The 72,089-nt window shown below is 40.4% G+C and overlaps 2 protein-coding genes and 1 long non-coding RNA gene across 4 annotated transcripts; 1 reads left to right on the top strand and 2 right to left on the bottom strand.

Annotated features, from left to right (window-relative positions):
- Positions 1–31,078: 31,078 nt before the first annotated feature.
- Positions 31,079–31,635, bottom strand: LOC122014237. The gene is made up of 3 exons (XR_006120613.1): positions 31,488–31,635; positions 31,248–31,357; positions 31,079–31,154 (listed from the first exon to the last, which is right to left on the bottom strand). It is a non-coding gene; the product is annotated as an uncharacterized LOC122014237 (long non-coding RNA).
- A 193-nt stretch (positions 31,636–31,828) lies between these two features.
- Positions 31,829–32,752, top strand: LOC122013902 (U-box domain-containing protein 4-like). Its single transcript, XM_042570114.1, has one exon. The coding sequence runs from the start codon at positions 31,829–31,831 to the stop codon at positions 32,750–32,752; it is 924 nt and encodes a 307-aa protein (XP_042426048.1).
- An 11,648-nt stretch (positions 32,753–44,400) lies between these two features.
- On the bottom strand, positions 44,401–52,937 carry LOC122014490 (DExH-box ATP-dependent RNA helicase DExH12-like). Of its 2 annotated transcripts, none has more exons than XM_042570723.1 (5): positions 52,819–52,937; positions 52,013–52,715; positions 49,670–51,919; positions 47,968–48,357; positions 44,401–47,866 (listed from the first exon to the last, which is right to left on the bottom strand). In XM_042570723.1, the coding sequence occupies exons 2-5, from the start codon at positions 52,703–52,705 to the stop codon at positions 44,684–44,686; spliced, it is 6,516 nt and encodes a 2,171-aa protein (XP_042426657.1). In that variant the 5' UTR covers positions 52,706–52,715; positions 52,819–52,937; the 3' UTR covers positions 44,401–44,683. The 2 variants fall into 2 exon arrangements, with proteins under 2 accessions (XP_042426657.1, XP_042426658.1); XM_042570724.1 differs by having other exon boundaries at positions 52,013–52,707; positions 52,819–52,929.
- Positions 52,938–72,089: the final 19,152 nt, after the last annotated feature.

Raw genomic sequence — 72,089 nt, 5'->3', positions numbered from 1 at the left:
AACTTTGAAATCTGAGTTGGTTTCAGTCTGATCAATGTCTAACTTTTGTCCTATAGTTAGGACATGGTCTCACTATTTTCTTTTTAGAAGGACCTCTCCCTCTAGAGCTTACCTTATGAATGTGTCCTCTCGACCAAGCTTTCCTAGCTAGAATGTCATAGTATTCTTCTGTAGATTCTCGCCGTTCAATGTATCAAACTCGTCGGTTCCCTTCTTATAAAAAAAATGTGGAACGGTCACATCAGCGGCCCCCCTAGAGTCAATTCCCTTCTTATATTAGACTTCATGCTTGTTTGCACCTTATGCCAAGGTTTTGTCATCTTTGATGTTCCTTGTCCTTTTTGATCCCTCAGGTGCCCATCTTTCACTGTACTCTACCAAACATGAGTCGTACTTGTGTGTTCTTCTAGGTTTCTATACACTTAAGGGCATCTGCAATGGGAGGTTTATATCATGTAATTTATACTATAAATCTCTCAATATAAACCCCTCCCCCACTACATAGGTGGGGTTTATAGTTTTTTTTATAAACTTGTATCAAAATCTTGGGACCAGGTTTATAAAAAAATAGTGGAGAGAGGATAGAGAGAGAATTTTAAAATAAGTGAAGTTTTTACAAGAGAGAGGTTTTATGATAATAGAGAGTGATTTTTAAAAGAAGTAAGGTTTTTAATTTTTGATGTGATAATGATGTGACAGAGCATAACCTCTTTAAGAGGTTTACAATCGGATGCCCTTAAATACACATATTAAATACAACAAGATCTAATTTAATCATAGTTAATAACATGTCAAAATTATGGATTAACCAAGGACTAACACTCTTGTCACATAGATAGAGTCGTTAGTTAGTTTCTCTCTTTTTTAATTTTAACAAGCAAAAAGTTATTATTTTGGAAAATCATTATGGGTGCAGTAGGGATCCTCTGGTCCGCAAATTGAGGACCAGGAGATGGTCCACTGATGAGAACCTTTGATTTGGATGAATCTCATCTACTTAAAGATGGGGTTCATCTAAATCAAATGCCCTCATATAGTGAATCATCCCCTGATCCGTAATTTGCGGACCAAAGGATCTGGATGAAAGGTAAACTTAAAATATTTGTTTTATCTCAAATGATAAATAATTTTAAAAAATAACATGATATATAAAATTCCTATCAATATGAGTTTTAGGAAAGAGTCGAACCATATTATAAGAAATTATTTTCACAACCCGAATTTATGATGATAAAATCACACGACATTAATTTTATTATTGTACCAATGCTCATCTTCATCTCAAATGATAAATAACTAATGAAAAAAATTGTATGGCTAAAATCATGCCACTTTGGCTTTAAAAAAGATATTATAAAAGTCTCAAATGAGATTTATGGCTAAAATCATGTCACTTTTATATAATTAAATATTTCTATAATAAATTAACGTTCAGCATACAAATTTTCCTTATATAAAAAAGGTACCTTAATTATATTTTCATCAACTATCTGTTGAGAAGATGGTTTCATTAATATTTTAAATTTTACAAAATGTTAATTCATATATTCCTGACTATGACAATTGATTTGTAGAACCATCAAAATATCTTATTGTATAGAAGATTATCATTAGAAAACTGTATGATTAACCATATCATTGAACCTAGGATTAAAATATTCATCTATATTAATTATTTTTAAAAATTTTACAAATAAATGATATACATTTTTTTTTATTTTCTTAGTTGGTTTTATATTACAAAATATCAACTATGTCATTTTTATTTTTTTATTAATTATTTAAAAATAATTGCCATCGCTCAGTTCAACAGCTAGTTCAGAAGTAAGAAACCTACAAGACCTATAAATTTTCTCGAATAGATATTTTAGGACATTTAGTTCAGATCAAAACGTACTAGTCTTGTACACATCAACTCTGTATTTTCCTTCCAAGGCATTTTTTCTTAGAAAAGGGTGACACTAGTTTCAGTCATGCAGACAATATGAACTAATGGGCATTTCTGAATTTTGTGGAAAAGGTCATCAAATTTGTATCATTCTTGAGGATGGCAATAGACTTCTGGACTCAGAAGAAGAGTTCATATTACATCTGAAAATAATTGAATCTTAGTACCTCTTTCAGAGACCTTTGGAGAAATGATAGCATGATGAGAGTTTTACTCCCATAGAGACAATTCCTCAATGGGCTTAGGAGTGCGAAACAATAAGGGAAAAGACAATGCACTTATCTGATGTTTATGTAGTTATAATTTTATTGTTCATGTCTTTTATATTTTAGTACCCGATTGGGATGGTGAGTGACTATTTGAAATCTTAAGTTCTCCTTGTCCAAGAGGCCCCCTATTTGAAGAACACCAAGCCCATAGAAAAGTGTGAGACATTCTAGCCAATCAAAGGAGAATGTAACCTTGACAGGGCCATAGCTTTGGCCAATGTGTTAAATCAGTAATGGGTCTCTCATGCAGGTCCCTAAGGCCACGTTGCCGAACAAGGGCAGAACTGTGAAATGTGCAAACCACCTACAGGAAACTACAGTGAGGGTTACATATCTAATGTCCTAAACTATACTTGGCACTTCCTATTCAGAAACTTAAACTTTTAGGTTAATGAACTTTTGTGGCATCACTTCAGCCTTTTATTTTTTTGCCAGAATTTGTATCAACAACCTGTATTTTAGTTTTCAAAGAAAGGAGACATAAGTTGTAGCGCATACATTTATGTACTTAAGCTGCTTGTTATAAATGTCAATTTATGATGTACATGGAAAGACTATCTTCACATGCATGATTATACCATGGTTTGCCCTAACATTGAATAACTGCTTTTCAATCACATAAATTAATGGCTTCAATAACACTTCGTATTTCAGTGGTGCATAATTTTTGCTGCACTTGTGATTGGTGCTGCATATTGCCCCACCTGTTTTTTGTTAGTTCCTTGCCCCACCATTGTGACTAATTGGTGCATTCATAAGAAAATATCCTATTCATTGTATTGTGAAGAAGAAATGTGATGTGATGTTTATGGAAGGATTTTCATGCCTGATTGACATTCGTGGCAAATTCAAACTTTGAAGTGCCTAAATTTTCAGACCAAATTTTCTGTTTCGGTCAACAGAAGTTTCAAATCAACCTTAGTTCCCATGTTTGTTGCATCTGTTCATTGTAATTCAGAAAGCTGGTTAGTCTGTAATCTTGTCATTCTCAAGGTTTTATCTTTTATGGGTGGAGGAAATACTGTTTTCTTGCCTATTTCCGTATGGTAATTCCTTCTAGTTGGAACAATCATGGCTTGATGAGGATTATGAATTTCTCATGCAATTAAAAATTGTAGAAGGGCATTAATAATCTACAGTTGTTATTGGTTTTGTGAGGAACTCTTTCATTCCATTGTTTGAACTCCTTTTATATTACTGAAATCCATCTTGTAGTGTAGTATGGTATATTATACTATTCTTCTTTGCTTTTGCAGAAGAAGAGGATTTTGAGCCAGCACCGCCTAGCCTAGTAAGTAATGAACCAAAGAACCAATTGGATGATGAGGATGCAAACGATGAAAATGTTAAAGAATCTTGGGAAGATGAGGAAGAACCAATCCAAGCAAAGTTTCGTTTTTCAAGTATCCCATTTTATAGCTTCATGCGAGCCTTATGTTGTGACAATTTCTTCATTTCAGTAATTCATTAATTTCTATTGTCATATTTCAGTGAGTCATTATCTTGAAGATGAGGTAGGGTTGTGCACCTAATTTATTAAACACAATAACAGAATATTAGTACACAAACTCTCTTGACCCCAAAGTTGTCACTCTACATATCTTTAATAGAGATTAGAAATTATCAAACTCTTTCAGTGGTCTATGGATACACTTTAATTCACAGAAATAATACTAAGCCCAAAGTTCAAAAAGATTCTGGAAGCAAATTTCTTAAAACATTTCAACAGCATTGCATGACACTTGATCTGAATAAACTAAATCACAAATTGCTTAGGACCCATTTTGGTGATATTTATTATTGATTGAGTTTCAAGATAAATTTTCTTCACTACATATTGTCTCTTGTAATTCTGAAACAGATCTCATAAATAATAAGATAGCACAATAGCATAACAGAACTTATATCTAACTCATGTGGAAAAACATAATAGTCAACTACTGGCATGTCGAATGTGGATTAGGATAGATCTTATATCGATCAGTAGCATCCATCAACTCTGCTCCAAGGAAGTGGGATCACTAAACACTAATAGGTGTGCGCTTAAACAACAAAAGAAGCAAAGAAACAAGTTCATTGATTTTGGGAATGTTTTAAAAACAAAGGAAAGTGATGCACTGTTTTTATGCATTTATTTCTACTCATATATCGTTGTCTCATGTGTCTTAATGTCTTTATATACCCGCACATCCTTTAATGGCAATATGTCAGATCTTAGAGTCAAAACTATATCCTTGGGTCCCTACTCTTGCTACTTAGTGTGCTTAACAGTGTTCCTAATATATCCTCATGGGTATTAGATGGGATTAGAAATTTTCTTGCACTACAGAGTGATGCACATGCCCTTTCATGCAAGTATATGACTAAGGTTCACAACATCTATAGATGGTGATGCAATTGTGCATGTGTATATCTCATATTAATACAAACATCATAACTCAAATATGAAACTCATAACGATAAGTAATTGCACAAGACAACTCATAATGTACACAAAGAGCCATTTTTCGAAGATAATCACATAATTAGATGTATAACTCAAGCATGGTTTGAAATTTCTTAGTGTATTAGGTGGCACAATCGAAATGTATCCTTTTGGCAAGTCATCGAAATATGATACTGGTCATGTTGAACAGTACTGATTAAGTAAACTCTCTTCTCAATGTGACACCAAAACTAACAGATTATCTGAACATTGTTCCTCAGGTTCCTTTCTGCTCTTTCACCCCGCTCCCAATACAATCTCTAAACTCATTGTCTAGTCTAGAAAGTTTTGAATAGGATTCATTTGAAAACTTGAAGATCAACCAATTGAAGTCCTATTAATGTTTGTAATTAAGTGGTGTACTTTGAATCACTTTAGTTTTGTATATATTGTTTGATGTGCTTATTTCATTATTCATTATTCATTTCCTATTCGTGGTGTGCTTTGAATCACTTTGGAATTTTAGGTTTCTTGTGTTATTTATATATTCGTGGTAGTGAATTACCGTACGCAGAAGACTGTTAGGAGTTTTGACCATGGCTTAAGTTACTTCATGGGAGCACTTTGTCAATTTGGAATAGGATTATTCTTCTTTTGAACAATGATATGGCTTAGCTTTCAATGAAATCAACTTATATTGACGAAAAAGGTTATATAATGATCCATGTGATTTGCTGGATGTTTATCGGATGGCTATTGATGGACATTGTTAATTCATCGTTGTCTAATTAAAGCCAAATAAATCAATTTATACCTTTATCAATTAAGGTAGGACTTTTGATTTCTAAATACTGGATTGGCTTGTTATTTGTGACTGATGTATATCTTTAAACACAGTTCTCTTGTTGTAATGTTCCTTTTACCAGACTGGAACATCTTAATGATCATCTCAATATTATCTAAATTTATAATAAAAGAAAATCCATAGTGGTCATCCAGGATTAACTGCTACTTGCTTTTGCTTGAATTTGCTAGCGTCTAGGAATTTTTGGAAAGTAAAAATTTTCAGTATTGTCCCACAGATTTGATAACTGCGACATCATCAAATGGTGCCTCCTTTCATTGCTTGGAAGTCCAACATTCGGATATTGTTAAATTTGTTCATTAATTTTAAGAGTCTAGCTAGTAATCCTTTTCAGTAGGTACCTTGGCAATGCAGCTTAAGGTTCTTTGTATTTCTCTAGTTGTTTCCACTAGTTTCTTTATCTTATTTTCCATTAGAAGAGTGTTGAAGAACTGCTAATGGTAAATGTTGAATGATGCCCGTTTTTGCAGTGATGAAAGAGCTATAGTTCTGGTCTCGGTATATATAATTTCAATGGATGACAGTCATGCCTTCCTGCAGCAGGAAACTAAGCCTCAACAAGTGGTAGAAAGTGCAACAAAGATATATGGGTCACAAAGCTGTTGCAAAAACAAGAAAAACTGCCCGAGCCCAAGAAAGGTGAAATAACTAATGAAGTGCTCGAAGATCCTGTCGCTGAGAAACTTCGCCATCAAAGGTGTGATAATAGGAAAAATACCATACAGTTATGAACCTGTCACCTTAATTCTATACTGATTTGGTTAGTGTGGCCACTGCTCGGTAGACTCGTTGAAGAAGCTGATTATCACTAGTTACGTGTATCTGTAAGGATTTTTTTTTCTCTAAATGAGATGTGTAATCATAATTTTTTTCAAAACAATTGGAGGTAATTTTTGAACTCCTTTTTTCCGGATTATTCATCATGCTTACTTTTGCTGGCATTTAGAAAAGTTTCTGATACGATGTATAAATGTGGGGTCTGATAAAGTTAGGTAGTTAGAAGTTAAGGGGACGTGGTAATTAAGAGCAGCCCAAAGTTAAGAAAATGTAGCGGTCAAAAGTCAAAGAGACGTGGTAGTCAATAGTCAGGAGAAAGAAGGAGTTAGACCGTCTCATGTCACCAGTCATATAATTCCTAGTCGGGTACAGATAGAACAGGGTCTCAAATCTGAGACATATGACGCAACCTGGAGTAGTGCCTGACCTGCCCCTACTAGTCGAGCTTCCTCAGCTCGGGCCACATAACCAGGTCTGGTACTTTCAGTACAGTAAGACAACTCTCGATCGGCCCTTCAACGATCCAAGCATGAAAGATGGGGCCCTTGCCACAGCTCGTCCTTCTCATTGAGACTCAAGTCAGGTGGAACACCCGAACAGTCATCCCGAGTTGTCCGTAGCTAAACTAGGGCAGGACAGAAAGCACTAAGCGACAAACAGTGTCAGGGAATCGTAACCTCCTGTCAGAGAATAACTACCATGCGTCAGGGAATATTCCAATGGTCTGCTATCACCTGCGAATGAAACCTTCCTTCCACCAATAGGAGGTCACAATACACCTTCTCTCACCCGACAGGCCCTGACACCCGACATTCTCTGACAACATGTAGGCTCTGAAGGTACACAACATCATATAAAAAGGGAGGTCCTCTCCCTTAGCCAGGTATGCACTCATACGCACTTATGTTCTACAATTCTCTTTCCTTCGTACATTGTTCTTCTAGGAAAAACTACCTGACTTGAGTGTCAGAGGGCCTGCGTCAGGGACTTTTTCTCTGGTTTCTGGTCCCTAACGTTTCGTGCTTGTCTGAGTGTGCGCAAAGCCAAAGTACCATCGGTCTCGTTACCACTGTCCAGGAGTACCACGTGAGGGTTGTTGGTGCGGTTAGCACTAACGGTCTAACTCAAGTTTTGATGAATGACAAAGCATGTTAAGTTAGTTTCATATTTATCTAAACACTTTGACGAAATGTGCAGGAGAAGTTCAGCTAGGTCAACGGGTCGACCTGATAGCTGGCAAGAAGCCCAGATTGGTCGATGGGTTAACCGGATGTCTGGCACGAAGTCCAGACGAGTCGATAGGCTGACCTGACATCTGGCACGAAGTCCATCTAGGTCGTCGGGTTGTCCTGATAGCTGGCACGAAGTCCAGACGGGTCGAAGGGCTGACCGGATGTCTGGCACGAAGTCCAGACGGGTCGAAGAACTGACCGGACGTCTGGCAGGTAAGTTGAGATAAGTCAATGGAGGGGAGTGACTGTGAGGCCGTGTTTCCGGGAAGGGAACATTAGGCGTCGATCCAACTTAGATCTATTTTGGAAATCTAAGTTGAGATCGTGACTAGATTCCGGTCTCGAGGAGATGGAATCTAATTACTACTTTTTATTACTCCTATAACTTAACTATGCTAACACTTTATTTTGTAGGGTAGTTTTGCATTTTGCCTCGGACTAATATTTTTTCCCTCGGATCCCTTCTGGACGCCCGGGATGCAAAGTTTATCCCCTCACTACGTCGCCACGTGGAGTTTCATGTTTGGACTAGCGACGCCCGAAAGGGATCCGAGCGCCCGAAGCCTCCTATATAAGGAGGATGCACCCTGGAGCAAAGTACAACTCACAACAAAGCCTTCCAAAGCTTGCCCTGTCGTGTTGTGCTCCTGCGACGCTGAAGACTCTCCAACACTGCGCTATTTCCTTTCGTTCTTAATCATTGTCGGTATTTTAATCTTCTTCAGCATCCCTGTACTTTCAATTTGTAAAACATTATTCAAATTTCCAGTGGATTTCCAACGAAAGCACTCGACGAGTGCGGGCCTTGGAGTAGGAGTCGACCAAGGCTGCGAACCAAGTAAAAAATTACTTGGGTTAGAGTTGCTTTAATTTTATTTTCTCCGCTGCGTACTCAATCTTCTTTTCGACTTTTAAATCGATATTCACCCCCCCCCCTCTATAGACTTTCACGATCCAATAAGTGGTATCAGAGCAGGTACCGCTCTGATTCGGTGCAACCACCAATCAGACATGGGTGAAATTTGTTTTTATTTTTTTCGGTTTTCAGTTTTGCGTTATAAATCCAAACTGGTATCGTTGTCATTTTTGGAAAAATTTTTGGTAGTAATTAAGCTGAATTGGTGCAACACCAATTCGGTTTTTCTTTAACTTTATTCTGCACTACTAATCCAAGACCAAGTCTTGGGATTTTTGTTGTCTCTTTGTTTATTTCTGTGCAGGATGAAAATGTCTCAAGTTGAAGGCTTCAGCACAGTACGCCCCCCCATTCAACGGGAACGATTTCCTCTACTGGAAGAAGCGAATGTAGGTCTACCTGAAGATCGACTTCGACCAGTGGTTCAACATCACCAGAGGATACAATGTGCCGGCCGATAACTCCGGAAACCCACTAAACCCAGAACAGTGGACTCCGGACATGAGAAAGAAGTCCTCGACAGACTACAAAGCTCTCAACACGCTGCAATACGGGCTGACAAAGGAAGAGCTGAACCGAGTGGGACCACACCAAAATGCTAAAGAGTTATGAGACAAGTTGATCGAACTACACGAAGGAACAAGCGACGCAAAGGTAACTAAGCGCGACCTTTTGTTAAACAAATTATTTAATATTAAAATGCAGAAAGAAGAGACAGCGAGTCAACTCCATGCGAGGATCAAAGACATCCTCAACGGACTCCACGCGATAGGCCAGCAAATGGAAAATCATGATTTAATAAGGTACGCTCTAAATGCTTTTCCACGTAATACATTGTGGGCATCTATCGAGGATGCCTACAAAATTTCTAAAAATTTATCTAAATTGAAACTAGATGAACTATTTTGCAAACTTGAATTACATGAGTAGACTAACACCGGGTCCAAGAAAGGTATTGCCTTGTTTGCAGGTCCCTCCAAGGAAAAGAAAAAGACCAAGCTTGACCCCGAAGATGAGTCCGACCAAGATTCTGAAGATGAAGAGTACTTGGTGAACCAAGTAAGGAAGATGTTCACCAGGAGGAAGAAGAGTTTCAGCAAAAAGGACCTGCAGGAGATCAACTCCCCATCTGAACCAAGGAACGTGACTTGCTTCGGGTGCAACAAGAAAGGTCACTACAAGAACGAGTATTCGAGATTGAAGAGCAACAAGTCAAAGACGTCTAAGAAGAAGGCTCTCAAAGCAACCTGGGACGACTCTTACTCAGAAGAATCGAAGGCCGAAGATCAGAAGCACCAGAGTCACCTCGCATTGATGGCCCACGAAGAAGAATCAGAGGGCGAATCGGAAGACGGATCCGAACCCGAATCGAGCCACGAGTCCGTACTCGTTTCCAAAGGTCCCGAAGAGGTATGTTTTAATTTGAATAAGAAATTTTTTAGAATTATCGCTTGTTTAAATAAAAAAAATTAACTACAATAGAAAATGAAAATAAATTACTCCTTGGGGAAAACCAAAACCTCAAGGAACAAATCATTCTAATCCAACTCAAGACCTAACACTTGAAGAAAATTTAACACTAAAAATAGAAAATAATAAATTAAAAAGTATATTAGAAAAATTTACAACAAGATCTAAAAATTTAGATCTTATTTTAAACAGTCAAAAAGTAGTCTACAATAAAACTGGACTTGGCTACAAGTCAAGTTCAAATAAAACATTTAAATCATTAATAACCCAACATAAACAACAAAATAAACCTTGGGTTCGGAAAGCGTACTTAACCATTGCAAGTAGGAATTAACCAATATAACATACCTAAAGATAAAATATACTATATAAAATCTGATAAACCAAATCAAAAATCAAAACACAAATCTAGATCAACAAAATCAAAATCGAAAAATTTTAGAACCCATCAAAAATCATATTATCATCAAGTTAAATATAATTATAAAAATAATAGACACAAACCTAGAATTAAAACTTAAAATAACAGACTAATAATTCAGGGGGGGTCCCAGAATAGCTAGTACCTCCAATAATTCAGGGGGGGTCCCAGAATAGTTGGTACCTCCAAAATTAATCTACCCGACAGGGTAACCAAAACCAACCTACCCGGCAGGGTAATTAGGACTAGTTCAAAGGGATAATAGTTTAACTTGACCAACGATACTGGTGAAGTTTTAGATGATAGTACGTTAGGGAAGCTTTGTCTATGAATGTCTAGGAAGATATGGCTTCGACCTGGTGCATTTGGCTTAGTGGAACTAACTGAAGCTACCATTTATGGATCCTAATTAGTTAGACCAAAGTTTTGTATTAAGTTCAGTGGATAAGACTATTTGGAATACCTCGAATGTATGGTTACTCTAATGATGTCCAAGTGACTCATCATAGCCCAGAAGTTTATCCGAAGAATGTCTATTTGTTGAGCTCAAAGCTAAACCTGAAGCTAATACAAAGTTAAACCAAACCCTAAAACTGAATCTAATTCATCTCACAAAATTATAGGATTTTCTGATTGAAAATTAAGATCGGGTGAGATGACTAAGGACTGAACATTATATTATATTATATTATATTATATTAAAATTTATTTTAAAAATCTTTTTAACTTAAAATTTATTTTTAAAATTCAAACTTAAAATTTATTTTAAAAATATTTTTAACTTAAAATTTATTTTAAAAAGCCTTTTTAACTTAAAATTTATTTAAAAATCCTTTTTAACTTAAAATTCATTTTTAAAATCTTTTTAACTTCAAATTTATTATAAAAATTTTTTTAACTAAAAATGTATTTTAAAAATTATTTTTTACTTAAAATTTATTTTAAAAATTTTCTTTTATTTTAAAATTTATTAACTTAAATTTATTTAAATCATTTTATATTAAAATTTATTTTAAAAATCATTTTTAACTTAAAATTTATTTTAAAAATTCTTTTTAACTTAAAATTTATTTTAAAAATTCTTTTTAACTTAAAATTTATTCTTTTTAATTTAAAATTTATTTTAAAAATTTTTTAACTTAAAAATCTTTTTAACTTAAAATTTATTTTAAAAATCCTTTTTAACTTAAAATTTATTTTAAAAATATATTTAACTTAAAATTTATTTTAAAAATTATTTTTTACTTAAATTTTATTTTAAAAATTATTTTTAACTTAAAATTTATTTTAAAAATCCTTTTTAACTTAATTTTTTTTTAACTTAAAATTTATTTTAAAAATCCTTTTTAACTTAAAATTTAACGTAAAAATTTATCTTAATTTTTTTCAAAAATTTATTTTAAAATGTTCATATTTAAAAAAAAATTCAGTCAAAAACCAGTGGTAGGCGCCCTTGGTATAGCCTTCCAGGGCGCCCGGAAGGCATTCCGGGCACCCCGCCTCTGCTCACTCCGGTCGCCCGTGTTGGTGCAACATTCCTCAGGTCAAGGTTGACCTGTTTGACCAAGCTTGAGTCTTGGTTTGGATTTCGATGTTTGACAATGCAAGGTTGATTGGGTGAGAGTCAAGTAGGTCAAGGATGACCGGATACTTGACTGGGAAGTCCTAACTGGGATGTTAGGCAGGAGGAAAATCCTGGTGAGTGAAGCCAGGTGAAAGACCTAGTGAGTGAAGCTAGGTAATTGGGAAGTCCTAGTGAGTGAAGCTAGGCAGGAGAAAAATCCTGGTGAGTGAAGCCAGGTGAAAGACCTAGTGAGTGAAGCTAGGCAATTGGTAAAGTCCTGGTGAGTGAAGTCAGGCAAGAGAAATTCAGATGGGTCAAGGTTGACCAGACATCTGGTGAGAGTCCAAGTAGGTCAAAGGGATTGACCGGATACTTGGCACGAGAAAGAAAAGTCCAAGTAGGTCTTAGGGAGTGACCGGATACTTGGCAAGAAGAGAAAAGTCCAAGTGGGTCAAAGGGATTGACCAGACACTTGGTGAGAGAGTCCTAGCTGGTCAAGGGTGACCGAATGCTAAGTCTTATGTACCAACAAGTCATGGTTGACTAGATGTTGGTTTAGGGGGCTTTGGGCTTGGTTTTGGGCAAAAACCAAGATCTAGATGATCGACCGATTGATCCGGCGGTTTGGATTGATCGTGGATTGATCCGGCAGTTTGGATTGATCCGGTGGATTGATCCGAGTTTGGATCGATCCGTGGATCGATCCGGTCTGGATCGATCCACCGATCGATCCGGTGAGTCCCGGACAGAACCTCTTTGGATCGATCCGTGGATCGATCGAGAATCGATCGATCGATGCTATGAACGGACGCCTTCACGCGACCGTCCCGGATACGATCGCCGGACTGATCGAGGTTCGCGGCGTCGGGATCGTCACGTTGGCGCATCGCCGTGCGACCACCATATCCTTCGTGATCGACCTGAGCGCCGATTTCGAAGCCGCAGGCGTTCATTTCCTTCGGCATCTCTTCACCGATTCACTCCAGATCTCTCGCCAACTCCTCCACAGCGCTCTCAAAGATCAGATCGCCAGTTCTTGAAGGATCTTGGAAGCTTTCCAAGTCAAGAGGCGGATCAAAGGCAAGAAGAGAAGCTAGGGTTAGAGTTTTCTGTACTCATTGTAAGCTTTGCGCTTGTATTTTGTTTCCCTTTCTTTTCTTCTTGTACTGAGAGTCTTGTAGGGCTTCTCCGCCCTCGGTAGTTACCGAAAAGGAGTGTTATCATAGTGGAGGGTGCGTGCGTGGTGTGGATCCTTGGACTAGTCACCTCTTGTGAGGTGGATACCAAGTAAACCAACCGTGTTAGCGTTGTGTGATTTGTTTCTGTATTTTCCGCTGCACATCTTAGAAGAAACAAGCAACGTCGAGCAACGAGCGAGCGACGAGCTATTCACCCCCCCCCCCCTCTAGCTACTTTTGGTCCTAACAGCCCGGACCTCCCTATATGGGGGGGCGGGGGCAGGCCGCCCCCTCCTCTTGCACCTCATCTTTTCATCTCTTGCAAATGTTCTCTTCGAGTCTTAACGAGAGCGGGATTGATAATTAAAATTTTTTCCTTTTTTCTTCGATTATTACGCTGCTGCTAGTCGTCGTCATTTCTAAAATTCTTATTCACAATGCCTCAATAAATTCTTTTTCTTTCCTAAATTTTTAAAATACTTCATTCCTATAATTTATGCTTAGTATAGTTATTCTTTAATTATTTAGGAAACATTCTAGATCTGGTGCTGGGCCCTTTACTGCTAGTGTCGACCCTAGGTTCCCTGCTGAGGTTTGAGTCTACCATTTATATGCCTATCTGGATTAGGTGCTTAGACAGACAGTTTTTCTTGTACTCCTGCATTCCAACTGTAGAGGTCATTAACCACTATAGCTTGTAGAACCTTGTTTACTATACCAATTCAGTAAACATAAGTTTATGTGCTAAATTTTAAAACAACTTAATCAGGGTAGATGACCTTACATATACTACTATGGTAGCTGGTATTGATATCACCCTATCCCCTACCATCATCCAGACCTTTTTAGATCTACGACCATCTACGTGCGCTTTTCAATGCTACCCTCTTAGGGATCTACCGTTTGGTGACCCTTATGTTGGTGCAACCTTAGGTCAAGGTTGACCTGGTTGACCCGACTCGAGTTGACCTGACTCGAGTTGTATTTTGATGTTTAACAAGAACAAAAGAGTTGTATTTTGATGGGAGATTGTGGGTGCAACCTTTGGTCAAAGTTGACCTGGTTGACCCAAGGTGAGTTGACCTGACTCGGAAAAGTCCAAGCAGGGGGTTTGGCACTGAAGAAAGTCCAAGTATGGAGACTTGGCACGAACAAGTCCAAAGTATGGGAACTTGGCAAGTGGAAGTCGGAGAGGGCTCGGTAACTCGTTCTCCGAACTGTGGTCAGAGAGGGCTCGGTAGCTCGTTCTCTGGACCGGAAGTGGGAAAGTCCTGGTGAGTGAAGCCAGGCAGTTGTGAAAACCCTAGTGAGTGAAGCTAGGTGAAAGTCCTGGTGAGTGAAGCCAGGCAGTTGTGAAAACCCTAGTGAGTGAAGCTAGGTGAAAGTCCTGGTGAGTGAAGCCAGGCAATTGTGAAAACCCTAGTGAGTGAAGCTAGGTGAAAGTCCTGGTGAGTGAAGCTAGGCAGTGGGAAAGTCCTGGTGAGTGAAGCCAGGCAGTTGGAAAGTCCGGGCAGATTGGAAATCCTGGTGAGTGAAGCCAGGTGAAAACCCTAGTGTGTGAAGCTAGGTGAAAGTCCTGGTGAGTAAAGCCGGGCAAGGGAAAATCCAGATGGATCAAGGGTGATCGGACATCCGGTGTTGAGAAGGTCAAGTAGGTCAAGGGAGTGATCGGATACTTGACACGAAGAGAAAAGTCCAAGTGGGTCAAAGGGATTGACCGGACACTTAGTGGGGAGTCTTAGCAGGTCAAGGGAGTGACCGGATGCTAAGCATGATGTACCAACGGGTCAAGGTTGATCGGATGTTGGTTTGGAAGGCTTGGGACTTGGTTTGGGCGAAAACCAAGCTCTGGATCGATCAGTGGATCGATCGGTGATACAGGTATCCGGATCGGTGCGGTGACCGATCGGTAACTCTGATGAGCTTCGTGTGTTATCGATCGGATGGAGACCGTCGGTGATCGATCGATAGCATCTGGTGAAGTTCTGATCGGTCGCACCGATCGAGACGATCGAAGGAGGAAGGCCCGATCGGTCATGGGACCGATCGGGGGACTGATCGGTCACCATGACCGATCGGGAAGGACTGATCGGTCTGTGACCGATCAGGACCCTTGTGGACCGATCAGGATGAAGCCTGATCGGTCCACATCCTAGCCGTTGCGTAGCAACGGCTAGTTTCTGTTGTGTCTTCTTCGCAGGTTATAAAAGGGGTTGAGGAGCTACTGTTCTTGCTTCTTCCTTCCCTCTCGAGCTGCTGTTCTTCTTCACTGCTGTGATCTGAGCTTTGCTGAGCTCGCTTCTGCTTGAAGCTTCGTGTGAGCTTCATCGGCTGGGTTCCTGCTGTTGTAGGCGTCGTTTGAAGCTGCTGCTTCATCCAGTCGACAAGAAGGCAAGCTAGGGTTATTACATTTTTGTATTGTACTTAGTTTCTTGCTGTATTCTTGTACTCCTGTTTATCTTGCTGTTGCAAGACATTGTGGCGAGGTTTCTCCACCCAGAAGGAGTGATTATTAGCCGAGTTTCCGGGGACTCATCCACCGACGGATTGATAGGCTTCGTCCACCTTACGGACACGCCGAGGAGTAGGAGTTTCATCTACGAACCTCGTTACATCCATCGAGTTTGAGGTTTGTCTTTTTTCTTTACGTTTCTATTTAGTTATTTCCGCTGCGCTAACCCTAATCGTAGGAAGAAACGAAGAATTTGGGGTGTCTATTCACACCCCCCCTCTCTAGCCGCGATCATCGGTCCTAACACCTTACTCACACATTACTCTGGATACGATTTACTCTTTTTTTTTTGGGTGGGGGAGCGAGTACCCACTGTGACTATTAGGGATGTAAACGAGCTGAACAGTATTAGGCTCGAGCTCGGCTCGTTTAAGTTATATTCAGGCTTGAGCTTGGCTCGAGCTTTTATCACAAGGCTCGAGCTCGGCTCGTTTTATAATTAGCAAGCTCACGAACAGTTCGAGCTCGGCTCGTTATTAGCTCGATTATCAAAGTTAACGAGCCTAACTCGTTAAGCGAGCTCGGGCTCATTTTCAGACTCATTTAGAGCTCGTTTTTGGTTCATTTTAGAGCTCATTTTTTTGCTCATTTTAAAGGTCATTTTAAGGCTCGTTTTAGAGCTCGTTTTTTTGCTCATTTTAGAGCTCATTTTTTGGCTCGGTTTAAGGCTCATTTTTTTGGCTCACGAGCCTATAAATGAACATGTTCGCGAGCTCACGAGCCGAATTTCCTTAAGCTCGAGCTCGGCTCGATAAAACTATTGAGCTCAAAATTGAGCTCGAGCTCGGCTCGATAAGATAAATGAACGAACGAGCTTTTTTACCGAATCGAGCTCCGAATAGCTCGCGAACCGTTTGGTTCATTTACATCCCTAGTGACTATGTTTATGTCAGTATCCCTTCGAGTTCACAATTATGTACTCTATAGGGTTTTAGTCTTCTGCATCTTACCATTGACCACTTGCGACATTGCGATGATGCGTCCATTTCATTCTTTTCTCCTGTATGCCCTCTGTCATAGATTAGACATATACATTAGCTTACATATCTTTCAGACTATTATCTACTCAGCTGGAGTCACCACCAGTGCTCGAGTTCACATGCCGTACTATCACATTTTGATGGCATATATCGCCTCCCTATGTATTGACATCACCCGAGGCGATATCCGAGTCATGACTGAGTTCGACGTCCTAGGATCTAGGAACTTTTCTCTAGGAGGTATCCATATAGATGATGAGGGTGTCCTATCTTGGAGGAGGGGGCACAGTACTGGCCAGACCCAGATGCCTAGAGGAGGCAGAGCGGGATGAGTTTATGGTCGCGCTATTCGGCGAGGCCACTCCGGCCCCGGCACCACCTCCACCTCCAGGCTGAGCACCACGTCCCGCTCCTTGCACTCTAGGCGATCGAGTTGTCGGACTTGAGCTATCTATGATGAGTCTCCGTCAGGAGGTCTCCGATTTTCATCGAGGTATGCGGCAGGAGGTCACCGACCTACGACGGGAGATGCGGCAGGAGGTCTCCAACTTGCGAAGGAACATGTGACAGGAGATCTCCGACCTTCGACGTGATCTATCCAGCTCTCGAGAGGATGACCAAGCCCGACATACTGAGCTGATAGAGTTATTACGCTCCTTGGGGACCGGACCACCCTCCTCATCATCCTGATAGACTAGATCACTACTATATGTACTTGATCGCGACTTGACTTAGTTATATTTTGTCTCAAATAGTGACTTATCCTGTTTTGATTTACCTCGACTTAGTTATATCTCGACTCCAACATTGACTCATGTTGATCTGATTAATAGACTAGGATTCTCAAAATTGTTTTAAAAAATAGTTGTTTTTAACTTCTAGGATAAAACTTTTATATTTTTAAACTTTCCATTTTTAGAATTTTAAAAATAAATTTTAGCCTTAGAATTAGGTCAATCCCTTAGAAAGCATATATTCCTATGGGACTAGAATTTGAGCATCTCACCAACACACTACCTTGTTTATGATTGTTAAACATAGAAAGGGGTGAGATGGATAGGCAGATTGTCTGGATTAAGATGCTTATTTCAGTGCATCGATATAAGTTTGGGTGGTAAATACAAAACAAACATCAATCAGGTTAAGTAATTCAGCTTAGTCAAATACTAACTGATTACAATTGACTTAACCTGACTAACCAAGTGAAAGTTACTGTCCTCTGACAGTTAGTAAGTAACTAATTGGTTAGACAGTTTTTGTTATGTCAGGTTCAGGGGGAGGATTACCTGTTTTCATACTTATTTTAAAAAATATTTCCTTAAAAATATTTTAAATCTGATTTTTTTAAAATTGGGTTTTACAAAATAGATTTTTACTTAGTTTTGAAAATTAAATTTTATAAACTTAATTTTGAAAATTAATTCACTAAGTTGATATTTGGATTGTACAACCTCAGTTTTGAAAAATAAATTTTACTTAGTTTTGAAAATTAAATTTTATAAACTTAATGTTGGAAATTAATTTTATCCACTAAGGTGAAATTTAGATTGTGCAATTTTAGTTTTGAAAAATAAATTTTACTCAGTTTTGAAAATTTGATGCTACAAAATTAGTTTTAAAAAATTTCACTTGGTTTTGAAAATTTGATTTGAAAATTAGGCCCACTTTTGTAAAAATAGTGTTTAAAAGATGCAAAGCATACTTTGAAAATTAGGTTAATTTTACAAAGTTTATCTTTCTAAACTTAGCTATTTTGAAAAAAAAAAATTTAAAACAAAAGTTTCAAAATCTCTCTATGATAAGACTCCCCCAAGTCAATCTGAACTTAATTCAAATCTTCTAATGCACTGTCTTCTACTTCCTTAGATCGCTTATTTTTTGGATGTTCTGTGTTACTTTTTGATGAATGTCAAAGGGGAAAGGTTAGGTGATTTAAGTTAGTAAAAACAAAACAACAAAATACCAAATAGAAAATAACTAACTTAAAAACCTTGTTTTAACTTGCATATTTTTCACTAACTTAACACAGGTTGTCATTGCATCAAAAATGGGGAGATTGTTGGTGCGGTTAGCACTAACGGTCTAACTCAAGTTTTGATGAATGACAAAGTAGGTTAAGTTAGTTTCATATTGATCTAAATACTTTGACGAAGTGTGCAGGAGAAGTCCAGCTGATAGCTGGCAAGAAACCCAGACTGGTCAATGGGTTGACCGGATGTCTGGCACGAAGTCCAGACGGGTCGACGGGCTGACCGTCTAGCACGAAGTCCAGCTAGGTCAACGGGTTGACCTGATAGCTGGCACAAAGTCCAAACGGGTCGAAGGGCTAACCAGACGTCTGACACGAAGTACAGACGGGTCGAAGGACTGATCAGACGTCTGACAGGTAAGTTGAGATAAGTCACTAGAGGGGAGTGACTGAGAGGACACGTTCCCAGGAAGGGAACATTAGGCATCGATCCAACTTAGATCCATTTCGTAAATCTAAGTTGAGAACGTGACTAAATTCCGGTCTCGAAGAGACGGAATCTAATTATTGCTTTTTATTACTCCTATAACTTAACTGTGCTAACATTTTGTTTTGTAGGGTAGTTTTGCATTTTGCCTCGAACTAATGTTTTTTTGCAGGCTATTGAAAAAATAAAGGTCTGGGCTCCTAGAAGGGATCCGGGCGGCCAGGATGCAAAGTTTATCCCCTCGCCGCATCGTCACGTGGAGTTTCATGTTTGGATAAGTTATGTCACACTCCAGGCGCCCGGAAGGGATCCGGGCACCCGGAGCCTCCTATATAAGGAGGATGCACCCTGGAGCAAAGTACAACTCACAACAAAGCCTTCCAAAGCTTGTCTTATCGTGCTGTGATCCTGCGACGCTGAAGACTCTCCGACACCGCACTATTTTCTTTCGTTCTTAATCATTGTCGGTATTTTAATCTTCTTAAGCATCCCTGTACTTTCAATTTGTAAAACATTATTTGAATTGCTAGTGGATTTCCCAACGAAAGCACTCGACGAGTGCGGGCCTTGGAGTAGGAGTCGACCAAGGCTCCGAACCAAGTAAAAAATTACTTGTGTTAGCGTTGCTTTAATTTTATTTTCTCCACTGCGTACTCAATCTTTTTTTCAACTTTTAAGTCGATATTCACCCCCCCCCCCTCTATTGACTTTCACGATCCAATAGGGGTTTGTTTTTCCGGTGCACATACGCTAGGTTCGCCCAAGTCACCACACGTCAATGCCAGCACCATCTCAGCCGACCTTCGTCTGATTCAGATTCTAGACAGGATAAATTTGGCGTCATCTATGGGAATCTCCTTCACCTATTCTGGAACTTGATGATGGAGGACACTGGCAAGATCAAAGTCACCATGACGGCTGGAGAGTACGAGTTGTTCAAGGAAGCCAAGAGACAAGTGGCTTCCGAAAGCCATACCATCGCTTCACAGCCGCACAAGATGCCCGTCGTTTCAAAAAACTAGACCCACACTTCAAATAGGGGTCTAAAATAAAATACCCTGAGGATTTCCCCCAAGCTTTCTATCACGACCCCTGCCCGGAGTATTACTACAAGAAAGAGCAACATCAGGCCTCCATGGCCGAGAGTTCCCCACCTAGAGATTCGAAGAAGGGGAAAGTTATAGTCCTTCAGGAGGAGCCAAGGGAGATGCCCGAGGAGCAAGTGCCCTTCTCTCTAAGGGTACTCGAGGAGAAGCTATCGAAGGAATATAAGCCCCCAGCTATTGGAGAATATGATGGTAGCAAGGACCCAGAAGATCATCTCCGAAAATTTTGAAATGTTGCGTTGCTGCACCAATACAGCGACACCATCAAGTGCCTAGTGTTCTTAAACACTCTGTCTAGCTCAGCGCAAAAGTGATTTGATGGATTGCCGAACGGATCCATCACCTACTTTCAGGATTTCAAGAACGCTTTCCTCCACCATTTCACCAGCAGCAGGAAATATCATAAGACAGACCACTGTCTCTTCACCCTCAAGCAAGGGTCTGCAGAGCCCTTGAGAAATTACATAAAATGCTTCAACCAGGTAGCTCAGGATGTCCCGTCCGCTACCTCCGAGATCTTGATGAGTGTCTTCTCTCACGGCTTGGCGGAAGGAGTGTTCTTCCGAGCCCTCATTCAAGAGCCTGTGAAAATTTTTGATGAGATGTTGGGGAAGGAAGCTAGTTACATTAATGTAGAAGAAGTCCAGGCTGCCCGGAGGAAAGCAGATAAGAGGCCTACTTATGCCAATGCTCCTGCCAACAAGTCGGAGAGAAGGTCGCCCCAACCTCCAGCTCGACCCTTTCCCCACTCTAAGGACGCCAGACTAGGATTTCCGCCCGGTTAGGAATCCAAGGTGACGCAACGAGTCAAAGTTGTCCAAGACCCCAGACCTGGTCATCGGGGGCCCCATTATTGCACCTACCATAGGTCCCACATCCATTCCACAGGAGATTGCATCCAGTTCGCCCATGACTCTCGGCGGGTAGCTGAACTGGGCCGGCCTCCGCCCGAGATTGTGCCCAAGCTTCAAAAGATACTGGACAACCCACCTACTATAGCAAGACAGTCGAGTAAAGCCCTGCCCGAAAGTGGAGGCTAGGGAACTCAGCAGTCAGGCCGGAGCAAGGAGTCGGTGGAATCTCCTTAGGAAGATAATAGGGGAAATATTGTCATCCGGGAGATCGGCAGGCATGATCTTCGGGGGGGCCACTGATGGAGACTCTACCAGAGCCCAAAAGTTCCATGAGCACCGCTTGGAGATACATGTGATGGGGTTCAGCCGGGAACAAGTTACAGGGCCCGTAATCAGCTTCGAGCCGCAAGACCTGGAGAGGGTGGAGCTCCCTCATGATGATGCCCTTATAATCAAAGCTATCATCACCAACAGTCGCATGGCGAGGGTTTTCGTTGACACTGGAAGCTCTATCAACTTGCTATTCAAGAATTCATTCGAGGGCATGCAGATAGACGCTAGTGAGCTCCAATGTAACGACTCGACCCTTTTGGCCTCTTGGGTGGCCCTTGTGGCAGCCCAACTGGCGGCCCTTATGTCGTCGGCCCATTTGGCGACCTCTCATGTCGTCGACCGATGACCCTTTGGCCGTGTCGTTACTCACTAGGACTTTCCACCCCTGGCCAGTGGATTTTTGCCTCCCCCGGGATTCGAACTCTAAACCTCCAGGCCTAAGTATTAGAGTTTATGAATCTTGGTAACCAAGTGAGATGACGACCCGGCCCTCTTGGCCCATTTGGCGACCTCTCATGTCGTCGACCGTCGGCCCTTATGTCGTCGGCCCATTTGGTGACCTCTAATGTCGTCGACCGATGACCCTTGGTCGTGCCGTTACTCACTAGGACTTTCCACCCCTGGTCAGTGGATTTTTGCCTCCCCCAAGATTCGAACTCTAAACCTCCAAGCTTAAGTATTTGAGTTTATGAATCTTGGTAACCAAGTGATCATCTCACTTGGTTACCAGGATTCATAAACTCTAATAGTTAAGCCTGGAGGTTTAGAGTTCGAATCCTGGGGGAGGCAAAAATCCACTGACCAGGGGTGGAAATTCCTAGTGAGTAACGGCACGGCCAAGGGTCGTCGGTCGACAACATGAGAGGTCGCCAAATGGGCCGACGACATAAGAGCCGACGGTCGACGACCCGAGGGTCGCCAAATGGGCTGCCAAATGGGCCAAGAGGGCCGGGTCGTTACATCCAACCCGTAGCTACTTCCTTGTACGGGTTCACTGGCAATGAGGTATGACCAATGGGTCAAATTAAGCTAGTCATATCTTTGGGTAGCGAACCATTGGTGAGGACACGGAGGAACACCTTCATCGTAGTGGATTCTCCCTCCTCCTACAATGTCATCCTGGGATGACCCGCACTGCACGACTTCCAAGCGACAGTCTCTACCTTTCATCAAAAGATGAAATTCCCTATGGGTGACCAAGTAGGGGAAGTCAAAGGCGAGCAATTGGTCTCTCGCAGGTGTTATGTCGACATGGTGAAGGTAAAGATCTACAAGGCTCAAAGAACCTAAGATGAAAGAATCCACATCATCTAAGAGGAGTCTCTACTTATAGCCGAGGAACTCATTCCCTGGGAGGAGGTCCAGCTCTATCTTGATCGTCCGAAGAGCATCACCTGCGTCTCAAGCGACCTATCAATCGAAATAAAGACAGATCTGGTCGAATGTTTGACGTGCAACAAGGACGTCTTCGCCTGGTCCCCCAAGGAGCTACCAGGAGTCAAGCTCGAGGTAGCTGAGTACAGGCTACACCTCCTGCTCGACCGATCAAGCAGAAGAAACGAAACTTCTCAGTCGAACAAAATAAGATCATCCGAGCTGAAGTTGATCAGTTCTTGAAACCAGGACATGTTAAAGAAGTATAATTTCCACCCTGACTCTTTAACGTGGTCCTGATGTCCAAACCTAACAATAAATGGAGGGTCTGCATCGACTTTCGAGACCTCAATCGAGCTAGCCCTAAAGACTGCTACCCGCTACTAAGAATCAACTTGACGGTGGACTTAACCTTGGACTACGAGAGGATATGCATGCTTGATGCTTATCAAGGATACCACCAGATCCCTCTCACCCAGGAAGATCAGGAGAAAGTTAGCTTCATCACAGCCGACGGTACTTTCTGTTATACAGTTATGTCGTTCGGTCTACATAATGCAGGAGCTACTTATCAGTGGATGATGGGCAAGATCTTGATAGAGAAAATCGGGTAGAACGTGGAAGTTTATGTAGATGATATACTTATCAAGTCTACTAAGGTAATAAACTTGATCGCCGATGTGGAGGAGACCTGGGACACACTGAGGCAGTATGGGCTAAGGTTAAATCTCTTGAAGTGCTTTTTTGGGGCTCAAGGAGGAAAATTCCTGGGATACCTCATTACCGAGTGGGGAATTGAAGCTAACAGGAAAAAGGTTCATGCACTCCGAGACATGCAGGCACCTCGAAATCTGAAAGAAGCCTAGAACCTGGTGAGCAGAATCACGGCACTCTCCAAGTTCATATTCTGATCAGCAGACTGAGTGCTTCCCTTCTTTAAGGTACTTCGAAGAACTGCTATGTTTCAGTGGGATGAAGAGTGCAGCAAAACTTTTGAGGAATTGAAGCAACACTTAGAGACCTTGCCTTCATTGTTTAAACCTATTGTTGGAGAGCCGCTCTGGGTATATCTTTCAGCTACACCTGAGGTCGTGGGGACAGTGTTGGTGAATGAACAGGACGATGTACAATGATCAGTGTACTTCTTCAGCCACCTTTTGAAAGGAGTCGAGTCTCGATACACGACCCTCAAGAAGTTGGTTTATCAGTTGATTCTCATGGCTCGTCGCTTAAGACCATACTTCCTACCACACCCAATTACTGTTCTAACCAACAGTACCATGGGGAAGGCCCTTACCAACATGGAGATAGTCGGCCATCTCATCAAGTGGGCAACCGAGCTGAGAGAGTATGATATACAGTATCAGCCCCAAATAGCAATCGAAGCACAAGACTTGGTCGACTTTTTAATGGAGATCCATCAGCATGACTCTGAAAAAATATGAAAGATATACGTGGATAGGTCATATACTCAACAAGAAAGTAGAGTGGGGATACTCCTTATATCCCCTCAAGAAGACATCATGCAACTAGTTGTTAGGCTAAACTTCAGAGCTACTAACAACGAGGCGGAGTATGAGGCATTACTGGCTAGATTGCAAGTATCTTGGCATGTAGGGGCAACCCGAGTAATCATTTACTTATATTCTCAACTGGTGGCTCAACAAGTGGCTGGTAATTTTGAAGTCAACAATGGGAAGCTACAGCTATACAAAGAAGCATATGAGAAAATAAAGGAAGACTTCAAGGAGGTCACAGTAACCAAGATTCCCAAGGTAGACAATCAGAGAGCAGATGAATTAGCCAAAATGGCCAACTCTTTGACCACTTGGGTGCTGGATAAGTCGATAGCCCAGAGCTTTCTGATAGCTCAAATTGACCAACAGAATAATTTGGAAGAACCAATCGATTGGAGAGCTCCAATAATTATCTACCTTCAACAAGGTGTCTTACCTGCCAATGCTGAAGAAGCCAGATTGATTAGAAAGAGAGTCCATGTGTATACACTGATCGGGGACCAATTATACAAGTAAGCATTCTCTCGACCATTGCTCAAATGCTTAGGCCCAGATGAGGCAAATTATGCTCTCTGAGAAATTCACCAGGGATGCTACGGTAGTCACATAGGAGGAAGGACACTAGCCTGGAAAATATTGCTAGCCGGATATTTTTGGCCCACCTTGCAAAGAGATGCTCAGTAGCAAGTGGCCACTTGCCTCTCTTGCCAAAAGTATCAGAACTTGTCCCATCGGCCGACCGAAATTTGAAGACCTCGATAGTCTCTTTGCCCTTTGACCAATAGGAAATGAACATCATGGGATCGTTCCCCATAGCTCCAGGACAAAGGCATTTTTTGCTCATGGCAATAGACTACTCTCTAAGTGGGTGGAGGCAAAGGCCCTAGTCAGGATAACAGAAGGAGCTATCATCCAGTTCCTATGGAAGAACATCTTATGTCAATTCAGAATCCCTCACTAGTCTCAGACAATGGTCAACAATTCTAAGGCCGCAAGATTCAGGAATGGTGCGGGGGGTTTAGCATCATTCAGGTCTTCACTTCCTTGGCCTATCCGCAAAGCAATGGACAAACCGAAGTCACTAACAGAGAGATAGTTCGGGAGCTGAAGATCAAGTTGGATCACGTGGGTGGCAATTGGGTAGAAGAGCTCCCCAGCATTTTTTGGGCATACTGAATGACTCCACGAGAGAGTACAGGACTCACTCCCTTTCATCTCATCTACGGCAATGAAGCAATTGTGTCGATCAAGATTGGAGTTCTGTCTGACCAGCGGTTACTATTTGACCTTGAGAATGTCGAGCGAAGACTTCTAGAGATGGATCTTATCAGTGAAACACGTGAGAGGGCAGTCGCCCAGTTACTCGCGTACCGGTAATGGATGCGGCAAACCTATGATAAGAAGGTAATCCCCCACTTCTTCGAAGAAAGAAATTTAGTATGGAAAAGGATCAGACCGGTCGGAGAGGTAACTAAGTTAGCACCTCAGTGGGACAGCCCTTATAAGGTCATTAAGAAACTAGCGTCCGATGTCTATTACCTGCAGAACACTCAAGGTAGAAAGTTGGACCGTCCATGGAGTGCTAATTACCTCCAGCCTTATCGTATTTGATAATGTTACTCTTTGTATTAACAGTTATTTGAGAAAAAGATCCAGGTTAGGGATGAGCATTACAGGGCGTACGCACATAGAGACCGGTCGAGAAGTCCCGATCGGGATTATGCTTAATCCTTTATTCCCTTTCTCCTGGTGCAAGCCCCAAGTAGAACCCTTCAAACCCCTGCCTCATCGCCTGAGCTCGGTCGGGCAAAGATCTAAAAATCTCATTCACAACTAGCTCTTGTGGCTCGTGATGTGCGTAGATTGTATACTCTTGTTTAGCATATTTTGACGCACATTCACATACTTTGTACATGCTTTATCTATGCACTTTCGTACTTCCAGCTTTCCTTTTGAGCATATTTACTCTTTTTGTTCGGAGATCTGCTTTTGTGCATTTTGTGTACACATGAGTCGAATTTGGAGAAGATTTTGACGCTTGAACAAGGAGGGAAGGCATAAGCCCTGTGTGCCACACGGCCCTGCCATGGGGGGTTGCCCGGGCCATGCGTGGATCACTGCCCGTGTGATTGCAGCAGGAAAGGAAGTGGCCTCGGTCGTGTGAACCTCACACGACCGTGCCAAGATGAGAAGCCAGAGGAAGCTAGGCCGTGTATAATGCACGACCGTGCAAGCCTTCCAGAGCCGAAGAATGCCCTGGCCGTGTGCTACACACGACCTGTGCAACAATTCCAGAGGACAAGAATGCCCTGGCCGTGTGCTTCACACGGCCCGTGTAGGAGCTCCAGAGTCGGAGGCAGTGCAGGCCGTGTGGATCTACACGGTCGTGCAAGGAGTGCAGCGGCAGAGCCAGACATGGTCGTGTCTCACACAGGGCCGTGTGAGACAAGCAGAGAGGGGAGTGAGCCAGGTTGTGTCCCACACACGGCCAGGTCCTGGGGTCGTGTGGCGCCCGAATTTCCCCCTCTATATAAAGGTTTCTTCTTCATTTTAAAGAGGATCTTCTTCCTTTTGGGGGGAATTCAAGATTTGGGCGTTCCTCCACCTTCTTGGGAGGATTTCCGACGAATCAAGGGTGGATCTTCAACGTTTCAACTCCGGGGAAGGAGGATTGGATCCGAAGATGGCTCTTCATCGTAGATAAGCTTTTCTTCCCTTTCTTTCTTGGATTTGGGATCAAGATGCTTGTCTTTTCCTTATCTTTGGGATTCTTTCCTTGTTCCATGGATTAGATCTCTTGTTCTAAGATGGAGGGAGTATTTGTAATGGAGATTTGATGTAAACTCTTATAGATTTGCCAAAATTCCTATTTCTATGATTTTGCCCTATTTGTATCTATTCTTTCTTGTGTGGATTGTTGAGATTAGGGCTTAATTACCATGCTTGATTGAATGTTTGAATATCTTGTGGGTCTTGTATGCATTGTTTCTCATTCGATTTTCTGAGGGACGCTCGTGACAGGAACATGCCCGTGTAAGGACGTTTGAGGGGTAATCTTGAAAGAGAAATTAGGTATTTCAAGAGGGTAGGATGGATTGAATGAATTAATCTTTATATCTTAATGAGGTTGAGAAGTAGTGGATTTCTATGTTGATTATCTAAGGGGCGCACGTGACAGGCAAGCCCGTGTAAGGACAACATAGGGTTCATTGCTAATTGATCACATTTAGATATATTTCAGTTCTAGGCCGGTTGTCTATTGCAAGAGAGAACCAGCAACCTTCTACAAATGACGGACAATTGAGGAATAAGATTTGGTAGATCATTACATTGAATAACATTACAAAGAAACCAAAACTCCTAGAACATATCCTTATCATTGCACTTATTCTTGTTTCTTATTCTTTCATTTCTTTGTTTACCTTTCATAGTTACACTTAGATTCTGTAAATCAATTGATTGGTTGTTTAGCTAACTCGCATTGAGACATCTTTAGTGCTTATTCCAGTCCCTGTGGATACGATATCTTTTATTATTACTTACGACATTTCCGTACACTTGCGGAGGTCAACAAGTTTTTGGCGCCATTGCCGGGGACTGCGTTATAACATCAGGGATTATCAATTGAATTAGACTAAACATAACATAACTTTTTTTCATTTACATAGTTGAATCTAATTTTTAGAACCTATTTTCATAAGTTTTTCCTTTCTTGTATAATATTTTTGTCAATTCTTTTTGTTGTAATTCTAATTCTGCATTTTTTATTCTAACATTCTTGTCTAACTTCTCTTTGTTTTTCTTTTAATTTAGTTTCTTTCTTTCTTTTTCTTTTGTAAACATATCTTACTATCTTGTTCTTGTGTATGAGAAGATCTAACTTTGCAAGAGAACTTTTTCCTCTAGACCCTGAGATAGACAGAACATTTTATAGAAGAAAAATTCTGCAAGGACAACAAGAAGAACAAGAACATTCTATCATGGCTAATAGACCACTAAAGGATTATGCAGCACCTTACGCTAGGGGTTTTCGATCTAGTATTTCAAGGCCTTCAGTTGAAGCAAACAATTTTGAGATCAAACCTGCAATTATATCTATGGTGCAGCAAAATCAGTTTGGTGGAGGACTGCATGAAGACCCCAACCAACATTTAGAGGTCTTCTATGAGATACGCGGCACAATGAAGATAAATGGTGTTCCTTCTGAGACAGTACGCCTATTATTGTTTGGGTTCTCTTTGAGAGATAGAGCCAAGTAATGGTTAAATTCTTTGGCTCTAAATAGCATCACCACATGGGAGCAATGTGAACAACAATTTCTTGACAAATTTTATCCTCCAAGTAAAACGGCTCATATGAGGAACCTTATTGCAAGTTTCAAACAAGCCGACTTAGAATCTTTATTTGAAGCTTGGGATAGATACAATAGTATGCTCAGACAATGCCCATACCATGGTTTGGAAAGGTGGTTAGTGCTACATACATTTTATAACGGCATCAATTATCATACAAAGGTGTCCCTTGATTCATCTGCTGGAGGGGCACTTATGAATAAGAGCTTGGATAAAGCCGAAGAGATAATTGAAAGTGTAGCACAAAATCACCATCAATGGGCCAATGAAAGAAGTGGTGGCTATTCTTGTGTGAACCCAACAACAAAAGCATCAGGGAAGTTTGATGTTGATGCAGTTACCTTATTGGCTGCAAAACTGGATGCTCTCACAAAAAGATTTGAGAATATGGGAGCTAGCTCAAGTACGGCCAATGCCATTGTTTCTTCTTGTGAAGTATGTGGAAGTTCTGAACATTCAAATGACTCATGTCCATTGGGAGCTATCACTGCACAAATTAATCAATTGGAACAATGTGATGCAATCATGGATTTTAATCAAAGGCAGAACAACTCATACTCAAATACCTACAACCCTAGGTGGAAAAGTCATCCTGATTTTTCCTATAGGAATAAACAAGATCAAGGACCATCCATGGGGGCAAGACCTAATTTTCAGCCTGGGCAATAGAATTTTCAACAACAACAATCTTCTCAGGGCTTTCCTATGTCTAAAATTGAAAAGATGTTTGAAGAAATTATCTCTAATCAGAATGAAATGAAGCAAGATATATTGAAGCTTACTCAGAGAATGGATAATTCTGAAAGACATCAAAAGATTCAGGATAGCCAGATTGCCCAGTTAACTTCCTCATCTTCTAGAGCACTAGGACAACTACCTGGTAAACCTGATGTTAATCCTATGGAGCACTGCAATAGAATTGAGCTTAGGAGCGGACGGACCTTGGGAGATGCCCAAGTGACTGCTCCAAAAGGGATGCACATTGAAGAAGAGTTCTCCAATACAAAATCAGATTCAAGATAATGAGGAGAGTACACTACAACAAAAACCCTCATAGACATCGGTTTTCCACCGGTGTCTATTGCATTTTCGACCAATGTCTATGAAGCCGATGTAAAAGGTCTGTCATTTTAGACATCGGGTTAAAACCGGTGTAGTATCACTTAACGGCACCGGTGTTCGAATCGGTTATTAACTGGTGTAGTATCACTTAACGACACTGTTTCATCAACGGTGTAAAATCGATGTAATATTATATGTTAATAACACCAGTTTCCGATGTAATATTAGTTAATAACATCGGTTTTGCAGCAGTGGAAAACCGATGTAATATCATTATTTTTTAACAGCACAAATTCGATTTCCGAAACCAACAGTAACCAAAAAAAAATACACAAATTACACAAATATTCTTCATTCAACAGTATCCATAAAATACACAAATATTCACAAATTACATAAATAATCTTCTTACAACAGTATCCATAAAATACCAAACATTCTTTTTACATCAAAAGCTAATGGATATCAGAATCAAGGTAGAACATTCTTTTAACAACACATCAAGGTAGAACCGCACTTCAAATGTAATCTAGCATGCATTCAGCCCACTCGAACCGCACTTCATCAATTTCAACTCTGGAGTACTTGAGATTTGTAAACTGTAAAAACACATAAATAATATATTAGTAAATCAAGACCAAAAATCATAGTTGAAAAAGCAGTAAGAGCACCAGGTAACAAGATGAGTAATTGGAATGCTTAAAAAGAGAAACGTTCATCAATTATCTCAACCACAAATAAATAGAAAGAAGAATCATAGATGTAAGATACTGATATAGTCCAACACCGGCACAAATTCAAAGAAGAAATTACCTATCTTTGTAAGCTGAAGCCAAATTTGCATGGGCTTCTGGCATAGTTGGTCTGATATTCACAGCACGTATATAATCCTGAATTGCTTCAGTAACTCTACCAATCTCCTTAAATGTGTTCCCTCTATTGACAAGACCATCAGCAGCAGTTTGCGAAGAACTTCATTGTAATAGGCTATCGCTTCTGCATAATTTCCCTGGTGTAATACAAGAGAACTATCAATTTCCAACTAGGGGCAAAGACAGCAAAGAGGATGATAGACAAATTATATGACTTTCTTCCATTAAATGAGGCAATATGTAGTAACTCTCAAACTAGCAATGAAAAAGGCAGATATAGTACTCTACCTGTTGCTTGTATATAATAGCCAAGTTGTTGAAGGGCGCAGATATCCCTGTTGTAACTGCTAAAGTTGCCTTATAGAATGATGCAGCAACACTCATCATGTTGCTGCATGAAGAGAAGTTTCATTAAGGAACAAAAATAAATTATCCGCACAGTTGTCATCAAACATTTCTAAAGCTTACCAATCCATGTATATGTTGCCAAGGCTTGACAATGCTTGTGGATGGTTAGGTTGTAAAGCAAAGCATGACTTGGGAAAAATTATTAAAATGAAGTTATTCAACAAGGAAAAAAACTTAAGAGAATAAAAATATCCAAATTAAAAAGTCACCCTATAATGTCCAGCGTCTTTGAGAGCATGTCCAGCGTCTTTGAGAGCATTCCCCTTTTAATGTGCAAGAAAGTCGATCATTAACTAACCTGGCTAACCATCAAGAAGGATACCACATTTTGACATATTAGACCATTATCAACTTACCAGATTATTGTAAGCTTCAATAAAGGTAGAATCACAGTTGATAGCTTGCTTGTAATGCAAAATTGCCATGTCAAGTTGACTTTGTTCATAATAGATGCCAGCAAGGTTTCCTACGTCCAGATATCCCCAATGCATAGTTGACATAATAAACTCTCTTCAAAGCATAGTTTGTAGCAAAGTTATCCAGAAAATCAAAAAGAGATTAACAGTCCAGTGGAAAAATAGGAGTTATTGAATCACGTAGCATATTCCAGTGAAAGTATTCTGCAACAGTAATGTTATGAAGAACCTGAAATAAATAGAAAATGATTAAGAGTTCACACAAACAAGAACTACACATAGTAAATAAACTTCTCTTCTTTTGTATGCAAGTCAACAACAAATCATCATGTACTTCAAAAATCTACAATATCCACAGTTAACAACAAATTAACCATGCTTTTTTAGCACATAACTTGTGGCAGAGAACAATACCACACATCATCCTACCAAAAACTATTATATGATTCCTCAAGTCAAAGATGTCACAATAGTTCATATTTATACTCTATCAACCTGCATCCACAAGACCTACTAAAACAATGAAGAATGGCAATAAACCATTTGTCTTCCAAAAAAGAAGCAACTCAATCAAGACTTCAAACATCGAGGCCTTGTTCAAACTCCAAACATCGTTAGCAGCTAACCGAATCACAACAATCAAAGCTAACCGAATCACAGCGTTAATGCTAGTAGAACAATTATCAGCTGGTTCGCAAGAAGTGAAGGTTGTCGCAGCCCGTGAACTCCGATTAATGGCAAAAACCGGGAAGGAGAATAGGTCTTTCATTGCAGAGGGTGGAGCAATCCCAGCTCTCTACCGGCTTTTCCGGTCTACAAATCCAGTTGCTCAAGAGAATGCCCTGACTGCAATATTGAACAAATCTACTCATGATGAAAACAAGAGAAAGATTATGGAGGAGAATGGTTGTTTGGAATTAATAGTATATGTTCTGAGATATGGGTTAACTACTGAGGCAAGGGAGAATGCAGCTGCTACATTGTTCAGCCTCTCTGCTGTCCATGACTTCAAGAAGATGATTGTGGGTGAGCATGGTGCTGTTGCAGCACTAGCTGATTTGCTGATGCAGGGAAGCCCAAGGGGAAAGAAAGATGCAGTGATGGCCTTGTTTAATCTTTCTACCCATCCTGAGAGCTGGTCCCAAATGTTGAATATGGGAGCAGTTTCAGCCCTGGCGGGAGCTTTGAGAGATGAAATTGTTGCTGAGGAGGTTGCTGGAGCTCTGACATTGCTTATGAGGCATCACATTTTGGCGCAGACAATTGCAAGTGAGGATACTGCAATCACAAATCTGGTAGGGTTAATGGAAAGGGGCACCCCTAAGGCAAAGGAGAATGCAATTGCAGCTTTGCAAGAAATGTGCAGACGTGGAGGATTAAATGTGATACAGAATGTAGCTAAGATGCCAATGTTTAGTGGTTTAATTCAGACCATCTTGCTCTGACATTGTTTACCTACATCAGTACTAAAAACTGATTCCACAGCACACCTTGTTCTAATAGTACATGATCTGCTCTCCAATTCTTCTCTTATCTACTTATAATAAGCATCAACTTTGAGTCAAAAGTTTACAAAGAATGAGTTCAAACACTCGGGGAGAGGCAATACCTTGTCGACGTAGCACTGTGAACGTGACTTGACAGTGAGCCACTATGGACGGCCGAATAGCTAAAATGTGAATGGAAGCATTAGAGAGATCAGAATAAGGGAGAAGGGAAATGGAGAAACAAGGATGCTAAGTTGAATAAGCTCTAGCAAACAACAAAACTTTTGACAACACAGAAGATACATCACTAAGCATGTAACATGCAACAACAAAAGAACAATCATTCCTAACCATTCCTCCATTTCATCGTACCTGAAACACCACAAGTATCACAAATGAACAATCCACAACAACAAAAGATTTTTTTGTTTGTTTGTTTAGAATTGAGGCATCAATGGTGGTTGCCTCACATGTGGTATCCACGTTCGGAGAGGTTCATGGTTGGAGAAGTGAAGATCTCTGTGAGCAGCATGCCTGCGCCTGCTGCATTGACATTAGGGTACACGTAGCTTACTTTGTCCCGAGCAGATGCCATGAACAGGAATACCGCATAGCCAAGTCCAGCAAGCTTGGTCGACAAGATCAAATCATAGTATCAATTCTGTCAACAAATTCGTAAAAAGCTAGTGAGATTTCTGCTGTCATTCCATTTCAAGGATCATGTGTTTTTCCCCCTTTCATTTGTACCTTTAACAGACCGATCATGTTGACGTACTCCGCCGGCTTCGGGAAATCTTCGTCGGGGTCATACACATTCGCCCACCTCACATTCTTGTTCACCTCGTACACCTGCTTCCCCCTGGGCAAGGCAATGACATCGATCTGCACGCCGGGGTACCTATCCTTGATGAGCTGGATCACGGGGAAGAAGAGGAGGTTCTCGTAGACTCCGCCGAAGATGACGCAGCAACAGAGGCGCACGTCGCCGCGGACCTTGGAGGCGAGCGAGGCGAGCTCGACGTTGAATCCCATGGGAAACTTGAGGAAGCCATAGGGGTTGGAGGGGTTGTCGGGAGGGCGAGGGTCCTCCTCCTGCTTTCCGTCGGCGAAGAGGGATCCGTACTCGATGTCGGGGTCCTCTCCGCAATCGAAGGGGTCGAGCCAAGGGTTCTTCTTCTTCGTGGTGGTGGCGACGAATCGGAGCCGTCCTCACTGAGGATGGTACGCCAAGGAAGAGGATAGGGAATGGGTGTGGATTGGGGAAGGGAATGTGTGGGAGATGGGGAAGGAAAAGCTACAGAATGAGAAGAAGGTCTCCTCTTCTCACCCAAAGAGAGGAGTTGGAGGAGATGCGGTGTGGTTGGATGGAGAAGGAAGGGGTGTCGATCTAGGAAGGGGAAGAGGGAGATGAGGTTGAGAGAGATCGTCAAGTTTAGGTTTAGGTTTAGGCTGAGAGAGATGGTCGGAGGAAGGGGCGCGATATAGGTTTAGGTTTGGAGGGAACTTTGTGTAGTGTTGTAAATTTTGGCTAGTGGAAAAATTAAAATATTTTATTTTGGTTCATTAACACCGGATTTTAAAAACCGCTATTAAAATTGGTGTCTATTAACGAAAAAAAGGCGCTCATAGACATCGGCTAAAAAACCGATGTCTATGAGCGAAAATTTGCGCTCATAGACACCGGTTTTTGGAAAACCCGATGTAAAATACTCAAAGACATCGGTTTTTGCTTAAAACTGTTGTTGTTCCACCGATGTCTATGAGGGTTTTTCTTGTAGTGGTACCACTAAGGTTGAAGAGACTCTTCCACTTAACCATCAAAGTATAGCAGTCCCTTTTCCTCAAAGACTTATTATCTTAAAGAAGGATGAAGAGTTTGGCAAGTTCTTGGAGAATGTGAAAGAAATATGTGTTGAAGTACCTCTTATTGATGCAATTTTTCAAATGCCCAAGTTTGCCAAATTCTTGAAGGAGATCATGTCGAACAAAAGAAGGAAAGGAGACATAGAGACCATTGCACTTACAGAGGAATGTAGTGCTCTTTTGGAAAAGAACACTTCCCCAAAGTTAAAAGATGCTGGAAGCTTCTATATTCCTTGCAATATAGGAACTGAATTTATTGAGAAAGCTTTTTGTGATTTGGGGGCAAGTGTTAGCCTCATTCCTTATTCTATTTGTAATAAATTAGGTATCAAAAACTTTAAACTTACTACTATGGCACTACAACTTGTTGATCACTCCTGCAAGTACCCTATGGGTATTATAGAAGATGTGCCAGTAGAAGTAGGTGGGAGTATAATTCCCACCAATTTTGTGGTATTAGACATGGAGGAGGATCCAAAAATTCCTATCATATTGGGAAGACCATTCCTTGCTACAGCTGGAGCTATCATAGATGTTAAAAATCATAAACTTTCTTTGGTAATTGGTAAGGAACGGTTGGAATATGATTTATCTAATGCCTCTAACCTTGTCTCTTCTCTTTTGAATGCTTGTAGCAGGGCAAGCATTTATAAACTTGAGGAATAGAACTTCCATCCTCATGGGAGGCCACCAAATGAAGAAAATAATGTGGTGGAAGACGTTGGGAGGAGGCCTCCCAACAAGAATGAAAAATATGTCTGCCCTCCAAGGGCTAGAAAAAGAGAAGAGTGATTAGATTGGTCGAGCTAATGACCTTAAACAAACGCTTCTTGGGAGGCAATCCAAGGGTTCTTTTTAGTTAGTTTTATTCCATGTTTCTATTTTTCATTAGTAGTGTTTTTACTTTATTTTTGCTTTGTTTTCAGGTTGAAATTTCACTTCCATGAGCTGACCATGATTTCTTCATGGGCATGGAAGTATTGGAGAAGCAAGAAAGGAGAATAATCATCAATTGAAGCAAAATAGAGCATGGTCGTGTGCTATACACGACCAGGCATATGCTGCAGAAAAGGGAGATGCTTGGGTCGTGTCTACATGACACGGCCGTGTGGAGTCTCCAGAGAAGAAAAGGTGCATGGTCGTGTCCCAGACACGGTCGTGTGAAGAATCCAGAGGAGGAGAGCTTCTTGGTCGTGTCTCACACACGGCCGTGTGAAGAAACCAGTGCAGAAGCATGCGCTGGCCGTGTCATCTGGCATGGTCGTGTGTTGATTCCAGAGAAGGAAGCTGGTGAGGCCGTGTCCCATACACGGTCATGCAAGGATAGCCGAGGAGGAGAAGGATGTGGTCGTGCCAATTGGCACGGCTGTGTGAGTCAACCCGAGAGGGAGAAGGCAGGGGCAGTGTAGATCTACACGGCCCGTGTGGAGAAATCTGACCAGGCCGTGTCTCCTATACACGACCAGATTCAAGCCATGTACCCCACACACCCTCCTCATCTCAACACCCTCTTCTCTCCAAAACTCCCTTCTTCTTCAACCTACTCTCCAAATCTTCTCAGATCTAGGTCTAAAACTCTTTCTTTTCCACAAACTTCATCTAGACCTAGATTTTTCTCTTCTCCTAGACCCAAAGATCTCCACTTTCATAACCCTACGATCTATTTCTTCAAGATCTAGCTTCTCCAATCACAAACAATACCCTTCCCTACTCTAACTTGACAAAATGTCCAACCTTTTGAAGATACTTCGCAAGGGAGGTGGTGGATCTAGTGGTGGAGACAAAGGGAAGGAGCCAACTAAAGATAAGGGGAATTAAACAACTGGTGAAAGGAAAAGGAAAGAGGACCTCACGAGACGAAGGTAATGACAACGAATTCAATATCATGTTTAGAAATGATGATCAAATAACTAGATTTGCAATTCTTGTCAATAGATAGATCGTGTGTACTGGGTATATGGACCCAACCATTTTAGATATGATGGGAATTAGGAATGATATAGATTGGATGATTGGGTTCTTGGATTGGAGTGATATGTTGTACACACATCTACCTACTTATCCTCGCCTTATTTTGGAGTTTCTAAGTTCACTAGATGTCCATTTTGCCAATGAGGATGATTATGTTGGCAAGATAACCTTTAGATTAATGAATCAAGAATTTCAATGGAAATTTAGTGACTTCAACACTTATTTTGAATTGTCTTCCGGTAGCTCTCGGAGATTTGACTTTAGGTTTAATTGGAACAATTTTTGGAATTCTATCACCGGATTAGATCATCCCTATGAGCCCTCTAGAGCCAAGGCTTCTCACATGCAAAACCTTGTTTTTAGATATCTACATCGAGTTATGAGCAAAACTATTTTTGGTAGAGGGGAAAGTGATGGAGTCGTCAAGAAAGTAAAACTTTATTCTCTATAGGCTATGTTACATAAGGTTGATTTTGATTCCGACTTTCATTTTTTACAAACCTTAGTGAGAGCTGCGAGGTATCTTCTGGATCAATAGTTCTTGGTGGTTTGATTACTCAAGTATACATTAACTTGGAACTTGATTTAGATGGGTTAGAAGTTATACATGACAACGATATGATCAACATGGATGCATGTCTTGCTATGAAAATGATTATTCAGGATGAGAATGGTTTTGCATTTCCTAGGAGGAATGGTTTTCCTTTATCTCTTCCTTGTCCTTCTCGAATTTCAGTTCGCAACCCAGCTAATTGGGTAATCGTTGATTTAGACCCCGAATATGTCCCTTCCATATCTAGAGACAGAGCCACACATTGAACCCTCGACATCTGGACATCGGCAGCCTTCCGGTCATCCGGATCTAGCTAGGCATTCTTTTGCCTATGGTACTACGGGTCCCTCCAGATTTGACTTCTCATATTTTTGTGCATCTCTAGAATAACTTCATGAGAAGTAAAATTCCCAACGAGAAATGTTGGAAGGTCGCTTCTCTTTATCAAATGACCAGTTTAGAGAGGTACAAAATCACTTTCAGTTCACGAGAAATTTTCAAGGTCAAGTGGCTGAATTTGTCCAGGATTATGATACGGATCAAGCTAGAATGAGAGATTTTATGCAAAGCATGAGTGTCACTAGCCAACAAGTAGATGCTTTGTTTGAGTATCATATAATCCTGAGCGAAACTCCAGGTTTTCCTAGTTTTCCCATTGGTCAACCACGTCGTAGGCATCCTTTCCCTCGTCCACCTCCACCTCCTCCACCATATTGATTTCATCGGGACGATGAAAAGTTTAAGTCGGGGGGTGTCGAACCTGATGTTTCTTTATGCATTTTAGTTTTCAGTTTTTTGTTTTCTACATGTTTAGTTTTGTTCTGCATTTTATTTTGATTGTCTTGCTTTGATTGCTTGAGTTTTGATAGTCATTTGACTATCTTTTGAAAATTTTGTGGCATACATCTTGAGAACATCAAAACTTCACTTATATGCTTTCTTGTCTTCAAGATTAAATGTTAGCACGTTCATTATCTAGATTCATGATGTTTTAAGTGATGCTAGTAGTATGCTCAATGTACCTCTTTTCTGTATCTTGGGTAGCATGATAAAAGCTAAGTATCATATGGAGATGAGTTTTAGTCTTGGCTTGACCTTAAGGATCTTATCTTCACTACACCTATACTTGATGCTTGAATGGTTGATATCATTGAAATAGCCATGATTCATCTTGTTTGTTTAGTACTTGGTTTCCATGGTGATTTCTCAAACTTCATTTTGGTTACTAGATGAGGCTCAAATCATGTAAGCTCATTTGGAAAAATCAAAATATCCCAACAATTGTGCTAAAAGTACATTTGTAAATAAGATTTGCACAATGCAAATACTTATGAAAAAACAAAAAAAAGGATGAATAAGGGATATAAAAAATAGTTGTCGTGAGTGGAATCTAGCAAGTCACCCCTTTGAGACCGAGTTAGGTTACTGGGGAAATGACTGCTTAGCTTCTCTTGAGATTGAGCACGCCTTTGAGACCTTGGGTTGATTGAAAAATATGAACCAAGTGTGTGACAAGTAAATGTCTATCACTGGTTACTTGTCTATCACCGGAAACATTAGGAATTCAAATCTGATGACGACTTGACTAGGACATAGAATGAAACTTGAAGAGTTTTTGAGTTACTTTGCATTGTGCACAAGAGACTTATGCTTGAGTCATACTTAACTTGTTTCCATGATCATGCTTGTTAATGAAACTTTTTGATAGAGTTAGGAAAATGCATTAGGGATATGAGGGCATTGTAGAACATATGAATTTAGATTGCAGCATTTTCCTTGAGGATAAGCAAAGGTTTAAGTCTGAGGGTGTGATGTGCGTAGATTATATACTCTTGTTTAGCATGTTTTGACGCACATTTACATACTTTGTACATGCTTTATCTATGCATTTTCGTACTTCCAGCTTTCCTTTTGAGCATATTTACTTTTTTTGTTCGGAGATCTGCTTTTGTGCATTTTGTGTACACATGAGTCGAATTTGGAGAAGATTTTGACGCTTGAACAAGGAGGGAAGGCACAAGCCCTATGTGCCACACGACCCTGCCATAGGGGGTTGCCCAGGCCATGCGTGGATCGCTGCCCGTGTGATTGCAGCAGGAAAGGAAGTGGCCTCGACCGTGTGAACCTCACACGGTCGTGCCAAGATGAGAAGCCAAAGGAAGTCAGGTCGTGTACACTGCACGACCGTGCAAGCCTTCCAGAGCCGAAGAATGCCCTGGTCGTGTGCTACACATGACCCGTGCAACAATTCCATAGGCCAAGAATGCCCTAACCGTGTGCTTCACACAGCCCGTACAGGAGCTCCAGAGTCAGAGGCAGTGCAAGTCGTGTGGATCTACATGGTCGTACAAGGAGCGCAGTGGCAAAGCTAGACATGGTCGTGTCTCACACACAGCCGTGTGAGACAGGCAGAGAGGGGAGTGAGCCAGGTCGTGTCCCACACACGACCAGGTCCTGGGGTCGTGTGGAGTCTGAATTTCATCCTCTATATAAAGGTTTCTTCTTCATTTCAAAGAGGATCTTCTCCCTTTTGGGGGGAATTCAAGATTTGGTCGTTCCTCCACCTTCTTGGGAGGATTTTCGGTGAATCAAAGGCGGATCTTCAACGTTTCGACTCCGGGGAAGGAGGATTGGATCCGAAGATGGCTCTTCACCGTAGATAAGCTTTTCTTCCCTTTCTTTATTGGATTTGGGATCAAGATGCTTGTCTTTTTGTTATCTTTGGGATTCTTTCCTTGTTCCATCGATTAGATCTCTTGTTCTAGGATGGAGGGAGTATTTGTAATGGAGATTTGATGTAAACTCTTGTGGATTTGTCAAAATTCCTATTTCTATGATTTTGCCCTGTTTGTATCTATTCTTTCTTGTGTGGATTGTTGAGATTAGGGCTTAATTACCATACTTGATTGAATGTTTGAATATCTTGTGGGTCTTGTATGCATTATTTCTCATTCAATTTTCCGAGGGACGTTCGTGACAGGAACATACCCGTGTAAGGACGTTTGAGGGGTAATCTTGAAAGAGAAATTAGGTATTTCAAGAGGGTAGGATGGATTGGATGAATTAATCTTTATATCTTAATGAGGTTGAGAAGTAGTGGATTTCTATGTTGATTATCCAAGGGACGCATGTGACAGGCAAGCCCGTGTAAGGGCAACATAGGGTTCATTCCTAATTGATCACATTTAGATATATTTCAGTCCTAGGTCGGTTGTCTATTGCAAGAGAGAACCGGCAACCTTCTACAAATGACGGACAATTGACGAATAAGATTTGGTAGATCATTACATTGAATAACATTACAAAGAAACCAAAACTCCTAGAACATATCCTTATCATTGCCCTTATTCTTGTTTCTTATTCTTTCATTTCTTTGTTTACCTTTCATAGTTACACTTAGATTCTGTAAATCAATTGATTAGTTGTTTAGCTAACTCGCGTTGAGACATCTTTAGTGTTTATTCCAGTCCCTATGGATACGATATCTTTTATTATTACTTACGACATTTCCATACACTTGCGGAGATCAACAGCTCGCGATAGAACAAGTTCCACTTGGCTCACGCACACAATAGCTTGTGAGTACGACCATGATGGGATCTAGCCAAGGGAGAAATCATGGAACACTAATAGAAAGTAGGAACTGAAAGACTATAGAAGAGCTCTTATAAACAAAGGGAAGTAACAGAAAAACGAAATAGTACATGGGCTAAGTCACTTAAACTCTGAAAAAACATCATCGGGCATTTCTTTGATGATCCGATGATGGTCCAGAAAATCCTTAGGAGGGTCAGAAGACAGATACCCTCCCTCTTTGAGTTGTTGGAATGCGCCTACTACTCCATAGGTGAGCGACCGGAGGAAACAGTCTCCCACTTTGGAGCCAAACTCCGGAGAGCGAAGGTACTCTGCTCGACTGGCTAGAAGGTGATCGCTTTCTCCCGCTTTATAAGCTTTCAAGGCCTGGGATGAGTGAGACAGTGCAGACCGAGCTTTAGATAGCTCCGTCTGTAAGGAGCCTGGCTCAGTAGCTAAGACTCCAAATCCCTTCGATGATCCATGAGGAGTATGTTTTTGGAGTTAAGCTCACTAGTCAAGCGGTCCATCTCCTGTTTATGCATGAGCTTGCAGGTATCTAGGGCAGCGGTCTACCGAGCTAACTCTGACTAGGCCTTCTCCTTGAGGATCAGCTCCTCTTGGTACTTAGCATCAGCTGATTGATGGAGGGCTTCCAATTTCTTCTTGTCATCCCGTAGTCGATGGGCCTCTAGCAAGGCCTCGCTCAAGATTTGTTCCTGAGATGCATTTAACCTTTTTTAGAGACTCCACCTCTACCTTTAGCTGGAGCACGACTGGAGAGGAGTCAAGAGGATGAGACAACAGGTTCTCAATACGATCCTTCAAGACCTTATTTTGCTTATACATGTCCAGGGACGTCTAACTCAAGCGCAACATCTCAACACAGATCTAGCCATATAAAAGGATAGTCAGAAATGGAAGAAAACAACAATAAAAGAAGGAGAAGGCTTACCGCAATAGTATGTTCGGAGAATAAATCCACTTGAGTGGGCACTGGGAGGGAATCGATCTGCTTCATAGACTCCATCCAATCAGTCGATAATTTCCCCCACAGCAGGACACTGCCAGCTTGAATAGAAGGATCGTGACGCAATCCCCTCTCTGAAGGCATAGAAGCGTTAAAACGGAAACACCGGGACTTAGGTGGTATAGGAGCGGTCCCGCTGGTGGCCAAACGAGTGGAGGTAGATGGTCCAGAGGCAGAAGGCCCATCCTAGGCAGCTGGTGTAGATTGGCACTCTAGATCGATCTCTTCTTTAACGATCAAGGTTTTCCCTCGAAAGGCCCCTAATTGAGCTTCTGGAGGGGCAGTAGGATCACGAGGGACTTGTGGCTCTGGAACGAAAGACGGAGCTGACCTAAGTATCTGGGTTGTGGTGGAGTCCTCGGCTATCAGGCGAGACTCAACAGGTCTGCGCCTCGGCCGACGCGAAAGTGGCTGCTCATCCAAATCTGACCCCTCTTCTGGAGTCAGGGGGTGATGAGCAAGGGGAACCGAATGAGTCTACCGAGCAGGTTCAAGAACAGAGCAAGTAGGCAGCGCCGCTTGAGGGACGACAGGATGAGAGGCATTATCCGTGGCCATCCCGGGCGCACTCGGAGTGGAATGCGAGAGGCCCCGTCTACCTAAGATTATGCGCCCTCAGCGATTTATTTCCAAAGCGCATGGGAGAGGCTTGATCAAGGGCGTTTGGGCAAGAGTGTCTGCTACGACAAAGCAAGAGTCAAAATAAGAAGTAAATAGCAGGTCGGGGTAGGGTGATGCTTACCTAGAGAATGTTGTAGCTCTAAAGGGACAACGCTCAACCTGAATAGAAACAGTACATCTTTCGTCAACAACACGTGCACATCGAAGCGTCAGCCCTCTAGTTGCGCTGACGCCTCCATAAAAGTGGGATCTATGTGATAGTCCCCCAGATAGGGCACTGAAAGAAAGGATGATTGCCGTTAGATAGGCCACTCCACGGTAAAGGGAAAGTGAAGGAAAAAAATGCTTATTTTTCCACTCTAGCTCTGAATATGGAAGGGGAGCAAAAAGGGTAGTCCGGGTACGAGCATGGAAGTGAAAAAAAAAACCCTCACTATGGCGTCAAGGGGTAAAGAGGCAGTGAAATAGGTGAGGGTTCTAGTAGCACACGATTCGCAAAGGAGAACGAACCCACACAAGATCCGCATGGAATTAGGAGTAAACTGATAAAAGGGAATGCGGAAGTAGCGACTCACATCAGAGAAGAAGGGATGGATAAGAAAACGGAGACCGGCTACAATCTGTTCTTTGAAAAAAAGTCACATAACCCTGAGGAGGGTGAAAGAGTCAATGAACCTCGGAGGGTATGATGATATGCATGACCGTGGATACGAAAAAAAGAAATCACAAAAAGAAGTCACAACGGTGAAGGTCGAGACTCCGGGAGGGTACTTAGGCGCTGGGGAATCCATGGAGAAGTCACAAAAAGAAGGCAAAAAAACAAAAGCACGAAAGAAGGAAGAGAAGGGAGAAGTCCAAGTGAGAGGTCGAAGCAGACTATTTATAATTGTCTGGGAAGAATGCCTCGACCTCAGTGCTAATCAGGCGATTCGTAGACAATGTAGTTGGCGTAAGCCATATGCATGGAAGCGATGTTGGTCGTTGGATTGTCTTAGAATATTGTGTAGAAGTGGACTTGTCAGAAAAAATTGGATCAAATGACACGTAGTAAAAATGGAGTGGAAGTCTTTATGACATCGAAAACAAACGAAGCTATAGTAAACCTCGCCCGAGCATGTGGAATGACTCTGGAATTGCTGTGGCTCACGATAAGATAGGTAGTTGATATAGATACGGGATGACTCTTCTTTCAGCTATGCCTGCACAGGCGACACATGATCTCATGAAGAATAACTTCCTCTTATTCTTTATTCTTTTGAGCCATGGTAACATCATAGTGATTATCCATAATTTCACTCTGTGAGAAAATTTTAAAACAAATAAAAAATAATTAATTTTCAAATCAAAAGTTTTCGAACTATTATACTCTAAGTAGTGTGTTTCTCAAATTGATACTTGTAATCCATATCACCCTATCAACGGCCACATCCATCCAAAGGAATCTTGATTGCATCCTTGAAGAGATGAGTTTTCACCAAACTGGTATACAGTATTTCTACTCTTCATTCACCATACTGGCACATATGAGGAGGAAAACACTCCATGGTGAGAGGTTGTTGGTGTAATGATTCTGCCAAGGGGTCAAATTTATGTGGGTGAGGTATTGCTTCTTGGTTCTCAATGAGATTCTGTATAATAGAATCTGGTAGAGACGATCTATGATCAATAGGAATAGATGGACTCCTTAAGTTTACACATTGGGAACTAAAAAGTCAGAATGAAAAAATCCTAGAGAAAATTAGCTCCATATTACAATTAGAAGGGCCTAATCATCTCATATGGCAAGCTATAACCTAAATCAGATTCTATGACATAATTAGCGTAAGCAGATACGTTACTAAGGTTCGAAAGGCCAAATACCAAGGTTTTAAAATTCCAAAACATTTATGCTTAAGTGTGACAGATTTAAATAGTATGGTTTTGAAGACGATGTCAGGTTACTGCAGAATCTATATACTACATTTTGGCAAACTAAATTTTTTTCAAAAAATATACTTTTCAAAACTTAAAATATATATATAACTCCATCTTAATGTTCCAAACAGAAACACTAGAACTTGGAAGGCCTAAATACTGCAATTTGGAATATCAAGCATCAAATTTCAAGTCTGAAATATCTGCTTCGGGATCAATGCTACCTCTACTTCATTCAAGATGCAAGTTTTCCTGTTATAAGGGATGTAGCCACCTTCTTACGTATGCAGAGGAGCTCCATAGATTCAAATAGGGATCCCTAAAATTGTAACGGCAGCTTCATCAGAGTTCCACAAGCGCCTCAGTCACTAGCATTTCCATCTCCAGCTTCTTTGACATTAATTGCAAACTTGTACTCCTGATCGCAGCCCAGATAGGAATCAGAGACGAAGTAGATGGTAAAGTTCTTCTCCCCAACCTCCGAAGGAGCAGTGAAGACGAGCTTGACTTTTATCTTTCTTTGCAATGCTACTCTTTTGATGGCCAACAACTGATTGGTTGAGGTATCACCAACTACGAGCCACCATCCTTCTTCTTTTGGCTTGGGATACCTTGGAGCATCAACAGGTCCAATATCAGCACGTCCTTCGTGATCACGTTCCAGCATAACCTGCATTGTCACATTTTCCCCAGGACTAATATCTTCACCCTCCAGTACTTCATATGCCATGTCAATATTAGGATAACGGTTGCAGAATCGAGCAATATCAAGCAACTGGGAATCTGACATTTGCAGCAACTCGTGCCTTCGATCATCTTCCATTTCTAACAGATCAACAACAGAATCAATACTCCTCCCTGGGTTTTCTTGGCATCTCTTAACCAACTCCTTAGTGAAATGAGGAATTTGAAAAAGTGTGGAATCCCGATCCCACATGCCCTGGGTGACCATTTGACTCAAATCCATTGCAGAAAGGGCAAGGCTTAGCCATCCATTGCTTGATATAACATCAACCATAGCTTGAAGCAATCTATGAGCAGAAAGGAGAACTTCTCGCTGGTCTGCTGCAAGGTTCCCTACCACTGTGTGTCGTGAGAAGTGAGCTTGCAGTAGAGCATTTGCTTTAACATGAGGATCAGTGCATTTGGGGTTCTCAAAGGAAAACTTCTGATGGTTGATCAACTTTCTAATCAATTCTTCCTCACCAGGTCTAATGGGAAGCTGTGCATACTCTGTAGCTGATGCCAAGATATCCAGGAGACCTTTCATCTTAGTTTTAGAAGTTATGGAGGAACTGAATCGTTCAATAGTGGTGTAACTGATGTAATAATATGAAGCAATTAAGCCAAGATTCAGGGGTTTAAGGTACATATCCTCCTCGATGGCAACACATCTGCTTGCTTCTAAGTCACTCAGAACATTCTCTACGAGTTCAGAAAGGTGATCAGAGAGATGCCTATGACTGACACCCTGCAGATTATAGTAGTTCGGATTCTTAGTGAGCCTCCTGTACATGAAGGTCCAAGTAAGATAATCAACAGCATCTTGCTTATTCTCTATAACCCCAACTACTACTTCAGCATTCATATGATCATGCAGGAAATGATGCAAATGGCTCTCTACTGGGATGGCCTCAAAAAGGAACTTTTTATAATACTCTTTCCTAGGAGCATGGCATAAGATGACACATATACCAGAATTATCTTTCATAGGTCTGCTGGCATGACCCATCATCTGCAGCAGATCAGTGATCGGATAGTCAGTATGAGCATTCTCTCGTCCATCATAAAATTGAGTACCCATCACTACCACCAAGTGGGCTGGCAATGACTGACCCCAGCACATTGAACTGGTGGCAACACACACTTGAATTCTTCCACCAAGAAACAATTGCTTTACAACTTCTTGATCAAAGTCACTAAGGCCTTCATGCAAGTAACCCACACCGAGAGGGAGAGTCCTTTTTAGGGTATCTTCCTTGATCCCTGATATGAAAGTTTCCATCTCTTCCTCTGAACCAAGAAGAAAGGCAGGCTTTTCTCCACTGTCAGCGCTTGAGTAAGTACACAGGTCTAATGCAGTCAGCCTTGTATGCTTCCTGGTGGGTACAAATACCAGGGCTGGTTTTCCATTCTTCGAGTGTTGAACAATAGCAGTGTATGTAGGTTTGGTCATTGCCTGCATTCTTGCCTCAAAGTTCGATATGTCCACACCTTGAATATGTATCTCTAAAGGAACAGGACGAACACCAGGTGGAAAATTGAACAAGCCATGAGAAGTAGCACCTATCCATTCACCAACATCTTTAGCATTCGCAAGGGATGCTGAAAGTGCTACAATTCGAATGTTGCTACCAATGTGACTAGCAATACGTCTCATCCTAGAGATGATAATTTCCAAGATGGGTCCCATTTCTCCACCAATTAAATGAAGCTCATCTACAATGAAGAGGCTAACTTGCTGTACTTGCTTACGTTGCTTCCATCTGCGAGAGAGTGCATCCCATTTCTCTGGAGTACTGATTATGATCTGTCCTTTATCAAGCAGCTTCAAGTCAGTAGCAGTCTCTCCAGTCAACTCCACTACACGAATTCCTAAATGCTTTCCAAATTTCTCTTCCCAATCACGATACCTTTCTTTCGCAACAGCCTCAATAGGAGCAATATACACAGCTCTCATAATGCTATCAGGCCCTTTCTGATGATTTCGGAGCAACGCAATCTCGCCACATATAGTTTTCCCACTGCCTGTAGGGGCAGCAACCAAAACATTGTCATCAGTATTGTACAGAACAGTAAACACCTGTGTTTGGATGGGATTGAAATGCTTGAATGCATCATAAAGAGCTTCATATGCAGGATTCCTTAAAGCAGTGACTGGTAGAGGCTGCAAATCCAATAACTCAGTCGCTGGGGGGTACTTCTCTGGTAGAATTAGGTGTCTGAAACAGACAGGCAAAACTGTTTGAGAACCAAGCCACTTATCTGATACTACACGAATGAAATATTGAGGTGGCAGCGGCTCATAAATGGGAACAGTGAAGTTCAGGATATGATCTTCATCTATGTATTGCTTCTTAAGCATGAAATATTCATGATGAAGGATATACTCACCATCATTATCCTCGACAATAACCCAAAACGGTTCCACATACCCATGAACAGCATCATCCCACTGAAAATCAGGTGTCACAGTCAATTCAAAACTCAGGACAGTACGTGTGATCGGTTGAACATGTGCCAAAAGATTCAATTTTGGCAATTGGTGTATGCATCTGTGAAGCTGCCGACCCATTTTAGGGAAACGAATCAACTCCCCAATCTCCTGGGATGAGAGATCATAATACCTTTCCCAGGACAAATCCTTCTTTTCTAGTTTCATCAGAATTTCATTGGGTATACCAGTGAACTGCCTCAGAGGAGTTTGAACACTCCACATACGCTTGTCGACCATCTTGCAAAGATTAAGAGCTTTTTCAGTTAAATAAGCCCAACCCCTTTTTAAGACGATCTCAAACAGTGATCTTATGAGTCGACCTGCACTCTGTCAAAACAAATAAATTAATTCATGAAACTAAATGAGATCATGCTAAAAACTTACAAGATAAAAATTATTATAATCATTATGTATGTATATACAAATACCTGTTGAATAAAAACCATATCAGATGTCAAGGAAAGTCCCTCAAGTTTCAATTGTGATATATATGCTTGCAAGAGAACGTTGATTTTTGCACTAGGTTCCTCCAAGCTTTCCTTCACAGGAACAGGCACACGGTCCAAGAGTTTTGCCAATTCCATCTTCTCATCTTGGCGAACAGTTACATATTTGAATTCTTCACTAAGAGAGAATAATCGGAAAAGCTCTATATCACCCATTGTTGGCTTTAAGTACTCATTATATGTGGAGATAGTCCCGTGAGTGATGTAATAATAACTTGCAATTCTTCCCAGATCTGTGACTTGGAAATACCCACTCTTCCTGTCGTATTTGACTAAATTGTTTTTGTCCAATATGTTTGCAGCAGTGTGAATCTGCAGTACATAGAACAACAACACAGAAATAAGAACATACAGGATGCAATATGAAAGAAAGGCTAGGCAAATGCAGTCAATAGTGAAAGCAAAAGATGTTAGCCCAGAAGAAATGAGAAACTAAAGTATGGACTAGGATACACAAAATTCATTCCAGTAAACCTCCAAGAATTGGAATTTCATAGATGACAGATATAAGAAACAAAACTAGGAAATATTGACGACAAGGAAATAATAAAGAAAGCAAACAAGCTAATATAATAACGTGACATCTTCAAGCAAACGAAGTTGTCAAAGTAGCATATAACGAGGTGTCTTTCTTAGCTTCCTTTAGATTGGAAGACAAATTGTAGACTCCACTATGGATGTATACAATGTTAATGGTCTAGCAATCCATCTGAAGCAGTATTGGAGGAGAACAAAGGAACTTGATGAGTTATCCAATAAATCCTTGAGCAGCACAAACAGAGAAACCAATTTACCTTCTAAATGTAGGTGGTGAAGTGATTGACTAAGCCACTAGTGCAGAAAAGAAAATAAATTGAAGAATTATTTGAGAGTCTGGAATTTTCAATTACATTTTAAATTTTTTTTATTATTTAATAAATTATTGAGTTATTTAGTAATTTAGGGTTGTAACTGTCCTATTTTGGTAATTAATTAGCGGATGACTGTATTCCCCATTACAGTCCAACATATTTCCCTATGTTGGCTATTCATTTCATATTTGTCAATAGGGTTGGGTTTATAAAAGAAATCTAAAGTCCAGTAAAGAACATCTTGCAATTAACAATAATTTCCAATTTTTTCTCTATATGTGAGTTTTCCTCTCCATGAAGTAGTTTATTCATTTGTCTGTTGTGCTACATTACACACACATTATTGGGGTGGTGAAAGATTGCAAATCAACCAAGTGTTGTGGTGCTTAGTATTAAATATCGTTAATATTGTGAATGACCACTAACCACACATGGCATATTAAATGTGTATAATCTATCCTTACTTCAATTACAGTGTCAAAGCCAAATATTAGGCACTACTGACTTGTGCCACATATTCTTTTATCACACTTAAATCAAAGTGGCCATGTTAATTCCAACAGTAGATGTTGCATGATGAAACAAACCTTAAGGTCTAATATTTGAGCATTATACATATATAAATTTCCTGACATTCATTTGGCCTTAAGTAGAATAACGAGGCAGTAAAAAATTGGCAATTGGCAATTAGCAATTAGCAATTAGCAAACAAATGTTAAATATAAAGAAGGTAAAATCCATAGATACTTTAAGCATTTGTCATTTTCGCTTACCAGATCAGCTCTTCTTTCCTCTAATGTTTTGTCTTTATCAAGGATATCAGCTGGCAAACCATACAAAGTTGGGTTTCTAAGCATCCGAATGTAAAGGTAAGTATACCCTATCCAGGTACATGCTTCTCTGGCATTTTGAACTGTTCCCAAAACTATCTCTGCATTTAACTGATCAGCCAATTTGGATACAAACTGACTCTCAATGGGCAATTGTTGGTTCATCAGGGAGAGATAATACTGTAGTTCACTGTGGCCAGTTAAGATAATACCTTCTCCATAAGAGTCATACTGAGGCCTTCCTGCACGACCAAGCATCTGCATGACATCCAATGGACTTAGTTCAGTCCAAGCTCCTTTTTCAGGGTTATATATCTGTGTGCCTTTTATGATGACTGTGTGTGCTGGCAGATTGACACCCCAAGCAAGAGTAGCAGTAGAAACCAACACCTGTACATGGCCATCGGCAAAGAGCTCCTCAACAAGATCTCGATCAACTCTTGCCATACCTGCATGATGAATAGCAAATCCGTATGGCAGGAGATCTTTAAGATCAATGCTCTTGACAAATTCAGTTTGGCTGTTAAGAATTTCACGGCTTGCACTGTCATCCTTTAAGAAGCGGCTTACTGTGTCATTAGCCAAGGCAGTATCACGTATCGCACGAGCAGTTTTGGCTGTTTCCTTCCTTGAATGAACAAAGATAAGCACTTGATGCTTTCCTGCTGCAGCCATAACCTTTTCATAACATATTTCATTCATCAATTGAAAACGTTGCAACGGTTTCTTGATCGTGATGCCAATATATTGTTGTGCGAGAGGACAAGGCCTGTAACTATTGTCAAAATGGAAAAGTCCTTTTGATGGATGAACACGTAAAAACAATGCCACATCTTCGTAATTTGGGAGAGTAGCTGATAAACCAACCAATCTAATTAATTCCTTTGTCGTTTCAATCTGTCTTACTGTCCTTGCAACAATACTTTCTAGAACAGGACCTCGATTATCATGCAGAAGATGAATCTCATCGATTATGAGTAGCTTTACAAGTTGTGTATAGGTTCTATCTCCAGATTTTCTTGTGACAATATCCCACTTCTCTGGTGTGGTAACAATAATCTGAGTTTCTTCAATCTGTTGGCGTGTGAGGTTTTGATCTCCACTAAGTTCCTTCACAACAATATTAAAAGATTTTAAACGATGTGACAAGTTACCAACAACTTCAGCAACCAAAGCTTTCATTGGGGCAACATAAACAATCTTGAACTTGCTAGTGTCTAAGATCCCATCCTTCATATTTAAGCCGAGCTGCTGTAAAATGGTGAGCATAGCAACATTTGTTTTCCCAGCTCCAGTAGGCGCACACAGAAGTATATTTTCAGGTGTAAAAAGAGAAGTTTGATACACCTTACTTTGGACTCTATTCAGCTGTTTCATCCCTTCAAATGCAGGCTGTGCCCAACCAGGCAAGTCTGATATCTTTACAAGTTCCTCTCCAGGAGCAAATGACTTTTGTTTTAGCGCAGGCACATGAACTTCCTCATAGCCCTTGTGGGGAGTTCTATATGAACCAGGAGGAAGTTCACACTTCCTGTTTGCCATCAAAAGACCACCCTGATTGAATGCAATGTTATCAAGGTCAAGCAACTGCCTTTGCCCCTTCAACCACCCACTGTCTGTGGAATGCACTGTCTCAACAGCCCTCCGATCTCGATCACCCTCTCCACCACCATGTTCATCTTTCAATCGCCTAGCTTCCTCTCTTATACTCTTCTCCAAGTTCTTTTGGCGCTCCTTTGCTGATGCTCTAGTGGCATGCAGCTGCTCCAAGATTGTGGCTAGGCTGGGGCCTGTATTTTCCATTTCTTCCTCAATTTTCTTTCGCTGGTCTTGATCCTCAGCCCTAGCCAACCGAGTACACCAGACTATCTTGAGCCGATTCCGAAGCAACAACTTAATAAGCTGAAACTTGTCATAGTCCAGCAGCATTACAAGCCGATTCTCAACATCCCTATCATCACCTTCAGCAAGTATTTTCAGCACTTCTTCAGCAAACTTCTGACTTTGTTGTGGATCTATATCTTCATAAGCTTGAGATATCTTCCTCTGAAGCCAGTAAGCATCAATGTCTTGGACATTAATTGTTAAACCCTCATTAGTTTCTTCAATGTCCTCATCATCAATCCCACCCATCTGCATAGCACCAGCATTTTGTTCCTGGACATCATCATCATCTTCTGATTCCTCTTGTACCTGTTCATATGGCAGACATTGAGCTGTCAAGTTTTATCTGGGAAAAAAAACCACAGAATCCTAACGTTAAAATAAGTTAAATCATTTGAGTACCTGATCAAAATCACTTTCCTCTTCCTCCTCATCCTCTTCGAATTCAACAGCCACGCCAGTATCATCAAGTGCCTCATCTTTACCATCTGCGATGGCTGAATCAGCCAAGCTTCCATCCTGGTAATCCGTAATCAATCTACCAATGGAGACAAGTTGATCAAACACCTGGTTGGATATTTGGTTCAAGAGCTTCTCGATCTCCTTCTTCTTGTCTGGATTTTTTATCTTTTCATTCTTCAAAACCGCCAAGACTTCATCTGCCGCCCCACTGAGAATATCCTGAGGCTGCCCGCCAAACTGCAGTTGGATCACGCTGAGCAGCGCCTCATAAGCTGCACGAGTCTCCTTGGTTTTCGGTTGGTACACGGCATCGTCCGTGAGGGAAAGCACGCTCTCGTCCTGTAGCCGACGGCGCTTGCTGTCCTTCTTTTGCTCCGGCTCGAGTGCCGGCTCCCGCTCCTTCTTTTTCTTCGACTTCTTGAGCTTCTCTTCGAGCTCAGGGGGCTTGCCACGGGAAGCACGATCCCCGAAACTCTTGGGATCAATCTTCCCCCACAGGGACTCGGGTTCTCCGGTGGGTTCATGGGTGTCTCGAGGTCGTGAGTCGGTGGTCAGCACGAGGCTCGAATTGGCACGGTACTCGTACTGCTTGAACCGGGCATGAGCCTCAGCACCACCACCGAGATGGGCCATGGCTGGAGCACTTCGACAAGATCGATCCGAGAAAAAAGTTAAGCTGCCGAACAACGAGAACAGGACCAAACTACCAAGAAGATAGCAGGGAGGAGAATCGAGAAGAGAAGTACCGTTGACGCCGGCAGACGTCTAGGGCTTGAAATGCCTTCGCGGTCGCAGCTGGTTCGCCTCCTTCGAACAGGGAACCCTAAACCCGTGCCCTACTCGAATCGACCGACTCTAACAGATAATAATAGTATAAATTAATAAATATTTTTAAATAATAATAATAATAATTTGATAATATTTGAAAAGAGAATTAATAATAAATTTCATGGTGTATTTGTAAAGGACATTATGTTAAATAGTTTATTTGAATATGTGTATTCGCCCATTGTAAGATATTTTTTTTCGATGGTATGGAAAATTTAAGATACTAAGCTGTTGTGTTATTCGTCATTTTTATTCCAGTAATTGATGAAAAAATTTTATAAAATCGGATAAGTTATTTTGAAATTAATTAGTTCGAATAATTATATACCTGAATTAAAAAACTGAGAGGGGACGGGATCATTGCTCGGCTAAAGATCAATGATTTTTCAAACTTGATGAGTATGTATATTTGACATGATATGTATACTAGATATTAATAATCAGGGTAAATATCACTAAATATTAGTTAACATTTTAGACTATACGTACAAAGATTCACCGTGGAAAGAGTTTATAGATGTGAGCTAACCTTTTTGTAGTGTCCTTTGATATAAGATATATGAGCAATTATCTTTAATTTAGTCTCAACAATAAAATTTAACTACATAATTATTAATGATTTTTTTTTGTTTGCAATCTCATTATCTTATATATGCTTTGACTCTTATGGGTTGAACCCTAAAAGGGTAACATCAACTTTCGATCATGGATGTTGTGAGTTTTATGATCATGGGCGAGTAATCAAAATAAGACTTATAACTCCTAGTGATTAAATATGGGCATGTATTGCATAATCAATTCAATTAATGGCCACTTGGATAAAATTTATACACAGTAAAAATCAATTAAGAAGAGTTTTCAAGTTAGTATTCCTTCAGATACGTCGGTCGATTCTCATGTTGAGTAAAAAAACTTATAGGGAATTCATGCACACCATGGCAAGATAGATTCAACAACTTTTTAATGGAAAACACTTCAAGCATAATGTCCACTAAAGCCATAGAAAAGTTTTGTAGTGAAACTGAGCCGATAATTATGTGATAGATTTATAAAATTAAAGTCATAGAGAAAGATAGCAGCCTAGTTTCAAGTACGACTATCAAAAAGGAAAAAATTAAAGAACAAAATTTATTCAATCTTTTTTACTAATATTGGTCTATTAAAATGTTGTGACAAGGGTTTCATAAAACCCACAACTTCTAAAATAGTAGGTGGAGTGTAAATAAACTAAGTTATTCATGAGTTATTCGAATCTCAATTCGATAAAAATTCGTTTGAGCTCGTTTAATGAGACTTGTTAAGATAAACAAATCAAGTTCAAGCTTCACAATACTCAGCTTGTTAGCTCATGAACATGTTCGTTAATAAGCTCATGAATCAACTTTTAAATAAAAAATAATAATTTTGATATTAAATTTATAGATTTTATACTCTACCTATAAAAAATATTGATCCGGATATAGTTGAGTGGCAGAGAGGAAATTAGGAGGAAAAGACAGGGGCACTTAGGTCTTTTTACAAGCTAGGGCTTTAAAGGGGGGGATGGGTTCGTGGATCAGGAGGAGGGGCGCCGCCAAGGAGAAGCTGGGCTTCATCTCCCATTCCTCGTCGGCTCCGAGACCAGCGGCCGGCAGACCCCCCCCCCCCCCTCTTCCTTTCCTTCGGCTTTCTTCACGTCAACACAGTCGAGAGGCATTGTCGTCTACTCCGTTCCCTCTCCTTCACGTTGTCGCCACCTCATCCCCTCGCAGACGTAGTCGCCACAGGGAGAGATCGCCTCTAGCTGCAGCGGTCGGCAGCATCTCCCGCTTCCACTGCTGCCTCCAGCGTCTGTCAAGCCGCCGTTGACGCATCCGGCAGCCGCTGACGCCTCCAGCCCTCTCGTCGGTCGTCGCCGCCTCCTTTCCCAACCGCAGCCACCTTCACCGCAGCTGCTGGCGCCATCTCCGACAGTCACTTTTGCTTCCAGCAAGGGCCGACCGCTGGCGCAGCCTCCGGCAGGTATTGCCGCCCCCCCCGGCAGCCATCACTACTGCCTCATGCCGCCTTCGGCGGCTATGGATACCACTGTCGACGCTCCAGGGGGCATTGACACTTCTACCGGCGGCCATCGGAGCTTCCCATCGCTGCCGCCGACCCCGACACCTGCAGGGGGTGTCGTATCCAGCGATAGCCGCTGCCCTCGCTCCTTCCGACACCCACCGCAGCCTATAGTGGCTGCGAGTGCCGCTATAGATGCCTCCGGATAGCCTCCTCCGTCGCCCCACGGGACAGCCGTCATCCGGCGGACTCAGGTTTGCTTCTTCCGGCCATCGCGCCGAGATTACGTCCGGCCATCGGGCCGTGGTATTTCATTCGTCACACCATTACCATATTTGTGAGTCATCTGCACTATCTGGCTTGCGCGCTGTACGTCGGCCTATGAGCCGTTGTGATATTCTCGCCGAGGTGTTGTTACCATTACCGGCCTACGAGCCGTCTCCTTGGACCCCTGCCGCATCAGAGCACATGCTGCCGCACGATGACTCGATTAGCACCGCGACCAGATCATCCATCCATCCGAGGGCGCCCCCTGGGCCAGGGTACGTTCTCGTACTCGGTATCTGTTTATTTTACTACTATTCTATTATTATCTGGATACTCATATATCTGTGGGATTCGCCTCGAGCACCGAGGTACCAGAGGCCGGGGCGACCCGGTCGCTGGATACAGGTACAGTTGACCGGAGGAGGACTTCTGACGATCTGGTCAACGCAGCGGACAGATCACCACCGGGTCAAGAGGATGCGGTCAACCCTTCAGACACGTCATACCGGCAGGTTCGTCTTCTCAGCTTCCAGGAGCCGATCGGCCTGGAGGATTATATTCAAGCGATCATCGCCGGTTTCGGACCAGTTCAGCGGACCAGCACATCATATATCTATATCCCCCGTTCGGGGTTGAGCGGCCTTCACTGGTCACGGACCAGATTCATGATCATCTATCTCCCCCGTTCGGGGTCGAGCAGTCATCGCGGCCAGGTATATATTCTTCCGATCGACATCATTCCGGTCGCACGCGCGGTATCGTCTGCCCGGCATTTATCCGACTGATCGACATCATTTCGGTCGCACGCGCGGCATCGCCCGCCCCGCATCTATTCTTCCGATCGACATCATTCCGGTCGCACGCGCGGTATCGTCTGCCTGGCATTTATCCGACCGATCGACATCATTCTGGTCGCACGCGCAGTATCGTCCGCCCGGCATTTATCCGACCGATCGACATCATTCCGGTCGCACGCGCAGTATCGTCCGCCCGGCATTTATCCGACCAATCGACATCATTTCCGTCGCATGCGCGGCATCGCCCGCCCCGCATCTATCCGTCCGATCGACATCATTCTAATCGCTCGCTCAGCATCTTCGTTGTTGTGTGCCCAGCATCATCATCGCTCGCAGAGATGTTTTTGTTTCTCATCCGGCATCTCCGCGGTCGTGCACTCAGCATCGCTTGTCCACTCGGTCTATTCATGGTCCATCGTGCCGCTCGGTCTGCTATCATGGCACTCGTCGCTTGCTTGTTGTTTTGGCACTCGCTTGACGTTGTCGTTCTCTCAGCATCTTCTGCTCAGCGTCTATCCACCTGATCGGCATCACTTTGATCGTCCGGTCGGTATCTTCGCGGCTGCACACTCGACATTGGTCCAGTTTCCGACTTGGTCTGCTCGGTATCGTTATCATCTCCTACGACACCACCATTACAGCGACCGCTCGAGCGACATTATATTATTGGTTCAGTGATTTGGCTTTGACATCGAGAGCGGTTCAATTCTTTGCAATAGACTGTCCAGTCAGTCGGACTCACGCCTCCTTCGACTAGACTTGAAGAGGAGGCTTGTGATCCGGATATAGTTGAGTGGCAGAGAGGAAATTAGGAGGAAAAAACAGGGGCACTTAGGTCTTTTTACAAGCTAGGGCTTTAAAGGGGGGGATGGGTTCGTGGATCAGGAGGAGGGGCGCCGCCAAGGAGAAGCTGGGCTTCATCTCCCATTCCTCGTCGGCTCCGAGACCAGCGGCCGGCAGACCCCCCCTCTTCCTTTCCTTCGGCTTTCTTCACGTCAACACAGTCGAGAGGCATTGTCGTCTACTCCGTTCCCTCTCCTTCACGCTGTCGCCACCTCATCCCCTCGCTGACGCAGTCGCCACAGGGAGAGATCGCCTCTAGCTGCAGCGGTCGGCGGCATCTCCCGCTTCCACTGCTGCCTCCAGCGTCTGTCAAGCCGCCGTTGACGCATCCGGCAGCCGCTGACGCCTCCAGCCCTCTCGTCGGTCGTCGCCACCTCCTTTCCCGACCGCAGCTGCTGGCGCCATCTCCGACAGTCACTTCTGCTTCCAGCAGGGGCCGACCACTGGCGCAGCCTCCGGCGGGTATTGCCGCCCCCCGGCAGCCATCACTACTGCCTCATGCCGCCTCCGGCGGCTATGGATACCACTGTCGACGCTCCAGGGGGCATTGACACTTCTACCAGCGGCCATCGGAGCTTCCCATCGCTGCCGCCGACGCCTGCAGGGGGTGTCGCCTCCAGCGATAGCCGCTGCCCTCGCTCCTTCCGACACCCACCGCAACCTATAGTGGCTGCGAGTGCCGCTGTAGATGCCTCCGGATAGCCTCCTCCGTCGCCCCACGGGACAGCCGTCATCCGGCGGACTCAGGTTTGCTTCTTCCGGCCATCGCGCCGAGATTACGTCCGGCCATCGGGCCGTGGTATTTCATTCGTCACACCATTACCATATTTGTGAGTCATCTGCACTATCTGGCTTGCGCGCTGTACGTCGGCCTATGAGCCGTTGTGATATTCTCGCCGAGGTGTTGTTACCATTACCGGCCTACGAGCCGTCTCCTTGGACCCCTGCCGCATCAGAGCACATGCTGCCGCACGATGACTCGATTAGCACCGCGACCAGATCATCCATCCATCCGAGGGCGCCCCCCTGGGCCAGGGTACGTTCTCGTACTCGGTATCTGTTTATTTTACTACTATTCTATTATTATCTGGATACTCATATATCTGTGGGATTCGCCTCGAGCACCAAGGTACCAGAGGCCGGGGCGACCCGGTCGCTGGATACAGGTACAGTTGACCGGAGGAGGACTTCTGACGATCTGGTCAACGCAGCGGACAGATCACCACCGGGTCAAGAGGATGCGGTCAACCCTTCAGACACGTCATACCGGCAGGTTCGTCTTCTCAGCTTCCAGACAGGATCAAATATATACAAATATATTAAATTTATTTATTAGAATAAAATTATAAATTTTAATATGAATATTATAATTTTCTCTAAATATATAATTTAATTTTTAATGAATATTTAAATTTATAATTTATATTTGTTAAGCTTGTTTATGCTTAATAAAAACTCGAATAAGCTCGCGAACCATGAATATATTCGTTAAATAAAGTTTGAATTCGGCTCAATTATAAATGAGTCAAACTCAAACATTCAAGAGTTCGGCTCGATTACACCCCTAGGTAGTCATGATGTCTTAGTATATGTTAGACTTGTATACCTAACTAATGAAGAGAGGTATTGATGTGAGATTAAAAAATTTAATCACTTATCACTATGTTTAACGTTTAGGATTTAGGTTTAACGCTTGACATGAAATGCATGTAGTTTGAGGGAGTAATGATGGATAATTAAGAGTTCATTATCTTATTAATTATTTTGATTAGGATTATCTTATTAATTATTTTGATTAGGAAGAAAATTAATTAAGTGTTAATTTATTCAATTCAATAGTGAGAGATTAATTATAAAATTAAGGGTTAATTCATGGAATTAAAATGTAAAGGATGAAAAGATTTAATGATTAATTAAATTTTAATTTAAAAATTAAAAGAGTCACTTGGAAAAAATGATAAACCCGGCTAGTCTTGAGATAACCGGTCCGTCCCCTTGAAATTTTCTTATCGGTCATTAAGGTAAATTAGGAAGCACTCACAACAGGCAGTTCAAAAACTCAGCATCCTTTGATTGCGCATCCATTATGAGAAAAAAATTCTTACAAATTTGTCATAACTGAAGATCGAATCGTGAGTATTTAGGTGACAATCTGAATACTTTACCGCTATACCATAGCTCGGGGGCTAAAAGAGTCATTTAGAGAAGTTAAAGAAATTAGTTTGGAATAGAAATAATTTAGTAAATAATTGTACAAGTTACAAAAATATAAATCATTAAGAATCTATAAGATTTTAAAGTATCTAGTTGACAGAAACTATAAACTAGTCTTAATTCTCAACTTGTTGAATCCAATACTATGACAAAGATCAGAAGATGATTTACAATTATTAAATTGATAACCTTATATGAGATTTATAGCTTCTAGTTGTTTATAATCCTTAAGGTGATTGAATAGGTCAAGTTGATCTTGCAAATGACCAAAAATTAAAAGATGATGTTTATTTTTATGATCAAAACATCATCTTATTATATTTTTTTTTATCCCAAAAATATTCTTATTTTAGTAATGGTATAACGGTTTTATTAAAAATTAAATATAATTGCTTTGTTCAAAAATATTATAATGTATAGCTACTTTGTTAAAAACTACCACAATATAGAGCAACAAAATTGGCCAAAGCTGTTATATGTTGTAGGTTTTTTTTTATCAAAACAACTACACTTACGGAAATTTTGATCAAAATTGTTATAACAATATTGAAATAAATTTAATCAAGTCAGAACAATTTTGACTAAGTTAAATTTTTTATATATATAACAGTGCTCCATATATAACAATTTAGATCGTAATTAATTTACTTTACGATGTAATAGTTTTAATTAAAGCTATTATAATAATATTAAAATAAGGATATTTTTAGAATGAAAATTAAACCAGATACTATTTTAATATATTTTTTTTCAAACTGGAGTATCCTTCGAGGATGATAAAAATAAAGAGTGCCGTTTAATTTTTACCGAAGCATAATATATCACGATGAGAAATAAAGAAATTTAATAGTTATGAAACAAATTTTAGTTGACGTATGTTAAGGTCCATATATATATATATATATATATAGAATCAATTTTTAACGTATACAAAAAAGTAAAAGCAATTTTACTTTACGAGTTAATAGTTTTAACTAAAGCTATTATAATAATAATATTAAAATAAAAATATCTTTAGAATGAAAATTAAAACAGACATTATTTTAATATATTTTTTCAAATTGGAGTATCAAATTAAAGTCACGATAAGAAATAAGAAATACTGAACTTTAATAGTTATGCACCAAATTTTAGTTGACGTACGTTGAGATCCACTTTCACTTTCTCTTAGGGTGCGTTTGATTCGGGGTTATTCTTGATAACCTTGGTTATCCATCCAAGGTTATCAACAAAAACCTTGTTTGATTTAGGTATTCGATGATTCCCAAGTAATGTTCCATACCCGACATGTCAGCAAAAGGGTCATGTAGCCCGGAATCGGAAAACCTCAGAAAACTAAGGTTTTTCTTGATTCCGGGGTTAACGAATTTTTTTTACCAAAAATACCCTCCGATAAGAAAAAACATGAAAAAAAAGAAAAAAAAATATAAAAAATGTAAAAAAAAATAAAAAAATATTTTAAAATTTTTAAAATTTATTTTAAAAAAAAAATTTAATAATTTAAAAAATGTTTAAAAAATTTTTAAAAAAATTATAAAAATTTAAATTTTTTTTTTTTAAAATTAAAAATTAAAAATTTTTTAAAACATTTTAAAAAATAAAAAAAATATTTATAAAAATTTAAAAATTTTAAAAATAAAATAAATAAATAAAAATTAAAATTAAAAAAAATGTAAAAAAATAAAAAATATAAATAATATAAAAATATAAAAACATTAAAAAATAAAAAAACACATAAAAAAGTAAAAAAAATATACAAGAAAAATAAAAGTAAAAAAATATTAAAAAATAAATAAATAATAATAATAATAATAATATTATGTATAGTTAGTTTTGTAACTGAGGGTAATACGGTAAAATATTAAAGTAGGGTATTCATTAAAACCTTCAAACAAACAAGTTTTTGTTGCATTACCTAAGTTGAACCAAACAACATTTGGTTATGTTTTATTCCCTATAACCTTGGTTATGTGATTACCTGGTAATCACATAACCAAGGTTATACATGATGACTTAAACCAAATGCATTAAAGTTTCCAATAACTCCTCACGGGCGTATTTGGTCGTCAATAGAGAATAGAGTTTAGGATTAATTTTTTATCGATACAAAATATATTATTAGATGTCTAACTTTATCCATATAAAAGATTGTTGTTTTAAAGTAAAATATTTCCTATAATTTATTTATTTATTTTTTTTATCATAGAATTGATTATAATAAATCATTTATTAGATGTCTAACCTTATCCCGGTACAAAAGGCAGGCCACTGTATTAGAGTAAAATATTTTCATGATTTATCTGCCTATATCTTATTATAGAGTCGATTATATTGAATCACTTGATATTAAAATTTCTATTCACCATAGTAATTTTTTTTATAATTTAGGTATCTATTTAACTTTACGATCGGACTAATTTTGTAGGTATGTACTTGGCTGGCCGCACAAAAATTTTCAATTGTCCATTATGATAAATCAGAAAGCGTAGATGGATCCAACGATCGAGCATTATAAGTATTTTGAACACTTCAAATGTAATGTATTTTGGATAAAATTTGAATCCTCATTGTTTAAGGATCTTGTCCTATCATTACCATCTCATTATCATCCTGAGGGCATTTCAACGAGACAACTATAGAGAAAACTTTTAATCATAAAATGTTAATTCACAAGGGCGAGTCAAGTACAATACATGAGTACTTAATTAGCTTTTGATCATAAAAATGTATAAATCAAAATTCATATTATATGTTCATCAATGGATTTATAATTATATTTATAGATCCACATATAAATTTATTTTCAAATTTATCACTAATTTTATGTATATATTATATCTACGTATTATTTTACAATAAACAATCATAAATTTTAAAAATATTAAAAATAAATAATTTTTAAATCCATAAAAACAATAAAATTATCATTGATAAATAGATATTCACATTGTCTTGAGATAAATGCAATCACATATTACAATTCCAATTTCCTTTTTCATTTAATAATTTCTTCCTCCATCCTCTTGCTATAACATGCAGCTATGCAGGTCTTTAATTTCTTGTGATAATCCTTTACTCTTCTCATTAGAACAAATATGTTAAAACTTTAATTCTTTGATTTTTTAAATTATCGATCATGTTGAAATCCATATACCCTCTCCTTATATGAGTTACCCACATCACATTATTGTAGCTAATATGTCACTATCTAGCAAATTTACTGACCACAACATCTCATCATAATTGAAGATTGAATGAAGGATGAGTAACATGATCATCAACATTTTATCTTTCTTTATTGTTCTTGTTCATATACAATAACCAATATTAATATAATAAATATAAAAATAAACAAATGAGAGATATACACGATATAATAAAAAAATAATGAACAATTAATTATTTTAACTTACGCTAACTTAGGCCAATTTATTGTCCATAAATTCTTTGATACCACTACTAAAAATTAACAGAAGAATGCTGACATATTTTCAATAATAGAAGTAAATATTTTGAATCTTTGTAAAAGTTTCACATGGAGCCTAAAGATTGTGCTAAATATTCAGAATAAATGAAAATATCATTTACACTTGTGAAAGTGTCGTCTTTAAGAAAGGTCAGAAAAAAAACATAGACAAACTAAGTTAGTTAAAAATTCAATCTGATAAAAATTTTCTTCTCTATTATATGTCAGAGAAAAATAATCAATTATTGTTCAACTAATATTCATAATGCATAACTTCTCTCGAATACCATGTTTACTATTATATAAACCAGGATGCACATCGAAGGTGAAGGTGGCGAGGCACTTGCGTGCAAATTCAAATGCCAACCTACAAGTTATATGGGGGTACAAGAAGGATAGCTCATATAGACATAAAATAATATAGTTGTAGGTCACACTGAACTTAAGTATTAAACTAATTCTTACATGAAAATCATGAATAGCTTTGGTAGAATTAGAATGCACTGAAACAACCTCAATTTGTCAAACAGGTCACAAAAAAAAAGTCAGCATGTCCTTAGCAAGAAAAGCATTAGAGTTTAATAATAATATCATTTGTTATATAGTGACCTATATTATACTTGTGGCTATCCATAATGGATGATTCTTCGAACCTTGAACTTATCAATTCCCATCCCCAAAGCAATTGTTGCTACAACAACCTAATCCGTGAGAACATTGATGAGGGAAGAATAAAGATTAACCATGGGTTAGATATTTATGTTCACGAAAATGATGCTATATGTAAAAGCCAAAGTCATTTCCTACCTCATTTGGTACTACAAACTAGTATAATACAGAAATTATCTGTATAGGGCTTTAATGGAATTCATGATGATCATGTCTCAGATGGGTTTTTGGTACTTGCAGAATATTTCAACGCAGAAAAACAGGGAAATAGTTTGAGTAAGAAAATAACAACTGAAATATGCCAATCATATTGCTCATTCTCAGAGATTCAAGAAGTATATTTATCTGTGATCTCACCAAAATTAAAAAAGTTTAGAAAAAGAAAACCATTTGAGAAATAATTTAAAAAATTAAGGATGATGTTAAGGTAAAGATGTGTTGGCATTCACTGCCTTGATAAAACAATAAAATAGCAAGTTTAACTTACATACATGATAGAAAGACCAAAATACCTTCACTGAAACTTGTGTTTTGTGTTGCCAAAGGCCCATAGGTTAAATGTGCACTCCATGATTCAAAAGTTTGAGTTGGACCTGGCCTTTCTAAAACATGATAATGACTAGTGAATGTGATGCAAAGATCAATTCACCTTTGACATTGATTTTCTCTACTCACCAACTCCAAAAATGCCTTTGCTTCGTATTTTCAAACTCTACCAAAAAGCAACACATTCAATTGATTGTACTTGCCTTGATAAGGCAATGTGTTCTCTACTTTCAGAATAAAAATTTCTCTCTTATGTATGTAGCAAAGAAATAAGGCATTGCAACAACTACCAAGCAATACTGAGGAAATAAAATGAACTATTGAAACAAAGGGATGCAGTCTCTCCTTTAGCCCAGGAAGAGGGTAAAGCATAGAAGACATTCTGTAGGTTAAATTTGTTTATTTCCTAAGTAAGTTTGTTATTGATGCAATTTCATCTGAGTCCTTTTCTGTAATCCAAATTGAACAGAAATCAACCGAAAGAAGCAATTTGACAAAAAAAAAACACTTGTTCAATTACTAGACTAGAAAACTAGTATAGGTGAAGGAATATTTTTCGTTTGAAAGATGAAAATATATTCACATTCAATCATGGCATAAAAGTGAATAGTTGATAGTTGACAAACAGGAGGCATGACAAAGATCTTTTTTTGTTGATGACTTCAGTCTACAAGTACCTTTGCATGATATGCTGCAGCCTTGACATTAAACTTACAAAGATAATCTGCTATCCTTGAAGTTTCTTTTCGAGTAGGGACATAGATAATTGTTGGACCTTCTTCCAAAGACACTTGCATATCAAATGATTTGGATGTGTCAAAAGTCTTCAAATTCTCGGATTCAATAACAAGAAACTCACCGTAAGAAGCTGTAAAATAAAATCAATTTGAAACAAATGGCATAAAAATCGAAGAACAAGAGGCATGTGAGATTTAAATGACAAGTAAAGATAATACTAATTGTTAAACCAAGTGAAATTCCATGACTGTAGTGCATTTTGCTGACAGAACAAAATGTTGAATAAATGAATGAAGAAGAAATGGAAGAGAAAAGAGGTTCCATTGTGAATGAGACTTTAGTTTCACATTGAAAATTTCAAGGCATTTTTGTTGGTTTATATTGATTCATATACATTGAGAATGTGAACAAATGTATGGGGAGAGACTCTCTCTCACGCGTGGGTGCACAGGAGGGTGTAAATTCAGGGTTCGGATTGCACTAAACCAAGTTGACTCGAACGTAACCTATGCATATGAATGTCGGATCGGTCGGGACAAAATTTACCCAAGTGGAACAATCAACATTTTGCCACGTAGATCTTTTGCTGCTGTGAAACGGATGCATTAAATTCGAAATTAATGCAGAATAAAACCGACCGAGTAATAATGAGTGAAACGGTGACCGTTTCACTACTCGGCTAATAATGACCATTAAGATCATTAACTCTGACCATTGATCCGAGCTCCTATATAAGGAGGCTCCGATCATAGGGTTTAGCGTTTATTTTCTTCCTCCTCTGTCGTGCATCTCCTGCACGGCGGAGTGCCCGTGGTAGCATTCGGGTACCATTCAACTCGTCGTGACCACCAGTGCTTGGTCGGATTCATGGTCAGCCGTTGTATCTTGGGAAACAGACGACCCTTGTAAGCCTCGAAGCACAGCCGGAGGTGGGCGAATCTATTTCAAGAAAATTACGACTCGCAAGCCTCTGTCAGCTCACCCGGTCGGTCTTTTTGTCAGACCGACAGACTTCTCTGCCCGCTCGGGATCTTCGCCCGATCGGCCAGTCTCTTTGACAGTCCGACCTATATGCTCGACCCGACTGACCTCTCTGATAGCACGACTTGTCTGCTTCGATCGGCCTGTTTGCTGGCCGGTCTGTCTGCTCGACTCGGCCAATCTCTCTGACATCCCGACCTGTCTGCCGCTCGGTCTGTCTGCCTCATTCGACCGGCCTCTCCTGTTAGGCTTGTCTGCCTCGTCCGAGCGGCCTCTTTGCTCGGACGCTCTGCTAGCTCAGTCACTCTGAGGTTGACACTTGGATAAAAACTAGCTCCTGCTGACAGCCTGAGATCATCTGCTCAGGTTAGCTCAACTGTAAGTTGAATTTAAATTCAGTGTAATTTTTTAAATTCAACTAAGTCCCCTAAAAATCTCCGGCAACATATTATTTGTATTCCAACACAAAATGCAAGAAATACGTGAGATGCCATTTTAGGTTATTTTGAAGCAACAGTGTCATGCTATTGTTCAACTTATTTTTCTGGTGGCATGTCGAAGGCGGAGGTGGTGAGGCGCTTGCGCACAACCCCGATATCGAAGAGGATCACGCCAGAGGCGGGATCAGTGACCATAATCCCCTTGATCGGGAGCCAAAGGAACAACTCCTCCTGTGTCCACCCAACCACCCTGTGTAGTGCACTATAATTGAGGTTCCCCCGCACCTTGCATCGAAGTAGGCCATCCCATCTTCATAGTGCGCATAGCAGGGGCCGCAGAGTCAGACCTCGAGGAAACAGGAGGCATTGTCGTAGGAGAAGCACTCGATGGACTCAGGGATCAGTCCGTCGGGGAGGCCGTGGTTTTAGAGGAGGTCGTGGATGGTGGTGGAATGTTGGATATAAGTGAATGAAAAAAATGTGAAAGAGGAAAGAAGCTTCATTATGAATGAGACTTTAGTCCTACATTGGGAGTTCAAGACATATTGGTTGGTTTATATTGATTCGCATGCATTGATAATGTGAACAAATGCATGGGAAGAGACTCTCTCTCACATGTGGGTGCACAATGGTACAAATCCAGGGAGCAGATTGCACTGAACCAAGTTAACTCATGTGCAAGCACAACCTGTGTGTGCTAAATGCTTGACTGGTTGGGGCAAAATTTACTAAGTGGAACAACCAATATTTTACAACGGAATTTAAATTACACCAAATTAAATTCAACTTATCTGTCGAGATAACCTAAGTTGATAATTTCAGTATGTCAACGGGGGTTGGTTTCTACCAAGTATTCAGTGCAAACTGCACAGTAGCTGAGCGGGCAGAGTTGCTAAGTGGGTAGTATAGACGAGCAAGCAGATCGACCTAGCGGGTAGAGTGGCAGACAAGCAGAGCAGCCGAACATCTGAATGAGTCGAGTGGCCGAGCGATCGAGTAGCAAAGCAGTTGATCAGGCCGAGCGACTAAGTGTCAGATTAGCTGAGTGAGCAGGGCAGCCAAGTCACAGATCAAACCGAGTGACTGATAGGGCACTGCGGTCGAGTGGGTAGTACAGTCAATCAACAGACCAGGCTGAGTGGTCGGTTGGGCGGAGTAGACGACTAGGTTAGCGGTTGAGCGGGAAAATCAAGGAAACCTAAAGGCAGGGTGGCCTAAAGGCATAACAACCCGAGTGGGCAAAGCGGTCGAGCGAGTGAAGCGGATCGAGGCCTATGAAGGACGCAATTTCTTTCCTTGAAACAAATTCACCTCACCTTAGGCTGTGCTTGGAGGTTTTTTTGGGTCGTTTGTTTCCCAAGATACAATGGTTAACCTTGATTCTCACCAAGCACCGGTGGTCACGGTGAACTAAGAGGTACCCGACTGTTATCACGGGTACTCTACCAAACCAGAGATATACGATAGAGGAGGAGGGAAACGTAGGTGGAGAGATTCTATTTTTCCTTGTGTGTTCTGCTCAAGACCATGGTCTCTCTTTATATAGGAGCATCATCCCTGAGTAATGACCATTTAATATCCAGGGGTTAATGATAGCCATCGGCCATTAATGATCGACCATTACTATCTGGTTTCGGTCATCTCATAATATCTTTTAAGAATTATCATAGTCATTTAGTCTCTTAACCACATTTGTCAAGAGCTACAAACTCAGATTTTATCGTGGATCTGATTATTACTGTTTGCCTAGAAGATTTACAGGACTAAGGGGGCGCTTGGTTCGGGTAAGGGAATGAGAATGAGAATAGGAATGATTGCAAATATTAATGAAATGGGAATGATTCTCATACCCTCCATATTACTCAGGAATGGTCCATTCCTATATTTAGAGGAATGAATCCGTGGGTCCCACCATCATTTCCCCAAACCAAGCACCAAGTTTCATTCCATTCCCATTCCAAACCCTCCAAATAAGCAACCCCTAAGAGTCTTTTATGTTAGATATCTAACTCGCGTCGCTGTATCCTTCTATTACAATAGGATATCTTAGATAGTGCAATTCATATTCACGAGTATACCTCAAGTATCTCAATACTCTTGTTATCCCTTTCTAGTGCTCAACACTAGGATTATCTACTCAGTTTACTTACTACGTAGGCTAAGTCTGGTCATGTACAACTCATCAGGTACATTAGACTTCCAATCACTCGAGAGTACTCTATCTGAGAGATACTTTCACCTTGATTTTTTGATAGATATTGACTCGTATCTAACGGTGTTTGTGTCAACATAGTATCACTCTTGGTAAATTTCTCAACAATCTTGTCCACATAATGAGACTGACTAAGAACAAATCTTTCTATTGTTCTAAGAATTTTACATCATAAAATCACTTTCATATCAAATCTTGAGTTCCATATATCTTTAGTGGATCTGATTATCTTATCATTCCTCTTAATAATAAGTATATAATCTACATATAAACACAAGATGACATAGTCATTCTTTGTGACTTTTATGTAGATACATTTATCATATTCATTAATCTTGAATCCATATTCCTTCATAACATTATCAAATTTCTCATGTCATTGCTTTGGTCATTCCTTCATAACTAATCTATAAACCTTATTTTTCTGTCCTGGCATAGAAAATCTCTTAGGTTGCTCTATATAGATTTCCTCTTATAAATTCTCATTTAGAAAGGTTGTCTTTACATCTATTTGATATATTTTGAGATTTTATAGAGCTGTAATAGCCAACAATACTCTAATAAAAGCTATTTTCGATACCCAAGAATATGTATCAAAGTAATCAATGTCTTCTTATTGTCAGTATCCTTTGATTATCAATCTGGCCTTATACTTATCAATTGTGTCATCTGACTTCATTTTCTTCTTGAAGATCCACTTGCAACCTAGTGGTTTACTTCCTAGAGGAAGTTCCATAAGTTCCCAGGTGTGATTTTACAAGATAGATTCTATCTCAGATGCAATTGCATCTCTCTAGTGAGGTTCATCAAAAGAGCTTACAGCTTCTGAGTAACTTTGGGGCTCACTTTCCAACATGAAAGTGATAAAATTTGATCCATAGATTTTTTATATCCAAGCTCTTTTGCTTCGTCTAAGCTTAACCTCGACTAGTTCATCATCATCTTCTTCGCCTTGTGTTTCATATGCCCATTTTGAGGAGTTAGTATTCTCTCGGATCTTATATAGAAATACATGCTCAAAGAACGAGGTATTTCTCTATTCTATTATCGAGTTCTTATGTATATCTAGCATTTGTGACTCATACACAAAAAACTGATATTCACTGCTGTTATGTGCATAACTAATAAATATGCAATCAACAATCTTTAGTACTATCTTAATGCTTTTCGGATCAGACACCAAAACTTCGATAAGACACCCCCATATTACTAAATATTTATAGGATCATTGTCTTTCATTCCACAACTCATAAGAGCTCTTATCTATTTTCTTCCAGGGCACCTTATTTAAAAGGTAATTAGTTGTTACACAGCTTCCTCCCACATAAACTTTGGTAATCCAGAGTTTAATAGAAGAGTGTTCATTATCTCCTTTAGAGTGCGATTCTTTTGCTCAGTAACAACATTTTGCTAAGGTGTAAAAGGAATTGTTATTTCATGTCTGATCCCATGTTTAGCACATAACTCCATGAACAGTGATATATATTTACCGTCTCGGCCGCTTTGAATCACCTTAATCTTTTTATTAAGTTAGTTTTCAACCTTATTCTTATAGAGAGCAAAGTTCTCTATAGCTTCGTCCTTACTTTAGAGAAGATATACATAACAATATTTTGTGTTATCATCTACAAAGTGATAAAGTATTTATTCCCACCACGTATTGGTGTACCTTTGAGGTCACACATGTCGATGTGAATTAGCCCGAGTGGTTCGTTGCTTCTCTCATTATGTTAAAAGGATGACCTTGTCATTTTTGTTTCAACACAAATCTCACACTTATGTTTTGTATCAAGGTGAAATGTAGGTATGCTTTGCATATTTATTAATTGACGCAACTGTAGGACCGTGATCGTTCGATAGAGGGGGGGGTGAATATCAATTCGAAAACTCGAGTGTAAAAGTACGCAGCGGAAAAGTAAATGAACACAATTGATTTTACTTCGTTCGGAGCCTGTGACGACTCCTACTCGAAGGCCCGTGGTCCTTGACCACTTTCATTGGGCAATCACTAGCAATTCGAATGTGATTACAAAAAAGAGTGCAAGAAATGCTAATGAAACAAAATACAAAGCTATACCGACAGAAAAGAAAGCTTAAAGAGCAAGGGCGCGTTGTCGGAGCTTTGTTAGCGTCGCTGGAGCACAGAGCAGCAAAACAATTTGGGAATTATGAGATTATATGGAAGCTCCACCCCTGGGGCTTCTTTTATATGCTGCTCCGGGCGCCTGGATCCCTTCCGGGCGCCCTGGTGCGACGTGGCCAGTCCAGTCAGGATGCTCCACGTGGCGAGGCGACGCAGAGGATAAAAGTTGCCTCCGGGCGCCCGGATCCCTTCCGGGCGCTCGGACCTCCGGGCGCCCAGACCACCTTTTTCCAGAGATTCCTACTCCTGCAAAATAAGGTTAGTCCGAGACAAAATATATCCCGCAACACAGATTGTTAGCACAATTTATAAAGTATGAATTAACAGAAAAAGTATGACTTAGATTCCGTCTTTCCGAGACCGGAATCTAGTCACGATCTCGACTTAGATATCCGAAATGGATCTAAGTCGGATCGACGCCTAATGTTCCCTTCCTGGGAATGCGTCCTCGCAGTCACTCCCCTCCAGTGACTTACCTTACTTACCTGCCAGACGTCCGGTCAGCCCGTCGACCCGTCTGGACTTCGTGCCAGCTATCCTATCAGCCCGTCGACCTAGCTGGGCTTCGTGCCTAAGCGTCCGATCAGCCCGTCGACCCGCTTGGACTTCGTGTCAGCTATCCGGTCAGCCCGTCGACCTAGCTGGGCTTCGTGCCAGACATCCGGTCAGCCCGTCGTCCTGTCTGGACTTATCCTGCACACTCGATCAGAGTGTTAGATCAACAATAAACCTAACTTAACCTATTTGTCATTCATCAAAACCTGGGTTAAATCGTTAGTGCTAACCGCACCAACAATCTCCCCCTTTTTGATGGAATGACAACCTGGTTAAGTTAGTGAAGATATTTGCAAGAAAAAAACAGATAACATCATTATGTGGAGGTTTTAAAGTTAGTTTGTATTTTCAATTGGTTTGGCTAACTTAACCCACCTAACCCTCCCCCTTTGGCATTCATAAAAAATAAGCATGTTTAACGTAAAAAAATACAGACTTCAGACAAAGTAAGGAGTCATGTCAAGTTAATGTGGGGGAGTTAAACTTAGTAATTTATCTTTTGTCAAAGAGCTAAGTTTTGAGACAAGTTTAAAAGATCTATTTTTCAAAATTAGGTAAAATTGATTTTCTAAAATTGAGTTGGTAAAGGATTCAACTTTCAAGACTTAAGAACATAAAAGACTTGATTTTTTAAAGCTAGTTTTCAAAAATAGGTGTATATAAAAAATTTAGATTTAAAGGCTAAGTGTTGTGAAAAATAGCTAATTTTTCAAGTATAGTTTCTAAGGTTAAGGTTTAAGAATAAGTTTTAAATTTCAAGAATTTTTTTTTTTAAAACTGGTTTCAACTCTTTTCAAACATAAGCAAGATTTCAAAACTAAGTTTTAAAATATATTTCAAGATTGATTGAAGTTTAATTTTCAACACTAAGTTTGTAAAAGATTAAAATTTTTAAAAAGACTTAGTTTATAAACTTACGTTTAGTTTACAAAAATTAATTTTTGTAGTATTAAGTAGAATTAAGTAAAGTCAAATTCTCAGAACTAGATTTTTAAATTCAATTTTCAAAACTACGTCTAATTTTGAAATTCAATAACTTAGTTTTCAAAAATAAGTTTAAGAAATTTTAAAAAAATGTTTTGAAAAACCGAAAAATTTTAATTGATTCCTCCCCCTGGACCTGACATCAAATCAAATGTCTAACCAGTTAGTTACTGACTGACTTATCAAAAGATAGCAGCTTTCACTTTGTTAGTCAAGTTAAGGTCAATCTTAACTTGATTAATATATATTTTGTTTTTAACGCCCAGACTTATGTCGATGCACTGAAATAAGCAT

The sequence above is a fragment of the Zingiber officinale genome, chromosome 8B (genome assembly GCF_018446385.1).
Source record: "Zingiber officinale cultivar Zhangliang chromosome 8B, Zo_v1.1, whole genome shotgun sequence".
Taxonomy (NCBI): domain Eukaryota; kingdom Viridiplantae; phylum Streptophyta; class Magnoliopsida; order Zingiberales; family Zingiberaceae; genus Zingiber; species Zingiber officinale.
This window is presented reverse-complemented; position numbering and strand designations above follow the sequence as displayed.

What these genes read in the sequence shown, in the direction of transcription:
- LOC122013902 (XM_042570114.1), top strand. Translation starts at nt 31,829, where the DNA reads ATGAAGAATGGCAATAAACCATTTGTCTTCCAAAAAAGAAGCAACTCA.
- LOC122014490 (XM_042570723.1), bottom strand. Translation starts at nt 52,705, where the DNA reads ATGGCCCATCTCGGTGGTGGTGCTGAGGCTCATGCCCGGTTCAAGCAG. An exon ending in AGGAAAGTGATTTTGATCAG is followed by an intron (nt 51,920 to 52,012) that starts GTACTCAAATGA and finishes CCATATGAACAG; the next exon opens with GTACAAGAGGAATCAGAAGA. An exon ending in AGGAAAGAAGAGCTGATCTG is followed by an intron (nt 48,358 to 49,669) that starts GTAAGCGAAAAT and finishes TATGTACTGCAG; the next exon opens with ATTCACACTGCTGCAAACAT.